The sequence below is a fragment of the Triturus cristatus genome, chromosome 3_1 (genome assembly GCF_964204655.1).
Source record: "Triturus cristatus chromosome 3_1, aTriCri1.1, whole genome shotgun sequence".
NCBI classification, from domain to species: domain Eukaryota; kingdom Metazoa; phylum Chordata; class Amphibia; order Caudata; family Salamandridae; genus Triturus; species Triturus cristatus.
The window spans coordinates 319,746,071-319,818,159 of record NC_140583.1 but is presented as its reverse complement, the minus strand read 5'-3'; positions in this window follow the sequence as shown (position 1 = coordinate 319,818,159).

Below are 72,089 nucleotides of genomic sequence, written 5' to 3'. Positions count from 1 at the left end.
TTGTCCGAGGGCATCTCATGGTTCCCGAGACCTTGGGTGCCTTTAACCTGTGGCATGCAGCAGTAGCGGTAGTGTTGTGGGTGCGGACCCTCGAGACCTTGGGCTGCTGATGCGGACCGGTCGGCACCCTCTGGCATCCCGGTGGATTCTACAGGGGGCCCCTTGCTGTGCTGAAAGGACAAAGACTGCTGCAGGCCAGAGACACCAACATCATGGTGAGCTGCATACTGACTGGGGGGTCTGAACTAGGCTGGAGAATATGCCTGGGGCCTGTTCAATAAGAGAGTTTCCAGAATCCCCAATATAGTGCACACAGCTGCAGCTAGCCGGACAGAAGGCTTAGCAGTCGACTTGAAACTCCAGCAGAGACTTGACCATACTACTCGCACATAATGTGGAAACCTGACAAGTTACAACAGAAGCTTTAATTTGAGCAAAAAAAGTCTACCAGATCTAGGGAGGTGGAATCGGAGGGGCCACCACAGGAACAGGGGGCAATGAATAATGAAATAGAAAGTGATTTAAGAGCAATACTCACCACAATGCAGCATAGCCTCACTAATATAGACAGTAAAATTGACTCCCTGACATACCGTATGGACCGCATGTCTGAAAGAATGGATAAACATACGGAGCGACTGAGTGAAGTTGAAAAGCGAGTCTCAGACGCTAAAGATCTATGCGTGGAGGCTCTAAACACTCAGAAACATATGAAAGCAATGATTGTGGCACTGCAAAATAAGGCGGAGGACTTGGAAGCGCGGTCTAGGTGCAACAATCTACGTATAGTTGGTAATTTGGAGCAACTCATTGAGCAATTGCTTATCACCCTGCTTGGCCTCAATACGTTCTCAGCTGCATTCATCGTAGAGCATGCGCACCACTCTTTGGTCCCTAGAACAGCCCCTGGAGCTCACCCTCACCCCATAACTGCCAGACTCTTCAACTATAGGGACAGGGACGCAGCACTAAGAAGGGCAAGGGAGCTCTGATAACTGAACTATGAGGGATCAGAACTATCCATTTACCTAGATTTTACTATGCATGTGCAGGAGCCATGAAAGCAGAAGACATCAGTTAAACATAACCTGAGAGAAATGAACATACCATATGCGATGCTGTATCCTGCATGTCTTAGAGTGACACTGGACACCAAATCCAAAATTTACTCTGACCCGAATAGCTCATACCAGGTGCTAAAGTTGAGCTTAAGAGACAGTCCCACGAAAAAAGGCCAGGACTCATCCTCGGAAAACTGCGTAAGTCGCAGTGACCTAGATCAGAATGACTAATACATTGCTCCCAGTTATGTTGTATATATTCCTCACATGTGCCAGGTAGATAATAGTTTGTCAGAATAGTAGAAAGAAATGGATGTGATATGGTTCTAGCTATGTGATCAGCTTCACAATTGTCCACCAGCAGGATGTATGGTACAGTACATAGAATCTGTACTGCTTATACCATTCTACTCTTTTGCAGGGTTGTATTAATGGTACTAATCAGCCAATTGAAAGTAAGAGCTGCAGACCAGCTCAGGGGCACTCACCACCCCTGTTTGTATTACACACAATGTTGGGTATATGCATGGGGGAATTGCAGGGGTGGGGGTCCAGATGCCATGTAAAGTTGAGGTTTGCATGGCGTGGGAGGAAGAGGGAGGTACCACCAGTTTGTAATCATTTTACGCAAGTAGCCAAGCAAAAAAGAACATAGGAAGAGCACCCTACAGAGTAAACATGCATGCTAATAAAGACAGACACAGAGGATAGATAACTCTCTGAGCTCCATACAGAAAACCAAAGAGGCCATGATAAACGTTATGACATGGAATATAAGAGGGCTGAATGACCAACGTAAAATTCGCAAAACGATCCTATATTTGCAGAAACACAACATAGATGTCGCTATTTTACAGGAAACCCACCTGGCTCCTGGGTCGGGTCTGCTGACGTGGAATAAATGAGGGGCACCTATGTTGTGCCCAGGTTCACTTCTCACGGGTATTGATATGGGCTCACAGGGGATCCGGCAAATATGTGGTTGTACGCTGTCGCAAAGATAGTCTTGATGTAGTATTGGTTGGTATCTATGCCCCAAACTATGATGACCCCCAATTCTATAGATCACATAATGATAAAATAGCTGAATATGTGACTATTCCTCAGCTATGGGGGGATTTTAACTGTATTTCATCACCGGAACTCGACAGATCCAAGAGGCCAACCAGAAGACCATCTGCCGCAGCCAAGGCAGTCACCGCAATAGCAGAAGATAGTGGGTTGTTTGACGTCTGGCGTTATAGATCACCACTAGGTAGGGAATACACTCTCTACTCATCCGCATATGACATCCACACACGTCTTGATCATTGGCTAGCTTCGAAGAGCTTACTCCCCCACGTACAATAAAGTGTTCATCTGCGGCGTACACTTTCTGATCGCTCACCTATTAAGTTAACACTCGCATTTAAGGATTTGCAGCCTAGTGTTCGCACATGGCGGTTCCCACAGTATTCATTGCTAGACACAGTATTTCAAGAAGAGCTTGCTCAAGCGATAGATGAATATTTTCTATACAATATTGGAAGTGTTATAAGGATGGCCACCATCTTGGAGGTGTTCAAGACCTATATCCATGGGCTGACTATAGCTAAACATGTCGGGGTACTGCAATCTATAAGATATTGTATGAATAAACTTGAGAAGGAGCTGAAAATATTGTAGCGCGATACTCTCCGTGCATCAGAGACCGAACAGTTAGCACAAATTAGAGAAAAGGCGGAAGAATATAATTAATTGGCACAATCTGAGATGGTACACCTAGAAATATGACACGGCTAGAGTGTACAGGGGGGGGGAGAGGCCCAGTGCTACACTGGCGGCTCTGACTCGTCCTCCAAGAGGTGAAAGCGAGGTATTGACATTTTTGGACAAGGACCAGGGCCGGACTGGCCGTAGCGGGCACCGGGCATTTCTCGGTGGGCTGCTAGGGTGGGGGTCGGTTTGTGGGTGCTTGAGGGGCCGTTTTTGTTACAGGGCCGTTTTTGCATCATAGCTGAAAAATCGGCCCTGTAACAAACTCGGCCGAACCCAGCCCCAGCCCCAGCAAATAGCTCGGCCGCACCCCCAACCCCCCGGGGGGCAGGGCGAGCACTTTGCCAGGGCCGGTTTTGGTTCCTGTCTGGCCCTGACAAGGACGGCAAACAGGTCAGGGATGCCCCACAGATTACTGAATGTTTCTGATCTTACTACGCAGAACTATACACATCACGGGGCATCAGTGCTGTTGTGTCTGCAGAAGACTATTTAGAATATATTGCGATGCAATGGATGTTTGACTCTCACAGGGAGCGATTAATGGGCCTCCCTCTACTTTGGAGAACCAAGGACCACGGCTCTCCATCCACTGTCAAGCCATCAATGTCCTGAATACGTTAATTCCTTAATGAACGAAATGCGTTGGCTGGAGCTCATGTGGTCTGATGACTTTTAACATAAAGGATTGCCTTAAATAAAGACATTGGTCCGTCTTACTTATTGGAAAAGACACTTTGGGAGTGCACCTCTCCACGCTTGTTGAACTGCATCTTTTGCTGGAATCTATGATATGGGACTATATGGCTTAAGGTTTTCATGATGTGAAAGATGCTTTTAGTGACTGTTGTCAGGTTTGCATCATGATCACTACTAAGTTCCACATCTCTCTTGAGATTGTTGAAGGGCATCAGGTTCTTGTGTTTATAGACATTGGCAAAATGTGAACGATAGAAGGATTCCAAAACTGATGAAGTTCAGTTCACATTCATACCTAGGTTCAACACATTGGCAATGAGGTGAACTCTTGCTGCTGGACAGATGTCGTGTTCAGCAGATCACAGTTTCAATAACAGCAATGTCACTGTGGGCTAACAACTCCTGTTGGAGAAGATGGCTGTTTTTCATGGTGTACCCAGTCAGTTTTAGATTCTTGTTGCCATAAAGATCATTCTTCGATTAATAGTCATAACGTTAGAATAGAGTAGAAAACACATCCCCTATAACCTATAGGTCAATGCCATAAGAGAAAATAAGATATATCACTGCAGACTCACTGTACTCACATTAGAGTTAGCTCATGGCGTTGGAATCAAGACAATGTGGATTGGTGGTAATTCATGTTATGCATCCAATATTTAAAATTTGAAACCTCACCTTAATTGCTATGATAGTGAAAGAACCGCAAGTCATCCGGACATAGAGAGTGAGGCGGGAGATGGCATTGGAAGAGTTTCAATAGCATGGCGTAGTAAGGCCAATAGAGTGAAATGATGGACAGGCCCCTCTGTCACCCTGACATTTACCTGGTAGGCTGGAGGCTAAGAGGCTTCTTTCAGAACAGGATAAGCTGCCATGACCTGTAGCATCCTGCCAGCCCTGGTACTCACCGATAACTGCGCGACACACCGAGAGTAATTATTTTACAAGTCTTTATTCCACTACATGTAAGTCAAATATCAACATTCTAAGCCTGCCTTCAACACATCTCTTCAGTGCTTACGTCACAGCCCTACAGTTTACAGTTGGAACCAATAGAGGTCCAGTGTTCTTTTATTTACAAGATACTACATCTCGTGCAAAATAGACAAATAAGTAAACAAATAAAATAATACACAAATAAATACATGACAAAATAAACAGATAATCATAAAAATACATACAATCCTAATTCTTCAATTAAGTGTATTGGCACCTGAATCACACATCCTGATCAGGTCACTGGAAACCAAGAACTGATAGTCAAAGTGTCAGTGATCTGCACAGATAAGGTGGAAGTATCAGAAGACACAAAGTCATCAACAGTTTATTGGGACCCAGTCTCTACATTGACATCGTTGTTTGCTGGGTGATGGGCCACATGTGGAAAATGAGAGGAATCTCTAATAAGGGACTTCCCAAGATACTGGGAAGTCACCGTGTGTCCTTTGGTGTTAGTGATGGTAAAAGGTTTAACCTCAAAAGGAGCATCAGACTTCCTTTTTATGTGTTGTCTGATAAGCCCTTGATCTCCTCTTGCAAAGGTGACATTTTACATGACCTTGTCTTTCAGCATATATTTTCATCTACTGTTCGCGACCAAATTCGTGGACAGCATGAATGTCTTCCTTATTCTTTGATCTCAGGTTGGTCCACTGGAACAGCTTGGTCTTCATGGCTCTTCCAAACATGAGAGTTACAGGGCTTTCCCCTGTTGTTGATTGAGGGTCGAATAGTAAGCTCAAAGAGTAGTTTTCAAGACAAATTTGAGGTCGAACTTCTCCAATGTAAAAAGCTGAAAAGCTTTCTTTACGTTACTCATGAATTGTTCTATCAAACCACTGGCCTAGAGCCAAAGAAGAGTGCATTTTTTATGGTTTATGTTGAGGTGATTTAGAAAGTAATGTTCACTATTAAAAGGTGGGCCTTTGTCAGATTTTAAGATTGCAGGAACATGCCATGTCACAAAGATTCCATTTAATTTTTGAATAATCTTTTCATGTGTGATGGATGAAAGAGTTCTACCAATGGAAAACAAGAGTATTCATCAACAATAACTAGAAGATGATGCCCACTCTCAAGAGGACCAAACAAATTAATAACAATTTTCTCCCAGGCATTATGTGGCAAGTCTGACATGTTCAAAAGGTCCTGAATACCTTGAGATGAAAAACCGTTTCATATGTGACAATTCAATTCTTTTTCAACCCTTTCATCGAGATACGGAAACCAGACTTGATCACGGAGAGCTCTGTTAGTGACAACTATTCCCTAATGTCGGTGGCGGAGTTTGCCTGATCTCAAAATGTCCGTAGCTTGAGAAAGCTTCTGTGGCCCTATCTATAATCCTTCAGGATTTTTCTAACCCCTGCATACTCTATTGGCAGTCCACATCGGGCATCGAGAGAACCAACGATCCGGTTCAGTGTGCCGCCGGCTCAAAGAGAATTGATTCAGGATTGCCCGAGTAGCAGCTACATCCCGATCTGACGGAGGTCTGGCCTGCTGTGTGTGTGAATCCAGCGTCCTAGCGGAGTGGCTGTGACCACTGAGGACACTCCCAGGTGCCTGCTGGGGTTGCGCCTGCAGCCACAAGAGACGGTGTACGTCGGAGGAAGGCCGGCGCTTTCTGCGGCGTTGGAGCACGGGGCCTGCTCTGCCCGCACTGCTGATGGCCGGCCGCTTCTAACGCTGCTGGGTTGTCCGAGGGCCTCTCATGGTTCCTGAGTCCTTGGGTGCATTTAACCTGCGGCATGGAGCAGTAGCGGTAGTGTTGTGGGTGCGGACCCACGAGACCTTGGGCTGCTGCTGCGGACCGGTCGGCACCCTCTGGCATCCCGGTGGATTCTACAGGGGGCCCCTTGCTGTGCTGAAAGGACAAAGACTGCTGCAGGCCAGAGACACCAACATCATGGTGAGCTGCATACTGACTGGGGGGGTCTGAACTAGGCTGGATTATATGCCTGGGACCTGTTCAATAAGAGAGTTTCCAGAATCCCCAATATAGTGCACACAGCTGCAGCTAGCCGGACAGAAGGCTTAGCAGTCGACTTGAAACTCCAGCAGAGACTTGACCATACTACTCGCACATAATGTGGAAACCTGACAAGTTACAACAGAAGCTTTAATTTGAGCAACAAAAGTCTACCAGATCTAGGGAGGTGGAATCGGAGGGGCCACCACAGGAACAGGGGGCAATGAATAATGAAATAGGAAGTGATTTAAGAGCAATACTCACCACAATGCAGCATAGCCTCACTAATATAGACAGTAAAATTGACTCCCTGACATACCGTATGGACCGCATGTCTGAAAGAATGGATAAACATACGGAGCGACTGAGTGAAGTTGAAAAGCGAGTCTCAGACACTAAAGATCTATGCGTGGAGGCTCTAAACACTCAGAAACATATGAAAGCAACGATGGTGGCACTGCAAAATAAGGCGGAGGACTTGGAAGCGCGGCCTAGGTGCAACAATCTACGTATAGTTGGTAATTTGGAGCAACTCATTGAGCAATTGCTTATCACCCTGCTTGGCCTCGATACGTTCTCAGCTGCATTCATCGTAGAGCATGCGCACCACTCTTTGGCCCCTAGAACAGCCCCTGGAGCTCACCCTCACCCCATAACTGCCAGACTCTTCAACTATAGGGACAGGGACGCAGCACTAAGAAGGGCAAGGGAGCTCTGATAACTGAACTATGAGGGATCAGAACTATCCATTTACCTAGATTTTACTATGCATGTGCAGGAGCCATGAAAGCAGAAGACATCAGTTAAACATAACCTGAGAGAAATGAACATACCATATGCGATGCTGTATCCTGAATGTCTTAGAGTGACACTGGACACCAAATCCAAAATTTACTCTGACCCGAATAGCTCATACCAGGTGCTAAGGTTGAGCTTAAGAGACAGTGCCACGAAAAAAGGTCAGGACTCATCCTCGGAAAACTGCGTAAGTCGCAGTGACCTAGATCAGAATGACTAATACATTGCTCCCATTTATGTTGTATCTATTCCTCACGTGTGCCAGGTAGATAATAGTTTGTCAGAATAGTAGAAAGAAATGGATGTGATTTGGTTCTAGCTATGTGATCAGCTTCACAATTGTCCACCAGCAGGATGTATGGTACAGTACATAGAATCTGGAAATTCAGAACTACTGCTTATACCATTCTACTCTTTTGCAGGGTTGTATTAATGGTACTAATCAGCCAATTGAAAGTAAGAGCTGCAGACCAGCTCAGGGGCACTCACCACCCCTGTTTGTATTACACACAATGTTGGGTATATGCATGGGGGAATTGCAGGGGTGGGGGTCCAGATGCCATGTAAAGTTGAGGTTTGCATGGCGTGGGAGGAAGAGGGAGGGACCACCAGTTTGTAATCATTTGACGCAAGTAGCCAAGCAAAAAAGAACATAGGAAGAGTGTTAGACCTGGCACCTTGGCGTGAGTTTCCCTTCCACTTTTTGATGGTGTGCCTCGACTGTTTTGCTGGTGTTGTCCGCTCAGGGCACTGCGCCACGGCTAATCCGTGCCGCAGTGCAAGTGCTCCCTAGGTAAAGTGTACCTGTAATTGATGTCCATGATTGGTTCATTGGATTCACTGTCAGTCCCCAGTAAAGTGCACCAGGGGTGCCAGGGCTTGTGGATGCCAATGCTGCTGGTGGGCTTGCAGCGCTGGTTGCGCCACCCACAGAAGCGGCCTTGTAAAATGTGTCTAGGGTCTGCCACCGCAGACCCTGTGCGCGGTCCGGGACCGTCGCGCTGACTGCGCAAGTGCCCCCCACTTGCCAGTCCCTAAACCTTCCCTTACCTACATATTAGCCACCCCTCTGGTAGGCCCAAGGGCAGGGTGCATTGTAGGCATAAGGTAGGACATGCCCTGGTGTGTGTGGCATGTCTTAGTAGTGAATTACAGCCCTTGTCGTTTTTCACTATTGAAGGCTACCTGCTCTCCATAGGCCAGAATGGGCTGCTGGGATCACGCCAACGCTGTGACCCCAGTGGACTCAGAGAGCATGGTAGAAGTGTCAAGTTTAGTATGCCTGAACTCAGGATGATAAAATACTTCTTGTAGTCAAGTTTATTTTAGTATCCTGGGTTTGTAAATGCTACTTTTAGAAAGTTAGTATTTACTGACCTGACCATCTCAGTCCGCCTCTGCTGTGTGTGTGTGTGTTCTGCCCAGCAACAGTAAGGAGCAGGGTGGGGGGATCCCCAGAGACAGGTTGGCTGCCAGGTGGTGGGTAGAGAGATTACACCTGGATGGGTGGGAGGAGTACACCTTGACTCTTGAATAGACCTGTGCTCTGCCACCACAAAGCCGGCGCCACCCCCTGTGGGGCGGCTGATGTCTCTGCCCTGCTGCTGAAAGGAAAGAGCAGAGTCACCATAACAAAGTGCTCCAGAACTGGACTGAGCCAGGCCTAGGCCCCCTGGCGCTAAAGAACAAAAGAATCATGGTATAAAAGTCGGAGCCTGGCTCCTAAGAAATCAGAATCCTGTTTACCACAAAGAACCTCTGCCCGACTAGAAGGAGAAGAAGACGCCGGAGGAGCTGGCCTGCTGCTTGCCTTGCTGAGAAAGGAGAGGAAGAGACTTACTGAAAAGACTTTGCTACTTTGTGCTTGAACATTCTCCAAGGGCTTGATCTGAGCTTGCCCCCTGAACTGAACCCCAGGAACAGTGGGTTCTCTGTGCTTCTTGCTCGTCCTCCAATTCGAGCCGTGTGTGCATCCCGCTGGAAAAGAGACTGCGCCCCTCATCACCCCTCCTAGGGCCGTGACACTCAGAAGCTCGCCTGCCTCCAACCCGTGAGAGCCCCGCTCCGTCCGGAGCCGCTCTCTGTTCCCGGGCCAGGCCGCCTGCATCCCTGTCACCGCCTGCCATTGGAGTGCGCTGAACGCGCTATCACCCCTCCTGCCGGAAGCCGTCCGACGACTGTGATCTACGCCGGGTCACCCAGCTGCACTAACCGTGCCCTGCGACCCCGCTTCGCTATCCCCGGACTTCTCAGGCCGCGCCGCCCCCGCTGTGGAGACCCTCCTGCACCGCCGTGCTAAAGGGTCGCTGGCCGCGCCTGCCTACGTGCCCACACCTGCTGATTGAGGACCCAAGAACACTTCCCAAGCTGAGAGTCGCACCGACCTGTGCCGACTCTCCTAATCACGAAAGAAGTCCAGTATCGGGCTCGGGGCCCGCAACGCCTTATTTCCCCGTTCGCCGGAACCGATCTCTGTGAGTACTGGACCTACAAGTAAAGAGACTACGAACTATCCATTTGAAGCTACGAACAACGAACATTTGCCCGCTTTACAACCAGGTGGCATAGCGAAAACGTTATTGGTCTTGTGATAAGTCTGCTGAGATATATATACCTTATTTTTACATAAAGAATCGTATTTTTATATATATCCAAGTCTGGTGTCCGTTTCTGGGGGGATTGATGTATTTACTGTGTGTATGATTGTAAGTGCTTAACCAACAACGCCTGAGGAATCGCCTTGGCTGCTCACGCCACGCACCTAGAGGGTGAGCAAGGGTCATTCGCGAGGGGTTATCCTGCGCCCTGACGTGGAGGAGAGGGTTCCTGCTTGACACAAGGGCAACCTTGCGCCAACCAGAGATCCCCGACTCTAACATTGTTGGCAGCGGTTGGGATTTCGGATTTGCACTTGTAATTTGCATACAGTGAATTATTAATCACCAGATAGTGAGAGCAGACCAAATAACGCAGCCACAGGTTTGTAATTGTTGAACTTTGTTGAGACATCTGCCATTACTGCAACCATGCCTGGCTCGCACTCCGCTGGAAGAGCACTCTCTGTGATTTCTGGAATAGATGAGGTGGATTGGGAGAGACTGGAAGGCTACACGATGGAGCAATTGAAAGGCTACAGTGTACAATTCAGAGTCCCCCATGCTGGATGCAAGAGGAAGCCCCAGTACACCAAGGCGTTGAGAGCCTGGAAGGAGTCACGAGACCTACGGAATGCGGGGGACATCGTTCCACCTGACAACCTTGAGGAGCCCAGCAGAGTCCGGTCGCCAGAGGAGCTGGCAGACAGGGCAGCCGACAGGGCGCATGCAATGGAGATGGCAAAGTTGGCCGGACAAATGGAAATGGAAAAGCAGAAGTTGGCCCTGGAGGCACAACAATGCCAAATGGATCATGATATAAGGTTGAAGGAGTTGGAGCTGAAGGCGAAAAGTTTGGACACCGCTCCTTCTGGTGGCAGCACTCCACCAGCGCAGGTAGAGTCCAAGGTGTACATCCCCAAAGATGTAGTAAAGGAGTATTTTAGAAAGGATGACATAGGGCAGTGGTTTAGAGCCTACGAGGTGGCGATGTCCTCACACCGGGTCCCTGAGAAAGACTGGGGAGCGGGGTTGTGGGGAAGGTTCCTTGCGGAAGGGCGGGACACACTGTTAGATTTGCCCTTAGAAGTCCAGACCTCATACCCCCATATGAAGGAAGCTTTAATGACCAGGTATGGGTTAACTCCTGAGCTATATAGACAGAGGTTCAGGGAGACCAAGAAGATCCCTGAGAGTACGTATGTGGAATATGTGACCTTTTTCTGCAGAGCGCTGTATGGTTGGGTGAAGGGTAGCAAAGTGAATGATTATCAAGGGCTGCTTGATTTAATTGCATGGGAGCACTTGTCCAGTCAATGTTTTCCTGAGCTACGCCAGCACCTGATAGATAGCAAGCTGTCCAACCCGAGGAAGCTTGCTGAGGAGGCGGACCGCTGGCTCAGCACCAGGGTCCACAAGGGTCAAGTGGGAGACTCCGCCAAAGGTGGGCAGGGTCCCCAGCAGAAGAGTGGGGGGGACAGGGGTAAACAGAAGGGGTTCCAAAAAGGCCCCCAAAGTAATTCCCAAGGGAACCAGCAGAAGGGTTCTCAGCCTCCCCCACCCCCGCCGCAGAACGGGGCCCCGACAGGTAGACCTGTTCCAAAGGGGCCCTTCAATTGTTATAAGTGTGGTGACCCGGGTCACATTGCCTCTGATCCTAAGTGTCGCCTGTTTGGTAAGACCGCACCCACTGGTGCTCCACCCCGGCAAGTAGCTAGTGTTAACTTTGGGGAGGAGGTAGCAGTCCAGGAGGGTGGGGGTCCCGGGCAGATGACCCTAGTCTCGCTAGGAGACAGTGAGATGGTCCCTGTAACCTACCTGCCCTCTAACACTAAGAAATATGGGCAAGTGGTGACCATCAATGGAAGGAAGGTGGAGGCTCTTAGAGATACAGGAGCCAGCGTGACCTCGGTGAGGCAACACCTGGTGTCTCAAGAGCAAATTGTACCCAATGCCTACTGTAGGGTTGTCAATGCTGACAACGTAGAGAGTCGTTGTCCAATGGCTCAAGTTCCCTTTGAGTGGGGGGAGGTCTCTGGTACTCTACAAGTCGCTGTGAGAACTGACATGCCTGTAGACTGTCTGCTAGGGAACGACCTGGAGAGTTCCCCTTGGGAAAAGGTGGAGAAGACCACGCATCTGAGGATGGTGGGTCTACCCGACTGGGCGTACGTGACCACCCGGTCCATGGCAGCCAGTAGGGGTGTTGAGAGGGTCCTGGAGCCTGAGGGAGAGGTCCAGGAACCGGCCTTAGGGAGAAGGCGCAGGAGGCGCGGGAAACCGGCCCCCGAAGTTCCCACGGCCCAGGAGGAAGTAGACCCTGAGGGGGATGCTCTGGAGCCTACCGGGGAACAGATTGCCGAACTGGGAGACCTGCCTGAGCTGACCCATTGGCAGCAAGAAGGAGGTCCCTCCAGGGAGGAATTCTGCAGGGAGCAGAAAGAATGCCCTTCTCTCGTGGGTATGCGGCAACAGGCTGCAGACCAGGCCAACGGTGTTCAGGCCAAAACACACTACGTGTACTGGGAGAGTGACCTCCTGTATTCCGAGCCTAAGGCTGCTGAACCTGGGTCAGCCCGTGTGCTGGTGGTACCCCAGAAGTTCAGAACCTTCCTACTGGGGCTGGCTCACGATGTGCCGTTAGCAGGACATTTGGGGATGGACAAGACCTATGACAGGCTTGTCACCCACTTTTACTGGCCCCAAATGCACAAGAATTCCGATTCCTACTGCAGAACCTGTCAGACTTGCCAGGCAAGTGGTAAGAGCGGAGGGAAGCACAAGGCTCCTCTGCAACCTTTCCCTGTGGTCGGTACGCCATTCCAACGAGTGGGTATTGATATTGTGGGGCCTCTGGATCCCAAGACAGCCCTGGGCAACAGGTTCATCCTGGTCTTGGTGGACCATGCCACCCGGTACCCTGAAGCCATCCCTCTGAGGACAGTGACGGCCCCCGTGGTGGGACGGGCACTGATGGGAATTTTCTCCCGAGTGGGATTCCCTCTAGAGGTGGTGAGCGACAGGGGGACCAATTTCATATCCACGTATATGAAATCCCTGTGGAAGGAGTGTGGGGTAACTTACAAGTTCACCACTCCTTACCATCCCCAAGGAAATGGGTTGGTTGAGAGATTCAACCGAACCCTCAAAGGCATGATCATGGGCCTGGACGGTCCAATGAGGCGTAAGTGGGACGTCCTCTTGCCATGCCTGCTCTTCGCTTACCGAGAGGTGCCACAGAAGTCTCTAGGATTCAGCCCCTTTGAGCTTCTGTATGGTCACCCGGTAAGAGGACCTCTGAGTTTGGTGAAGGAAGGCTGGGAGCAATCTCCCAGGAAACCTCCCCAGAATGTATATAGTTACATGCTGGCCTTCCGAAACCAGACTCGGCGTTTCAGGCAACTTGCTGAGGCAAATCTGGAAGCCAGCCAGGAGGAGATGAAGCGGTGGTACGACCGGAATGCCACTCTGGTAGAGCTTCAACCTGGACAAAAGGTGTGGGTCTTGGCCCCAGTGGAGCCTTGTGCACTTCAGGATAAGTGGACAGGTCCATTTGAGGTTGTGGAGCGCAAAAGTCCTATCACCTACTTGGTGGACATGCAGACTCCCAGGAACCCTTTGAGGGTCCTACATGTTAACCGCCTTAAGCCCCACTTAGAGAGGACCGAAGTGGGCATGCTGCTGGCCACTGATGATGGAATGGAAGAGGAGACCGAGCCTCTTCCTGACCTCTTAGTGGCCTCTGAGAAAGATGGGTCAGTGGATGGAGTTAACCTCTCACCCACCCTGACGCCCGAACAACAGGAAGATTGCCGCCACTTGCTGGGACAATTTTCCGACCGATTCTCCCTGGTTCCTGGTGTCACAGATTGGTGCGTCCATGATGTGGACACAGGAGACAGCTTACCTGTGAAGCACAAGGCTTACAGGGTAACTGACAGGGTCAGAGCTTGCATTAAGGAGGAGGTCTCCAAAATGCTTGCGCTAGGGGTGGTTGAGTCCTCCAGCAGTCCTTGGTCCAGCCCCGTGGTCTTGGTCCCAAAGGCTGCTGCGCCGGGAGCCACACCTGAACTCCGGTTCTGTGTGGACTACAGAGGACTCAATTCAGTCACGAAGACTGACGCGCACCCCATCCCCAGAGCTGATGAGCTCATTGATCGGCTGGGGGCTGCCCGGTTCCTCAGTACGTTTGATTTAACGTCTGGGTACTGGCAGATCGCCTTGACCGATGGGGCCAAAGAGAGGTCAGCATTCTCTACACCAGATGGGCACTTCCAGTTCCGAGTCATGCCATTTGGGATGAAGAATGCCCCTGCCACCTTTCAGAGGTTGGTCAACCAGGTACTGGTTGGGCTGGATGCGTTCAGTGCCGCCTACCTGGATGACATCGCAGTGTTCAGTGCCACCTGGCCTGAACACCTGCGCCACCTCTGGGAAGTGTTGATGGCGCTGCGCCGAGCAGGCCTCACGATCAAGGCAAGCAAGTGCCAGATCGGGCAGGGTTCCGTGGTGTACTTGGGACACCAAGTGGGGAGTGGCAAGGTGGCACCCTTGCAACCCAAAATCGAGACCATCCTGGCTTGGGAACCCCCCAAGACGCAGACCGCAGTGAGGGCCTTCCTGGGGCTCACTGGGTACTACAGGAGGTTTGTCAAGGGCTATGGAACGATCGTTGCCCCCTTGACAGAGCTGACTTCGAAGAAGCAGCCCAGGAACGTGATTTGGACTGACACCTGTCAGAAAGCTTTCGACACCCTGAAGACTGCCATGTGCACGGCGCCCGTGCTCTTGGCCCCTGACTTCTCCAAGGAATTCCTAGTCCAGACAGACGCTTCAGAGCATGGTGTGGGGGCTGTTCTCTCACAGATGACTGAGGAGGGCTGGGACCAACCCGTAGCCTTCATCAGTAGGAGGTTACTTCCACGGGAAAGTAGGTGGAGTGCCATTGAGCGAGAAGCATTTGCTGTGGTCTGGGCGCTGAAGAAGCTAAGACCCTACTTGTTTGGGTCTCACTTCCGGGTTCAGACGGACCACAGGCCCCTCAGATGGTTGATGCAAATGAGGGGTGAGAACCCGAAGCTGTTGAGGTGGTCCATCTCCCTACAGGGTATGGACTTTACGGTGGAACACCGTCCTGGTACAGATCACGCCAACGCTGACGGTCTGTCCAGGTATTTCCGCCTTAGTGACGAGGAACCCCCTGGGCAAGGGTAGTTCTCCCCACCTTTCAGCTGGAGGGGACACGTGTTAGACCTGGCACCTTGGCGTGAGTTTCCCTTCCACTTTTTGATGGTGTGCCTCGACTGTTTTGCTGGTGTTGTCCGCTCAGGGCACTGCGCCACGGCTAATCTGTGCCGCAGTGCAAGTGCTCCCTAGGTAAAGTGTACCTGTAATTGATGTCCATGATTGGTTCATTGGATTCACTGTCAGTCCCCAGTAAAGTGCACCAGGGGTGCCAGGGCTTGTGGATGCCAATGCTGCTGGTGGGCTTGCAGCGCTGGTTGCGCCACCCACAGAAGCGGCCTTGTAAAATGTGTCTAGGGTCTGCCACCGCAGACCCTGTGCGCGGTCCGGGACCGTCGCGCTGACTGCGCAAGTGCCCCCCACTTGCCAGTCCCTAAACCTTCCCTTACCTACATATTAGCCACCCCTCTGGTAGGCCCAAGGGCAGGGTGCATTGTAGGCATAAGGTAGGACATGCCCTGGTGTGTGTGGCATGTCTTAGTAGTGAATTACAGCCCTTGTCGTTTTTCACTATTGAAGGCTACCTGCTCTCCATAGGCCAGAATGGGCTGCTGGGATCACGCCAACGCTGTGACCCCAGTGGACTCAGAGAGCATGGTAGAAGTGTCAAGTTTAGTATGCCTGAACTCAGGATGATAAAATACTTCTTGTAGTCAAGTTTATTTTAGTATCCTGGGTTTGTAAATGCTACTTTTAGAAAGTTAGTATTTACTGACCTGACCATCTCAGTCCGCCTCTGCTGTGTGTGTGTGTGTTCTGCCCAGCAACAGTAAGGAGCAGGGTGGGGGGATCCCCAGAGACAGGTTGGCTGCCAGGTGGTGGGTAGAGAGATTACACCTGGATGGGTGGGAGGAGTACACCTTGACTCTTGAATAGACCTGTGCTCTGCCACCACAAAGCCGGCGCCACCCCCTGTGGGGCGGCTGATGTCTCTGCCCTGCTGCTGAAAGGAAAGAGCAGAGTCACCATAACAAAGTGCTCCAGAACTGGACTGAGCCAGGCCTAGGCCCCCTGGCGCTAAAGAACAAAAGAATCATGGTATAAAAGTCGGAGCCTGGCTCCTAAGAAATCAGAATCCTGTTTACCACAAAGAACCTCTGCCCGACTAGAAGGAGAAGAAGACGCCGGAGGAGCTGGCCTGCTGCTTGCCTTGCTGAGAAAGGAGAGGAAGAGACTTACTGAAAAGACTTTGCTACTTTGTGCTTGAACATTCTCCAAGGGCTTGATCTGAGCTTGCCCCCTGAACTGAACCCCAGGAACAGTGGGTTCTCTGTGCTTCTTGCTCGTCCTCCAATTCGAGCCGTGTGTGCATCCCGCTGGAAAAGAGACTGCGCCCCTCATCGCCCCTCCTAGGGCCGTGACACTCAGAAGCTCGCCTGCCTCCAACCCGTGAGAGCCCCGCTCCGTCCGGAGCCGCTCTCTGTTCCCGGGCCAGGCCGCCTGCATCCCTGTCACCGCCTGCCATTGGAGTGCGCTGAACGCGCTATCACCCCTCCTGCCGGAAGCCGTCCGACGACTGTGATCTACGCCGGGTCACCCAGCTGCACTAACCGTGCCCTGCGACCCCGCTTCGCTATCCCCGGACTTCTCAGGCCGCGCCGCCCCCGCTGTGGAGACCCTCCTGCACCGCCGTGCTAAAGGGTCGCTGGCCGCGCCTGCCTACGTGCCCACACCTGCTGATTGAGGACCCAAGAACACTTCCCAAGCTGAGAGTCGCACCGACCTGTGCCGACTCTCCTAATCACGAAAGAAGTCCAGTATCGGGCTCGGGGCCCGCAACGCCTTATTTCCCCGTTCGCCGGAACCGATCTCTGTGAGTACTGGACCTACAAGTAAAGAGACTACGAACTATCCATTTGAAGCTACGAACAACGAACATTTGCCCGCTTTACAACCTGGTGGCATAGCGAAAACGTTATTGGTCTTGTGATAAGTCTGCTGAGATATATATACCTTATTTTTACATAAAGAATCGTATTTTTATATATATCCAAGTCTGGTGTCCGTTTCTGGGGGGATTGATGTATTTACTGTGTGTATGATTGTAAGTGCTTAACCAACAACGCCTGAGGAATCGCCTTGGCTGCTCACGCCACGCACCTAGAGGGTGAGCAAGGGTCATTCGCGAGGGGTTATCCTGCGCCCTGACGTGGAGGAGAGGGTTCCTGCTTGACACAAGGGCAACCTTGCGCCAACCAGAGATCCCCGACTCTAACAAAGAGCACCCTACAGAGTAAACATGCATGCTAATAAAGACAGACACAGAGGATAGCTAACTCTCTGAGCTCCATACACAAAACCAAAGAGGCCATGATAAACGTTATGACATGGAACATAAGAGGGCTGAATGACCAACGTAAAATTCGCAAAACGATCCTATATTTGCAGAAACACAACATAGATGTCGCTATTTTACAGGAAACCCACCTGGCTCCTGGGTCGGGTCTGCTGACGTGGAATAAATGAGGGGCACCTATGTGGTGCCCAGGTTCACTTCTCACGGGTATTGATATGGGCTCACAGGGGATCCGGCAAATATGTGGTTGTACGCTGTCGCAAAGATAGTCTTGATGTACTATTGGTTGGTATCTATGCCCCAAACTATGATGACCCCCAATTCTATAGATCACTTAATGATAAAATAGCTGAATATGCGACTATTCCTCAGCTATGGGGGGATTTTAACTGTATTTCATCACCTGAACTCGACAGATCCAAGAGGCCAACCAGAAGACCATCTGCCGCAGCCAAGGCAGTCACCGCAATAGCAGAAGATAGTGGGTTGTTAGACGTCTGGCGTTATAGATCACCACTAGGTAGGGAATACACTCTCTACTCATCCGCATATGACATCCACACACGTCTTGATCATTGGCTAGCTTCGAAGAGCTTACTCCCCCACGTACAATAAAGTGTTCATCTGCGGCGTACACTTACTGATCACTTACCTATTAAGTTAACACTCGCATTTAAGGATTTTCAGCCTAGTGTTCTCACATGGCGGTTCCACAGTATTCATTGCTAGACACAGTATTTCAAGAAGAGCTTGCTCAAGCGATAGATGAACATTTTCTATACAATATTGGAAGTGTTATAAGGATGGCCACCATCTTGGAGGTGTTCAAGACCTATATCCATGGGCTGACTATAGCTAAACATGTCGGGGTACTGCAATCTATAAGATATTGTATGAATAAACTTGAGAAGGAGCTGGAAATATTGTAGCGCGATACTCTCCGGGCATCAGAGCCCGAACAGTTAGCACAAATTAGAGAAAAGACGGAAGAATATAATTAATTGGCACAATCTGAGATGGTACACCTAGAAATATGACACGGCTAGAGTGTACAGGGAGGGGGAGAGGCCCAGTGCTACACTGGCGGCTCTGACTCGTCCTCCAAGAGGTGAAAGCGAGGTATTGACATTTTTGGACAAGGACCAGGGCCGGACTGGCCGTAGTGGGCAGCGGGCATTTCTCGGTGGGCTGCTAGGGTGGGGGTCGTTTTGTGGGCGCTTGGGGGGCCGTTTTTGTTACAGGGCCATTTTTGCAGCATAGCTGAAAAATCGGCCCTGTAACAAACTCGGCCGAACCCAGCCCCAGCCCCAGCAAATAGCTCGGCCGCACCCCCAACCCCCCGGGGGGCAGGGCGAGCACTTTGCCAGGGCCGGTTTTGGTTCCCGTCTGGCCCTGACAAGGACGGCAAACAGGTCAGGCATGCCCCACAGATTACTGAATGTTTCTGATCTTACTACGCAGAACTATACACATCCTGGGGCATCAGTGCTGTTGTGTCTGCAGAAGACTATTTAGAATATATTGCGATGCAATGGCTGTTTGACTCTCACAGGGAGCGATTAATGGGCCCCCCTCTGCCCCACAGAAATTATTGAGGCCTTAAGAACAATGCAAAATAACAAGGCACCAGGATCCGACAGCCTGACAGTGGTCTTTTATAAGGAATACCAGGACCGGCTAGTACCGCATTTAGTCAACTTATTTGAGGAAATGACGAGAGAAGGGATTATGCCCCCGATGATGCAGGATGCCATATTGGTCACTTTATTAAAGCCTAATAAGTCACCCATACTGTGCTCATCATACAGGCTGTTATCATTGCTAAAGACAGACACAAAATTGTTCCCAACATTTTAACGAATAGGATTTCCCCACTGCTCCCTGGACTGGTGGGCCTAGAGCAATCAGGATTTGTTCCTGGCAGGTCCTTAACGCGTAATATACGCACATTATTCTCTGCGATCTCTCGAATAGACCCTGAAGTTCATGCAGTGGCTGTCTTCCTGGATGCCAAGAAGGCATTCGATTCGGTAGAGTGGAGTCTTCCAACGGCGGTGCTATGACGAGTGGGGGTGTGGGAAGTCTTTATAAAGTTAGTGGAAGTGCTGTATGTGAAACCTATGACCTGAATACGTGTTAATGGTATGATCTCTGCCCCAATTGCAATCACAAGGGGCTCAAGACAGGGCTGTCCCCTTTCCCCGTTGTTATATGCAGTGGTGGTAGAACCCTTTATATGTGCAATTCGGGAATATCACTGTCGCCAGGCCATACGATCCTCTCAGTGTAAATTGATGATTTCTGCATATGCAGATGACACGTTACTGTATGTCAGAGATCCTGAACATAATTTAACCCCAACACCATACGACGTAGAGCGATTTGGCAGCCACTCATCTCTGCAAATTAACTGGTCTAAATCACTCATATTTCCCTTGGCGGCCTTCATGACCAAGGTACCACTAGATTATCCTCTAACCTGGACATCTGAGCCCGTTAGACATCTTGGTATCTAGGTCCACACAGACCCAGAGATACTACGGCAGGGCATTACAATGCCTCACAGATATGGTGGAGAGTTGGATTAAATTGCCACTGGCACTGTTGGGGTGCATAGATATCATGAAAATGATAGTACTATCGCTATTCCTGTTCTTTTTTCTCAATATACGGATTCTACTTCCGAACTCGCTGTTTCGCACCATTTGTACTCAGCTCATTAGGTTTGCATGGGCAAGTAGCCAGCCTAGGGTGCAGTGGGACATTCTGACAAGACCGTACCAGGCGGGCGGTCTTAATGCACCAGATCTAGAAACCTATTATAGAGCAGCACAACAAATACACGTGCATGGTGGATGAACGATCCTCCTTCACTACCACACTTTCATTGGGAAAGAGGAGTGGTCCACCCTATTACTCTTCCACAGACTTTACTCACAAAGCCACAGAGGAAATACCATACCTTTGAACCGGTGGGACTCACTGGCTACCAGCTACACAAAGTGGTGGAGCTGCAAGGAATTTCACTACTATATACTCCTACACTGCCAGTAGAATGGTGCAGCTGGTTCCCACTATGGAAGGACAGAGTAGCAATGCAGGCACTTCAGACAGCAAACATGAAGGTAATAGAGGACACGTTTACAAATGGTGAAGTCCGCACATTGGAACAGATCCAGAAGGTGGCTCCTGACCCTTCTCCCCTACTCAGATATCACTCATACAGAGTTAGACAGGCGCTGCACACCCAATTAGATGATAGCATGACAGAGTCAGGAGTTCGCCTCACTTACTTTTCCCCTGACTCCACAGAGAGGTATTGCAACATTATATACGCTCACACAAAAACATGGCAGGTCAAATCTAATGAAGGTATGGCAGGAAGAGCTAGGTATGGACATCTCAGAAGCACAGAGGTTATACTGTAATGCAATGACAAAGTCTGTTTCACAAAACAGCAGACATCGTTAAATTAATTTCAAATACATCCACAGAGTTTATTATACATCAGTACAAATGTGTAGATACGGTCTCAGGAAGGAAGACAACTGTATGAGGTTTGGGATGGCTGGTGCCAACTTTAATCATTTGGCATGAAAGTGCCCAGGTGTTGGGGGCAAAAGTAATCGATGCATTGCAAGATATAGCTGAGACCCCCTTAGATATCACACCATTTGTGGCTTTGCTGGGTTTTGACAAAGAAGTGCCTAAGACCTCCTGCAGGCTTGTTGCATTAGGTATGTTGCTTGCTAAACGCAGGGTAGCTATGCATTGGATGAAGGGGCCGCTACCCACAGTCACAGAATGGCTCACTGATCTATCCTATTGTAATACTCAATCTGAAAATTATAATGCCCTTAGACCATTAAGCCGCTAGCCGCGTGATATTTGGAAACCTTATAAGATATATCTCAGACAACAAGCTGCAAATGTAGATAATGTAGAGGAAAATGTTGGGGGTGTTGTATCGGCGACCATGGAAGCCCCATATTCACAGCAGGACAGTGCGGATAATTAAAATGAGACACACTGAAAGGATAGTATAATGTGATAGTTTATTCAAACTTTCACGGTATAAGTGATGAGTATGTAAGCCCTACTGTAATGAGAGTTAACACACAGATTATTTATGAAGAAAGCGACTTGTTGTTTGTGGTCACTATATGTACTCACACTGTTCCTCAATTGACACATACAGGTACTAATATAATGGCTACTGTAATGCAAAATATGTTAAAAATGACAAATAAAGTAAAAAAACAAACGATTCCCTAATGTCCCTTATGTGCAGCGGTGATTACTTGTTGTTGGAGCCTCTTGGGAATAATAATTTGTGTACCTCACAGAATGAGGCCTTCTTGGGTCACTGAAATTTCATTGCTTACATTTTTGAACTTCAAATACTCACTGACATTAGTGAGAGTGCTGGTTCCATGATTGATGAGCAATAATGTCTTTTAACTTTAACATGTCACTCTCTTGGCTCATTGCTGTGACAATTTGTTCTAAAGACATTGCAGTTGGTGTGCTCAATTTCACAATAAAATTGATGTAAGCCTCTTCTGTCTCACCTGGGTACCAGGGCATTTTAATGGTACTCTAGAAAAATAATCAGCAGGATTCTGATCTTTCCCTGGAAGATGAAGAATCGTATAGTTGTATTCTTGTAACCTCAAACCCCAACATACAATTCAAGGAGACATTTTGGCTTGGGGATTGCTGAATATTGTCAACAGTGCTAGATGATCAGTCGCTACTGTGAAGGATTTTAAGTACAAAAACACATTGAAATGTTCACACGCACAAACCACTGTCAAACTTTCTTTTTCTGGCTGTGAGTAAGCACATTTCATTTGTGACAGGCTTTTACTGGCGTATGTCACAATATGTCTCCGGGTATTTGGCTGACCATTGTGCTTTGCAAGGATTGCGCCTAACCTGACAGGCCTAGCGTCAACTATAACCTTTGTGTGAAGTTTGGGATTAAAGTAGGTCATTTCAGTGGCACTCTCAATAGCTTGCTTGATTTTTGGAAGCCCTTCTCACATTCTGCTGACCAATTTAAAGACACATTTTTGTCATTAGTTCTTGTAACGGTGCACTGACCGCTGAAAACTCTTGTATGTTTCTAGAACAGTAACTGACCATTCCAAGAAATGTCCGTTACATAGAAATGTGTTGTGGGAGGTTTGCAGCAGACAACTCTTGTACTTTAGCCCGATCAGGTTTCATAACCCCATTAGAAAAGACATAGGCGAAGAATTTTAAGCATTTCTTGTGGAATTCACATTTGTCAGCATTCAGAGTTAAGCCTGCATTGTTCAGAAAATTACATACTTGCATGGGAGCTTTGTCATGCTCTTTCTGTGTAGCTTCAAAAACCAATATGTCATCACTATAGTTTAATACATTTACTACAGGCTGTATGATACGTCGAAAAGCATCTTGGAAATATTCTGCAGCAGAGGATATACCAAAGCTCAATCGCTTGTAGCGAAATAAATCAATATGCCTGGAAATGGTTGTAATGTACCTGGATTTTTCTTCAAGTTCCAATTGGTGATGTCCTTTATTTAGTTGAGTCGACAGTAGATCTTCGCGTCATTCAATTGTGTTATCATATCAGCAATGTGAGGACTAGGATGTCTCTCTCACTCAATTGCCATGTTGGCTTGACGCATGTCAGCGCATACCCATACAGCTCCTTCACTGTCTCTTTTAGGCATTATTACAATGGGAGAAACCCATGATGCCGGACCGGTGGAGCGTTCAATGATGTCATGTTTAAGCAGCAAATTAAGTTCCTTTTCAACAGCTTCTTGCAAATTAAACACAACTTGTCTGTGTCTTTAAGCAAAGGACGAACATCCTCATTTTTAGGAAACTTTACTTCCATTGTTTTGAGTTTTCCTAACCCATGAAACAATGAAGGAAATAGAATTACAACTTATTGTTGAACATTCATATTGTAGTTCATTGACATTAGTCCCATATCAGTAGCAGTGTTGAAACTCAGCAAACAGGCACTTGAAACTGCTCCTTTAAGTAGATAAATAGGTGCTTGTACCATAGTTTTCTTATGTTAGAAGAACGCCTAAAACAGACAAAGGTCAGGAGGGAGAAATGGGGAGGAAAATCTTTCTCCCATCTAGCCCCCAAACTCTGGAACTCTTTGCCGCTAGAACACAGATTGATAGACAAAGAATTAGAGTTTCGCAGAGAGATCAAGGCTTGGCTGTTTAAGCAATACATTTAAGACATGATTTGGCCCGTATTCAGTACCTGACCATGCAGCACTGGGAAACCTCAGGGCAGCCATGCGCTTCATAAATCCTAATAATAATAATAATAATAATGTTTCATCGGTATAACAGGCAAACCTTGACTTTTTAAGGGCATACTTTAGTCTTTGACTTTGTAAGATGTGGTAACGGAAATAATTCTTGATACTTCTCCGCATCGATTTTGCACATTTTTCATTGTTACTTATATTGAGGAACAACGATCAACTTCATTTAGTGTCGATTTGCCTCAGATGGAGTGACTACTTGACCTTGTGGGAACACCTCAAACGTCGTTGAGGTAGTATTTAGTAGGGTATTTTGTCATCATGCTGTGACGCACTTACTTTTCTCTTTGCCTTGCAAGTCATTACAAAATTATTTGCTTTACCACAGCCAATGCATATCTGTCCAATGGTGGAAACATTTACCTTCATATGGAAATGGCAGGCCACATCTGTAACATGTTTTCTTTTTCTGCGAAAGCATCGCCTCATGACTGACATACTTTGGGCGCCTCCAGCCACCATATCAGCTGCTTGATAATCAGCATGCTGTTCAGCTTGGGCATTTTGTGGTTGTATCTGGGCAAGAGTCTGAGTTTTGAGTTCATTAGGATAAAATATCCAAATTAATGTAGATAGATCCGATGGTATTAGTCATATATTTGTGCTTTATTCATCAAGTAAGAAAAGAAGAGAGATGGCACAGCCAACACGTGTTTCGCCCTCTAACTGGCCGTCAGGCCTAGGGCTTCCTCAGGGCTGCACATAGGCAGTGTTAAACAACAATTATGTACAAGGGTACGGTAAGTAATGTGTATAAATCACACAAGGTTGTGGGTGATAGGAAAAAGCAGGGGTTTAGGTCAAACGAGAGGAGAAGGAGGGGAAAAGATAAAAAGGGAAACAGAGTTGAGGTGAAAAAGATTAAAGAGATATTATTGCAGGAAGATAGTGTGGTTAGTAAAGGGGAGTATATGGGTGGAGGGTTAGCGGAAGGTATAGTTGAGGTGAGAAGGCGTATGTTAGAACAGGTGTGAAATCGAATTAATTTACAGTCATACGGTACAATGGTTGGAACAACACGACAGATTGTGGGGGGGCATTTGTAAAAATAAAATAACATCAGCGAGGGAAAAAGGCAATATGGTATAAGTTGTCAGAATGCCCCATTTGTGAGGAGACCGCGCGTTTAGCAAGACAGGATGAATTGAAATTACCGGTGTGCAGGTACATATAACGAGTAACATGATCATAGACAGACATATTGGAGATATAAATTAAGCGGCAAGCAATTATTTAAGGAGAGAGAAAAGAAACAATATATATACACATGTCGTGTGTAGACAAAAACGTCAAGAGATCCAGCATAGTTAAGACAAGTTGATGCGGGTTCCAAAGTGGTTTCACGGTAAATGTGCAAACAATCAAACGTAAATTCACCCAGCCATATATACATGAGTAAGCATAGTTAGAAAAATTAAAATCCAACGTGACGATTAAGCAATCAGTCAAGGGCAGGAGTAGTGAATAAAAGCAAAAGTAAGAAGCGGGCATATATTTACAGTGTAATTGTAATTTCAGCGTCAGGGGCAGCAGGGTCAGGTATGAGATAAAGGAAAGGATATCAGCATTAGTTACTTATTCCTATAGCTTTGGTAGAATTTGCGGATATAAAAGCGAGGGCGTGGTGCCGAAATTTTAACGGTAGTGAAGCGGTGATTTCGGTGAACCGAAAAATGGGGCGTCAGCGAAACAATTAGAACCGTGATGTGGGATTTGATTGAATGCAGTAACGTGCAATGGCTAGGATGAAAATAATAGTACAACAGATTAAAAATTTAGTAGGTGCTGTCTAGAACAAGTCAAAAGTGCATCAGGATTGAGGCGTGGAGCTAGCCCGGGATGTGAGGAGTGCTCATCGCGGCGTGACACACTCTAGTGCGTGAAGTATGCCGTGAGCGCCAACCTTGGAGAGATGCGGATATAATCGGTGGGTGGATTTGTAAGGTAAAGTGAGGTAACCGTGCACTTAACTAAAAGGTTTATGCAATGTCGTAGAGAGTGCAAAATACGATCAGAGTCCCTTACCGGGTAGTCACGTAAAAAGGGTTTCTGTGAAAGGATTGGGTTTGTAAACCCTAGGTTCTAAAATAAGGAGAAAACACAAAGAAAGAACGGTTTGTGATATTATATCATATAGGCTACAGTCTGGCAGGGCACAGGGGTGGTAGTGATTTGTCTCTTACCTCCGGTCTCGGCTAATGCCAGATTTGGATGGATTGCTACGGCTTCGGTCGTTAGGGTGAAGCCGAAGGGTGCTAGCATTTTTAAGGGAGTCGCGTGTGAGAACTTCCGGGTTGCAACCCGGAAGAGAGAAGGTTCAAACGTGCAGCGCCATTTTGGGATGGTGTGATTGGCGAGGGAAAGTGAACGACAGGGGGGTGGGCGGGAGCGTAAGTATTGGCCGCCATGTTAGAATGGGGAGAAATGTCAGAAAAAACAATCGGAAGGTTAAGGTGTTTGGTTGAGATAAACTGTACAGTAAGTAATAGTGTGTCAACAGGTAATACACATAAAGAACAATGTCATCAGAGATGTGTTCAGCATTTCAGCGCTTATATACATTGCACCTAACAGTGAAAACACGAGAAGATACTCTTGTACAGCTCGGATATCCTCAGTTAGAGGATATTAGTGAGGTACAAATGGAAGGTGGGATGAAGGTAACCTTTGCCTGAGAGAGACATACTGTCAAGTATTTGCGGGCAAAATGCAGCTTAATCATCTCCTAACCATACATGCATTTCGGCATCTTTGTTAAGTCCCAAATTGGTAGTTTTGTAATTCATGATCAGCTCGCTTTCGCATCTCCGTAGTCTGAGTTCGCGGTTTCCCCCTCTCTTGGTTTGGTGTACAATCTCCAAGCCAAAGAAACGGAAGTCCTTTTTGTGAGGGTGTTTTTCTTCGAAATGTTCTGTAAGGGGATGACCAGAGGTATGTTTATGGATGTTGCGATAGTGTTCCTGAATCCGGATTCGTAATGGTCGGATGGTACTACCAATATACGGAAGGTTGCAAGGGCAGATTATTACATAGATGCAGAATTTACTGTTACAGTCAATCCATTCTTTTATGATGAATTCCCGTCCTTGCGTTATTGGAACTCTTGTCATTTTATTGCAGCTCAGTTTGCAGATGCTACAATTTTTGCAGGTGTGGAATCCTGGAGGCCTGTCTAGGAATGTAGTCACTGAGTTCCGTTTGTCTTCAAATTCTGATTTGCATAGAATATCCTTCAGGTTTGGTGCACGTCTGAATGTGATTTCTGGGTATGTTTTCAGGTCTTGAGTAAGGTTGGGTGTATGTTGAAGTAAATGCCAGTGTTTTTTGAGGCTTTGTCTGATTTGATGATGACCAGTGTTATAGTCAGTTACGAAGCGTATTGCTGAATCACTCTTTTTTTGCCTGTTACGTTGGAACATCTGCTTTCTTTCTATTTTGGCCACAGTTGTCATTGTGTTTTTTAACGTTGATTGTTCATATCCTCGTTGTATGAGTCTTGATACAATTTCTTCTCCTTTTGTTTTGAAGACCTCGTCTTCCCTGCAATTTCTGCGTGTCCTTAAAAGTTCTCCTTTTGGAATGTTCTTTATATTATGTCGTGGGTGAAAGCTGTCAGCGCGTAGGATAGAGTTTGCCGCTGTTTCCTTCCGATATAGTTTACTTTGTAAGGTGTTGTCTTTAACATAGAGTGTTACGTCTAGGAAGTTGATCTCCTTTTTAGAGAAGGTATGGGTTGTTTTGATTCCCCATGGATTTTTGTCAAGTTGTTTCAAGAATCTTTTGAGCATTGTCTCGTCTCCTTGCCAGATGCACAGGATGTCATCAATATAACGCTGCCACATTACGATATGGGTGGTGAATTCTGCAAGTTCTGTGTCCCACAGCCAGAATTTTTCAACGTGGCTCATGAAGATACATGCGTACGGCGGCGCAAATTTTGCTCCCATGGCCGTACCGCGTATCTGTCGGTATATTTTGCCATTGAAGCTGAAGACATTGTTTTTTAGGCAGAAATTGAGCATTTCTAGGGTCATTTTGTTGCTTTCTAGTAGGTTGACCGATTGTGTCCATAGTGAAAGTTGCGCTGCGGTAAGTCCATCCTGGTGTTGGATGGATGTATACAGACTGACAATGTCAATGCAAACCAATATGAAGTCTGGTTCCCACGTGATATCTTGAAGTTTGTCAAGAATGTCTTTTGTGTCTTGAATAAAGGATGGTATCTCCTTCATGAGTCCTTGTAGTTTTCTGTCCACATATTCGCCTATCCTTCTGCCCAACGGCCCCATGGAACCTTACGAAAACACGAATAGACCTATTTAAATTCATCCGCAGACTGAAACTAAAAGTGTTCTTTGCAGACCAATATAGGAGACATGAGCCCTCAATAACAACGACAACTTCTGAATTATCGATCCAAGAACTAGAACACGTGGACCTACTGACCCACCTTAGTGAGGCAAACGATGATCCAGACACACTCACCACTACAGCATTTGAACTGGGTATTGATACAAATGTCTCAATAGACAGTAGATTAACCAAAAAATCTACCTTCTTACCACAACTACCCGCAGGTAACAGCATTGATGCCTTCCATCTAGCAGTCACACATGACCTAGAACACGAATGCTCTAAATACCAGAGAAAATCTAAATATCTACCACAAAACATCACACAAGAAGAGAGGAAGGCCATAAAAAACCTTAAAGAAAGAAAAGACCTGATCGTTAAGGAGGCGGACAAAGGTGGAAACCCAGTTACACTACATATTGATGACTATATCCAAGAGGCAAACCGACAACTTGCTGACAAGGCCTGCTATGAACTCCTCATGAAAGATCCCACTAAAGACACACTCAAGTCAATCAGCACCATGCTTGACAAATGGTATTCCTCAGGACTCATATCACAATCAGAGAAACTATTCCTGTATATTCCATATCATACCATGCCCACTCTATACCTCCTCCCCAAGATACACAAGGGCATCTACCCTCCACCAGGTAGACCTATCATAGCAGGTATAAACTCACCGTGTTCCAGGATAGGCGAATATGTGGACAGAAAACTACAAGGACTCATGAAGGAGATACCATCCTTTATTCAAGACACAAAAGACATTCTTGACAAACTTCAAGATATCACGTGGGAACCAGACTTCATATTGGTTTGCATTGACATTGTCAGTCTGTATACATCCATCCAACACCAGGATGGACTTACCGCAGCGCAACTTTCACTATGGACACAATCGGCCAACCTACTAGAAAGCAACAAAATGACCCTAGAAATGCTCAATTTCTGCCTAAAAAACAATGTCTTCAGCTTCATTGGCAAAATATACCGACAGGTACGCGGTACAGCCATGGGAGCAAAATTTGCGCCGCCCTACGCATGTATCTTCATGAGCCACGTTGAAAAATTCTGGCTGTGGGACACAGAACTTGCAGAATTCACCACCCATATCGTAATGTGGCACCGTTATATTGATGACATCCTGTGCATCTGGCAAGGAGACGAGACAATGCTCAAAAGATTCTTGAAACAACTTGACAAAAATCCATGGGGAATCAAAACAACCCATACCTTCTCTAAAAAGGAGATCAACTTCCTAGACGTAACACTCTATGTTAAAGACAACACCTTACAAAGTAAACTATATCGGAAGGAAACAGCGGCAAACTCCATCCTACGCGCTGACAGCTTTCACCCACGACATAATATAAAGAACATTCCAAAAGGAGAACTTTTAAGGACACGCAGAAATTGCAGTGAAGATGAGGTCTTCAAAACAAAAGGAGAAGAAATTGTATCAAGACTCATACAACGAGGATATGAACAATCAACGTTAAAAAACACAATGACAACAGTGGCCAAAATAGAAAGAAAGCAGATGTTCCAACGTAACAGGCAAAAAAAGAGTGATTCAGCAATACGCTTCGTAACTGACTATTACACTGGTCATCATCAAATCAGACAAAGCCTCAAAAAACACTGGCATTTACTTCAACATACACCCAACCTTACTCAAGACCTGAAAACATACCCAGAAATCACATTCAGACGTGCACCAAACCTGAAGGATATTCTATGCAAATCAGAATTTGAAGACAAACGGAACTCAGTGACTACATTCCTAGACTGGCCTCCAGGATTCCACACCTGCAAAAATTGTAGCATCTGCAAACTAAGCTGCAATAAAATGACAAGAGTTCCAATAACGCAAGGACGGGAATTCATCATAAAAGAATGGATTGACTGTAACAGTAAATTCTGCATCTATGTAATAATCTGCCCTTGCAACCTTCCGTATATTGGTAGTACCATCCGACCATTACGAATCCGGATTCAGGAACACTATCGCAACATCCATAAACATACCTCTGGTCATTCCCTTACAGAACATTTCGAAGAAAAACACCCTCACAAAAAGGACTTCCGTTTCTTTGGCTTGGAGATTGTACACCAAACCAAGAGAGGGGGAAACCGCGAACTCAGACTACGGAGACGCGAAAGCGAGCTGATCATGAATTACAAAACTACCAATTTGGGACTTAACAAAGATGCCGAAATGCATGTATGGTTAGGAGATGATTAAGCTGCATTTTGCCCGCAAATACTTGACAGTATGTCTCTCTGAGGCAAAGGTTACCTTCATCCCACCTTCCATTTGTACCTCACTAATATCCTCTAACTGAGGATATCCGAGCTGTACAAGAGTATCTTCTCGTGTTTTCACTGTTAGGTGCAATGTATATAAGCGCTGAAATGCTGAACACATCTCTGATGACATTGTTCTTCATGTGTATTACCTGTTGACACACTATTACTTACTGTACAGTTTATCTCAACCAAACACCTTAACCTTCCGATTGTTTTTTCTGACATTTCTCCCCATTCTAACATGGCGGCCAATACTTACGCTCCCGCCCACCCCCCTGTCGTTCACTTTCCCTCGCCAATCACACCATCCCAAAATGGCGCTGCACGTTTGAACCTTCTCTCTTCCGGGTTGCAACCCGGAAGTTCTCACACGCGACTCCCTTAAAAATGCTAGCACCCTTCGGCTTCACCCTAACGACCGAAGCCGTAGCAATCCATCCAAATCTGGCATTAGCCGAGACCGGAGGTAAGAGACAAATCACTACCACCCCTGTGCCCTGCCAGACTGTAGCCTATATGATATAATATCACAAACCGTTCTTTCTTTGTGTTTTCTCCTTATTTTAGAACCTAGGGTTTACAAACCCAATCCTTTCACGGAAACCCTTTTTACGTGACTACCCGGTAAGGGACTCTGATCGTATTTTGCACTCTCTACGACATTGCATAAACCTTTTAGTTAAGTGCACGGTTACCTCACTTTACCTTACAAATCCACCCAGCGATTATGTCCGCATCTCTCCAAGGTTGGCGCTCACGGCATACTTCACGCACTAGAGTGTGTCACGCCGCGATGAGCACTCCTCACATCCCGGGCTAGCTCCACGCCTCAATCCTGATGCACTTTTGCCTTGTTCTAGACAGCACCTACTAAATTTTTAATCTGTTGTACTATTATTTTCATCCTAGCCATTGCACGTTACTGCATTCAATCAACTCCCACATCACGGTTCTAATTGTTTCGCTGACGCCCCATTTTTCGGTTCACCGAAATCACCGCTTCACTACCGTTAAAATTTCGGCACCACGCCCTCGCTTTTATATCCGCAAATTCTACCAAAGCTATAGGAATAAGTAACTAATGCTGATATCCTTTCCTTTATCTCATACCTGACCCTGCTGCCCCTGACGCTGAAATTACAATTACACTATAAATATATGCCCGCTTCTTACTTTTGCTTTTATTCACTACTCCTGCCCATGACTGATTGCTTAATCGTCACGTTGGATTTAAATTTTTCTAACTGTGCTTACTCATGTATATATGGCTGGGTGAATTTACGTTTGATTGTTTGCACATTTACCGTGAAACCACTTTGGAACCCGCATCAACTTGTCTTAACTATGCTGGATCTCTTGACGTTTTTGTCTACACACGACATGTGTATATATATTGTTTCTTTTCTCTCTCCTTAAATAATTGCTTGCCGCTTAATTTATATCTCCAATATGTCTGTCTATGATCATGTTACTCATTATATGTACCTGCACACCGGTAATTTCAATTCATCCTGTCTTGCTAAACACGCGGTCTCCTCACAAATGGGGCATTCTGACAACTTATACCATATTGCCTTTTTCCCTCGCTGATGTTATTTTGTTTTTACAAATGCCCTTCCACAATCTGTCGTGTTGTTCCAACCATTGTACCGTATGACTGTAAATTAATTCGATTTCACACCTGTTCTAACATACGCCTTCTCACCTCAACTATACCTTCCGCTAACCCTCCACCCATATACTCCCCTTTACTAATCACACTATCTTCCTGCAATAATATCTCTTTAATCTTTTTCACCTCAACTCTGTTTCCCTTTTTATCTTTTCCCCTCCTTCTCCTCTCGTTTGACCTAAACCCCCGCTTTTTCCTATCACCCACAACCTTGTGTGATTTATACACATTACTTACCGTACCCTTGTACATAATTGTTGTTTAACAATGCCTATGTGCAGCCCTGAGGAAGCCCTAGGCCTGACGGCCAGTTAGAGGGCGAAACACGTGTTGGCTGTGCCATCTCTCTTCTTTTCTTACTTGATGAATAAAGCACAAATATATGACTAATACCATCGGATCTATCTACATTAATTTGGATATTTTATCCTAATGAACTAAAAACTCAGACTCTTGCCCAGATACAACCACAAAATCCTAACTCATACTAGGGGGATAGGGGTCTTTCCCCCTGTTTCTGGGCTAGAACCAGTACAAAAAGGATACATGCTTATTATATGACTAGTAAGGGATGAGGATCTTTTTTCCCCTTACCTACATGTTCAGCTTGTGCAGCCTACTGGATTTGTTCTAAGATCAAAGTTTCTGTCAGCGTTCATTGTCGAAACAAATCTGCCAGACATCCAGTGATTACTCTGAGCTTCCTCACCATTATATTAATTGAATTTACAGTATTTCATCAGAACATTCATTCTCTCAACAAACTCATAGATGGCTTCACCTGCTCTCTGTTGTTCTTGACTGAATATGTATCTTTCATAATCCACGTTTGGCACTGGATTAAATTTGACATTCAAGGCTGTTTTGATTTGATCATACGTCACTTCATCTTCTTGTGATAATTTTTTTTGGCTTTTTCACTCCTTCACCAGCAATGTTTCCCAAATATTTTATGATCTTTTTATGATCTTTCTCATCCATTGAATCTGTGAAATCTTTAAAAGTCTCTATCAATGCGGTCCATCTATTGCCAATATTGTGCCAGCAGTATGAAATGCAGATAGCGGTTTTAAGAATGCAGCAGCAATGTACACAGTTGTGGACATTAGTGGTCACGCAGGCATTTGTTCAGGCAGAGCTTCTCTAGCGCCTTGTTACATGCTGGCTTTGGAATCCGCCTTAATGCCTTTTGGAGCTTGATCTCACCCTGGCTCTACTGTCTGAGCTCTTTTTTTTGGGCTGTCTAAGGAGATGTTCTGGGGCCCTATGCAGCAGCTTTGGTTGTGGGGAGGCTTCCTCAGCGGACCCGCTCCACAAGTACACTGCCCGACCCTACTTCTGGGGCATCTCCACAGCACATTGCAAAACGATGATTCATTAATGTTTCAGTAAGTAGACAAATATTTGTACACTACAAGTCCATGAAAGCAGATAACATTGGCTGGCTTTGTGTTCAATAATTTTTTCACAAACTTCGTAGCACATGAATTTCGATTTGAGTTGTACTGAAATATCGCTGTGCAAAGCTGTCATAACCTGGTTGGATCCACCCTTAGTGTTCTTACTCCATATAGCGTATTGCATTAATTTGCATAATGGCACAGGACCTTTAAATTACACCCGTTTCAATCTGTTCCTGGCCACCAACGCGTAGACTTTCAATGTTGCTTTCTTTATCTTTAAACGTATTATACAGGCTGACGTGGCATTGAGACTCTGCCAGTGTTGATTCTGCATTTCGACTGTGGCATACGTTACACGCACAAGCAATTTGCTAGACCACGGCAAACTCTCTGGAAGAGCACTTTTAGTGTACAGGCTTCATATCCCCTATCTTGTCACCATTTGTAGCATCCGGCCAGCCCATGTACTCGTCAACTTCCATGTCACCTACGGATAGTAATTTTACACATCTCTTTTCTGCTGCTTGTAAGTCATAACTCAACATTCCAAGCCTGCGTTCAACTCATTTCTCTAACGCTTATGTCACAGGCTTATGGTGTACAGTGGGAACCAAAAGAGTTCAAGTGTTCTTTTATTTACAAGACACTACATGACCTACCGCTCAGGCTTTCCTGCAGCATGTGGCTGATTTTTGTTTCCAGTCAAGCCTAATGAGGTGTGCCAGAACACTGAAAGCCTGCGTTTTGTCCTTTTGTCCTTGTCACCTTATCACGTTCTGCACACTTTTAAGTTTGACACAGAAACCGTTTATTGAGTATTTAAAAAAATTGAGGAGGATATTTCAGCAGACATTACTATTAGAACTGTTACATCATCAATATTTTAGGTCCTTGCTGGGTTTCGCTTTAATGCAACTGGGAGAGTTCATAGTGTCCCTACTGCCATATTTACAATTGTGAACAGGTACTGGCACTGGTGACAGCTGTCCCGGCCCTGCTTCACTGGCAAGTATTAAAGGACAAAGAGGATCAGAAGAACTCACTGCATACCTGGCACCCTGTTCGTTGTAGTGGAGAGAAGGGAATGTGAGATAAAAGAGAATGAAGACAAAGGGCACATGTGAAAGGAAATGGAGACTTGAGGTAATAGGGAAAAATACATGTCTCAAAAAGAAAGATAAATGAAAGAGATATGAGAATTACTGGAATGAGAAAAGGCAGAAAAACAAAAAAACCACATGAAAAAGTGTTGCAAGGAAAAAGGTAACAGTATAGAGACCAGAACTTAAGACTGGTTTCCTGCAGGATTTCTCCTTTGAGAAGAGACCTGCAACTTGACTGGTACAGACAGGATCCGGGAAACGTTGGACAGTCTGACAATAGTAAGTAGGATTGGCGTGTGCTTCTGTTGCAAGTTCAAAAACTGGTATGGGTCACACAATTAGAAATGTGCAGGCTATTAGCATATGCACTTTTCCGTTTTCTGTTAAAATGTTTCACATCTGGATGTTCACAGGTGTTTGACAGGGGTGGACAGAGAAATTACAGACAGCTGTGGTGAACACCTACTCAAGTGTCTCTCAGTAGGTAGATATTTACAAGCATTTGTAAATGCTTATCCACACTGACTTGCAGTCCAGTGTTACAACTGATAGGCCAAGCTGTTGTCGCTGCAGAAACAGTGGGATGGAGCCTGAATTACGGTAGTTTTCTCACATAGGGCCCTATTATGATGTCAGTCGAAAAGCTTCTCACCTGCGATCGGAGGCTTTCTGACCGACTTCATAGGTTTCTCTTTCGACCGCCGTATTACAATGATGGCGGTCAAAAGTGAAACCGGCTGGTCATTCCGGCTATCGTCTGGAGGGCTCAAGGAGCCTGTTGGCTAGTCGGAACAAGAACTTGATCCCTTAAAGTTGGCGTTTCCGACGTCTGGATTAATGATGTTGGTTTCCCAGAGGCTTTCCATGTTAGAATTTCCGACATGGAAAGCCTCTTGGAAAAAGCGACTTTGGGGGCCCCTTGCAGTGCCCCATTTTTACTGCGGTCTCCAGTAGCGGGTTAAGGGGGGACCCTATGGTGCCCCCCTCTTAAACTCCCATTTCTCTATGGGAGCTTGTGCTGCGGACGGTTTGCGGGTGCAGCACAAGCAGCCATAGAGAAATGGGAGTATGCGACCGCACCATGTGCGGTCGCATTGTAATACTGGTGGCTGGACTGCCAACCAGAGGTCGGTCGGTTCCGAGACTGCAATGGTGTCAGGCTGATGTGAGTCTGCCCAACATCGCAATGAGGCCCTTAGTGTGGAGAAAGGAAGGATATGTTTGAGAAAAATAGTCTTAAGCGGGAGAAGAAAGAATTTTGAAAGATATATATTTATTTTATTTTAATTTTATTTAAAGCTATTTGATTAGCGTGAACAAGATCACAGGGGGTATCAGAGCGCTTTACAGATTGGCAGTTACAAAGCTACAAGAAATGTAAACAATAGCACATGGAACAAGAAAAGGGCGAAACATATCATAGCAGTCATAACAGTTCAATAATTGTTTCTTAAATAACCATTTAGATTTTTGCCCAAAAGAAGTGACCCATTTTGAGCACTCTAAAGGCGGGATTTTTTTAGAGAATATAGTATCGTCTTATTATCTCTACATGCCGGTTCAAGATTTGTTGGACCCGGTTCACACTTTTACTGGCCAAGGCCACTGTAGTACAATTGATTATATTTTTGTACCACGTAACATGTTGAACCTATTGGGCACGTTTCATGTTACGCAAAATGCCCTAAGTGACCATAATCCACTAACTTTGGAAATCAAAGTTAAGGCTTTGAGGAAAGATGTCCCGCAGCCTTTGATTTCTAACTTAAATCTTGAGCCTACAAGTCAGGGTAGACGACTTAGATGGGATGTTATTACCCCGGCTGACTTCCTCGTCAACCTATATGAAAGTAAAACAGAGGATTTTAGCTTGTGTCTTTCTTTAGGGGCTGAACCGAAAGTGATTCTGGACGCTTTCGACAGAATCACCAAACACGTAGAGGGGAGTCTTACCTCCCATGGGAAACCAAAACCTAGGAAGTTTAAAAACTGGTTTGACCATGCCTGTTCTAGTGCTCACTCTGCTCTCTTACTGGCACTTAAAGAATCTGGGAGCACCCCCAGCAAGATAACTGAGGCAAGAAAACGTTATAAAAAAGCAATAAAGGATAGGAAAAGCGAGCTAAAGACTAAGGCATGGGACGATTTGACAGATGCAAGCATACAGAAAAATAGCAGCCAGTTTTGGAAGGTGATAAATAGTCCCCTCTTTAATGAGACGGAGAATACCATCAAAGAATGTCTTATCCCGCCAGACAAATGGGTGGCACATTTTAGTGGTCTCTATTCGGAGATACAAGAAGCTAATCCAACAAATTATGCGGATTACACTCTAGCTTCAAGAATCCTTTTTAAGGAGGAGGAAGTCCGGGAGGCCATTGAGGCCACGGCGTCTGGTAAAGCCCCTGGTCCGGACGGTGTCCCAGCGGACCTTTATAGGGCAGACCCAAGGCTTTGGGCGAAACTTTTAACTTGTGTTTTTAACGCAGCTTCTGAGGTCGGTGCCCCTAGATCGTGGGCAAAAGCCGTTATTGTCCCTCTTTTTAAAAAAGGTTCAAGAGAAGACCCGGCTTGCTACCGGCCTATTTCTCTCCTTGACTCTGCCATGAAAGTTATGGGGAAAGTTGTCCTTGCTCGTTTAACTGTGTGGTTGGAGGAGCAATCCATAATCTCCGATCTACAATACGGGTTCAGACAGGGAAGGGGCACAGTGGGCCAATGCCTCAATTTACATCTTATTATAGGAAAATACACAGTCGCTAAGCAGGGGGACCTCCATTTAGCTTTTATGGACTTGTCCACCGCTTTCGACCTTGTAAATCGGCAAAAACTATGGGCCTTATTAGCCGTTTTGGGGCTTGACCCAGTTTTGATCTCTTTCCTGGCTGTAATCCATGAGGACACTACCGCAGTCGTTCGTTATAGGGATGACGGAAGTCAGACTGATGCCTGGCAGGTAAAGCGGGGAGTAAGACAGGGGTGTATTCTTGCACCCCTACTCTTCTCGCTTTACATCAATAATTTGGGACCGGTCTTGAACATGATTAGTAAAGACACCCCGAAAGCCGGTTCCAAAATGATTCCCGCTTTACTATACGCGGACGATACAGTCCTGTTGGCTAGAACCGCGAGAGGATTACAAGCTCTCTTAAATGGATTTTATGATTTTATGGTCTCTTTAGACTTATTAATTAATTTTAAAAAATCACATTCTATGTCGATCGGCTCGGGGAAAGCAAAAAGGGTGAAATTTTTTTGCAATGGGCAGGAATTAACGAAAGTCCAGACGTTCCCATATCTAGGGGTAGCATTTGACGACAGATCATCTTGGGTCACACAACGTGCTCAAAAAAAGAATAACCTAGCTAGAGCTACAGGCGCTTTGTTGGGCTTTGCAAAGCGCTTAGGCTGTAAACCACTCCCCGCTTTATTAAAAATATACAGTGCGAAGTGTTTGCCCATGGCACTTTACGGAAGCGAGGTCTGGGGTTACAAGGCTTCTCCTAATATCCAAGTAGTAGAAAATAATTTCTTTCGGAAACTGCTGTCCCTTCCCCCCTCTGTTCCCACTTTTAATATTCATGAGGACTTAGGGATGGGGTATGTTAGCGACCAAATAGCAGTGGCCCCGCTACTAGGCTGGTTGAGGGTTTGGGCACAACAGCCACCAAACCTAAACCAACAAATTATTCAGGACTGCCTGTCCTTGGAAAAAGCCTTGTCTATCCCTTGGTTAAGTTACATTAAAAATAATTTGATCTCAATAGGGTGTTCGGAATTGTTCTCTAGTCCTTGTGTGATTAGTAAAGAGCAAATTAAAGCCATTAAGACCCATTTTTTGTCGAGAGTAATGTTGTCAAGGGAAAGTGATGAGCTGGGGAAACCGACAGTGAGGAGGTTTGTGATGTTGAGTTCAGGGAACGAGATTCAGCCCTACCTAACCTACATTAACAAGCCTTTCCATATGTTTTTGCTAATTAGATTTAAGCATGGCTTGCTTCCCTGGCTCTTGGCATACCCAAAAGGATTTTTTAAAGAGGGAACTCTGGGGCCCTGTCCCTGTGATAATATTTCTGAACAAAATTTGGTGCACATGTTATTTTTCTGTAAATTTTTCTCTTTGCAGCGGAAAAAATATATCTTGCCGATTTTAAAGAATTGTCAATTTAAGCAAGTTAGGCCTGCCTTGGCTTATTTCCAAATGTTGGAATCTCCATTGATTTGTTTTGGGGTTGCCTGCTTTATAGTGGGCGCCCTGAGAGTCAGAAATAGGGCCCAGTTGACATAGTTACTTGATAACGATCATTGTGCCCACTACGTTGTCGCAGATGAAATGTTTCTTAGGACATAATGAAATTTTACTATGTTTTTAGCCATATGAATGAATTAACTCTAAGTGTCATTTTATTGTACATTGCGCCAAATCGTATTGTATTTATTATTTGTGTTAATAATTTTTCTGTAATGCATTTTCCTCTTTTTTGTTTGCTGTTTTGTGCTTTGATGGTTTTAAATTTTAACCGAATAAAGCAAACTTTGACTTTGACTTTGACTTTGAGTTCAATAATAAAGACAAGAGTAAGCTAGAGAGACCTTGGGGGAACTGGGGATCTAGCCCAGCAATGTCTTCATCAGAATATGTTTAACTTCAGAACAGTTCAATAAAGACAAGATTAAGATATTGAGACCTATGGGGAACTCGGGATCTAGCCCAGAAATGTCTTCATTAGAATCTCTTTAACTTCCCTTTTGAATGACGCCGTGGAATTATTCAGTCTTATTTCAGGTGGCAGGGAGTTCTAAATTGTTGTGCAATACCCGAGAATGCTCGATTGTAGGTTTTCTTCTTACCGAATTTCTGTGTCTCGAGTAGTAAAGTACTGGAGCCCCTAGAGGATCTAGAGCCCCCAGAGCGCTCAAGTGTTTGCACAAGATATAATGAGGTGTCATGCATGCAATTTTTAGATGAATCCTTGCCTCATAAGGGAACCAATTTAGTGATTTCAACTCAGGCATGATGTGATGAGAACGTTTTGAGCCTGTAATGAGCCTTGCAGCTGAATTGCGAGTGGCTTTCAGTGGAACCGTCTTTGATCTAGGAAGACGATATAGGGTTGCGTTACCGTAATCCAGTTTAGAGATCACTAGTGCTTGCACAAGTATCTTGAGGTCGTTGTGGGGAAGCAATAGTTTTATTTTATTTAGGATGCTCAATTGGAAGTTCACTTCTTTGGTGAGAGCACTAATGTGCTTCTGTGTGTTCATATGCTTATCCTGCATTATTCCTAGAGAGCTCGTGGAATCAATGATGTTTGGAGTGTAGTTGAGGGCTGTAGGTTGATGCAACTATTTTGCAATGTCTGGATACTGTTTGTCTGGGGCGATGAGGAGGAATTCTGTTTTGAGAGCATTTAATTTCAGATGATTGAATGTCAACCAACTTTGCATTTCCTGAAGTACTGAGTTGAAACTTTTAGCTACAGTTGAGTGTCATCAGCATATATGTGATAGTGGATGTTGGACGATTTCAGGATTTCCGTTAGAGGCTCAGATTGAAGAGAGTGGGTGAAACTGTGGACACCTGTGATACCCCCAGAGTGAGTGGAGAGGGGATAGACACAGACTGTTTAACCTTGAGTCTTTGGGTTCCATTGTGTAGGAAGGTGTGCAGATAAAATATTGAGTTTGAAATTTCGAACTACAAAAATATCGAGTCCTAAATATCGTCAGTGAAAGATATCGACAGCAAGAATATCGTGGTCAAGAATATCGATTTGAAGGTAAGAAATATCATTTTTTTAAATATAGAAGTCAATAATATCGTTTGCAAAAATATATTTGCTTAAAATATCGATTTTTTGATTAGTGTTAAATATTTTAGTAAATATTTTGAATGTATGTGATGTATTCTTTTGTATCAGTATTGTTTATGTTTTTTAATATATGTGTTACAGTTTCTGTAGTTATCAATTTTATTTTAATTACGTTTTGCTTTTTCTAGTTCCGCAGCAGGTTGTGGGTTTATTGAAGGAATAGGGTTAGTAGTGATTTAATTATAATATATGATTTTTTTTATATTTATTAATATTTATTTAATTGAGATTTTATAGTGTTAATTGTGGGAAGTAATTTCTTTTTAACTGATTATTAATTTGTTGTTAATTAATATTAATTAATTAATTAATTGAAAATTAAATACGTAAATTATGTAAAAAAATTTAAGTGCAGGTTGTGGGATTTATAAGGATAAAGGGTGGGAAGTAATTTCTTTATAATTAATTCATAACTAGTTGTTAATTATTATTAGTTAATTATTAAAAAATAAATATTGAAATTGTGTAATTATTTTAGATGCAGGTTGTGGGGATTATAGGGGTAAAGGATGGGAAGAAATTTATTTTAAATATGGAAATTATTCAATTAATGTTAGGTACGGGTTTTGGGGTTTATAGGGGTAAAGGGTGGGAAGTAATTTATTTTTATTTAATTAATAACTAGTTGTTAATTAGTATTATTTTATTCATTGAAAATTAAATATGGGAATTGTGTAATTAATTTCTGGTGTGGGATGTGGGGTTTATAGGGGTAAAGGATGGGAAGTTAATTAATTTGTATGTGTTTTAATTTGTTTTTTCAATTAATAATATTTAGTTGATAATTAATTATGTTAATTATGGAAGTCAGTTGTGAATTGTGTGGTCTTATACGGTAGGATGTAAAAAAAATAAGTGTGTGAAATAATGTTTTTCTTTGTAAATAATTTCTATCTAAAAATATTTCTTTGAAAAATATTTTTATTTTGTATTTGATGTATTATTTGTAGGTATTTCTGTTATGTATTTAACATTATTATATATTTTTTTTAATTTATTTTGTTTTTAAAATCTTTTGTTGTTGATATTTTGTTTCCCTACTATTGCACCCATTGGAGTGGGTATAGTAATTTTTACCCCTCGGCTATCCAACACTTTCCCCACTGTTACACTCACTGGAGTAGGAATAGTAATTTTTGCCCCTCCGCTATCCAACACTTTCTCTACTGTTGCACTCATTGGAGTGGGAATAGTAATTTTTAACTCTCGGCTATACAACACTTTCCCTACTGTTACACTCACTGGAGTGGAAATAGTCATTTTTACCCCTCCGCTATCCAACATTTTTCCTACTGTTGCACTCATTGGAGTGGGAATAGTAATTTTTACCCCTCTGCTATCCAATACTTTTCCTACTGTTACACTCACTGGAGTGGGAATAGTAACATTCACCCCTCCGCTATCCAACACTTTCCCTACTGTTGCACTCATTGGAGTGGGAATAGTACATTTTACCCCTCTGCTATCCAACACTTTCCCTACTGTTACACTCACTGGAGTGGAAATTGTAATTTTTACCCTTCCGCTATCCAGCACTTTTCCTCCTGTTGCTTTGACTGGAGTGGGAAATGTAAGTTTAAATATTTTGAAATAGTTTAATGTTTTAATTAATAATAGAATGTTTTTTAACATGAATGTTATGTAATTGGTATATGTATTTTACCTACTGGCAGTCGCCAGTAGGTAGTTATAGTTAGAACCTATTTTCCATAGGAAATCCTCAACATTTTATTTGGAATAACGTTGGCGCCGATTGATGAATGTTCGTGAAATTTTTGGCCAGCTCCAGTCCGCTCCTATCTTGAAAATTTCACGGTGATTAGTCAAGCGGGAGCCGAGAAAAAAGGGGGGTCCCAAAACGCATTTTCCCCATGCATTTTCTCATAGGACCTGTTGACGCAGCTACAGCCCGAACTGCTGAACGGAATTACACCAAATTTGGCAAAGTGTTTAGGCGGGACAGGCATATGACACACATACAGCGATACCAAGTGTTATTGCTTGCCGGGTTCTGCCGCAACTCTAGAGACCCTCTTCTTTACATCAAAATTCGTATATACTGGTGTTCTTGAACAAAAATCCTAGATTCTTGATCTTTGATTGATTAAAGACTCCGTATTCGGGTTATATTGATTATTTCCGATACCTATTTGAAGCCCTAACGAAGAAAATAAGGCACAAGGGAACGAAAAACGTGTTGGCTGGTGCCTATCTTTTTATCAAGACTACGAATAAAAGAAGAAAATTATTTCCAAATATTGGTGTTGGTTTCATAGGACTTGTGATGGAGTGCACCTTCCTTTGTTTCTCCATGGACCTTCTGTAAGACAAGTATCTCCAAACAGCGGATACTGGGAGTTGTTGCACTCGAAAGCATATATTGTCACTTAATGGAATTTTAAGTGCTTGATCTTAGTCTGCTGTTTTGTTCTTTTGTTGCTAAATTTGGCAAAGAGGTAGTCCTCAGTTCAGACTCGTGCCTTTTGCTTAAATGGGGTAAATCCGTTCAGTAGTTGCTGAGAAAATTAGAGTTAAAAAGATAGATATATGTGGGCGGTGCCTAACCACACATCTCATCGTGAGATCTGATTGGCTGTCAGTACTTCATCCAAGAAGTGTTGGCAGCCATCTTGGGACCAATATACATGATAGCACCTCATTAAAAAGCATTGCAGTTAATAAAAGGTTTTAAGACTTTAGTTACATTATAAATCATTTGTTGTTGGTACCATACTCATATTAGGAATTGTGGTGTGTTCTAAGGTGATTTTACCATGTGAAAAAGCCTTCTGCTGTGATATCATGAATCATGTTTGAGAGAAAACTATTTTCTCATGCTTTTCCCACAGAGGTTTGGAAGGTGATCTATAAGCTAAACTGAGAGCATATTTTCTGTAAATTCACATTATCTTTCTCACTCATGTGAGAATGAAGTCTGACATTCTCAGTAAAACATGTACATCCAACAAGGGCAGAGACTGTCAGTTGATTCCTTTGTGTTCTACTGCAGCTTCCCAGAGTGTTCTAAAGAACAACTATAGCGCTAACAGTCCTACTTATGACAAACGTATTGCACACCTGAAGCCATCTTGATTGGAATAAAGTGGTAACTCTTAAAACATTTAATTAAAAAAGGAACAAAATGAGGGGGTTCATTTTGCCATAGAAAGTATGATTAGTGCCGCAGAAAGAAAAATTAGGGCACATTTTGAGTGACTTCTCAAATCCTCTTCTATTTCATTAAAACATTCTGACATTCAGACTGAAACATGCACTTTCAATACCAGCAGCAGACTTTCGTGGTGAGCAGTAGCTTTACTACAGTGATCTAATAAGCAACTAGAGTGCTAACATTCTGAATTTATGGCAAATGTGTGACACATCTGAATGCCTTCTTGATGGAATCAAAGTAAAAAACTGAAAGTATTTCCTACTGAGGAGACTGTAGTAAATGAGGAAATTAGGAAACTTCATAACAAATAAGTCTCCCAAAATGGCCACCAGAGACAAAAGAGCCCAAATGTAGCACAAATATCACCCAGATGTAGCCCAAGTATAGCCCAATGACAGAATGTCCCAGAGTGTTCTAACAAACAACTAGAGCGCTAACAGTCTTATTTATGACAAAAGTATGGCACACCTGAAGCCATCTTGATTGGAATAAAGTGGTAACACTTAAAACATTTAATTTACAAAGCAACAAAATGAGGGGGTTCATTTTGCCATAGAAATTATGATTAGTGCTGAAGAAAGAAAAATTAGGGCACATTTTGAGTGACTTCTCAAATCCTCTTCTATTTCATTAAAACATTCTGATATGTAGACTGAAACATGCACTTTTAATACCAGCAGCAGACGTCCGAGGTGAGCAGTAGCTTTACTACAGTGATCTAATGAGCAACTAGAGTGCTAACATTCAGAATTTATGGCATATGTGTGACATATCTGAATACCTTCTTGATGGACTAAAGGTAAAAAACTGAAAGCATTTCCTACTGAGGAGACTGCAGTAAATGAGGAAATTAGGAAACTTCATAACAAATAAATCTCCAAAGATGGCCACCAGAGACAAAAGAGCCCAAATGCAGCACAAATATCACCCAGATGTAGCCCACATGTAGCCCAATGACAGAAGTGTGCAAAACACTTATTTTTTGTGTATTTGCAGTTTTATATAGTAAGACTTGTCAGGTATTGGAGTGCTTTACATGAGCATTGGTTACAAAACATAAGATCAAATTCATTTTGGTTGTAGACATGGGGAGATTAAGTGATTTGACCAGAATCTCAGAATGTTGAGCTGAAGCAGAAACTCCAACCTGGTTCCCCAGTTGCAAAGTCTGCAGCTCTGGAAGTAACACCACATCCTCTCCCCTAGGTGCAACATTTAATCAAGTGGTCAACTGGAAAAAAACCCATAAAGATTACAAATAATTTAAAAATTCTTGGTCGCTATTTGAAAACTCAGAAAATATGTCCTCATTTTAGTTTTTTAGAGCACTAACCATAATTTTGATGCAAATAAGACCCTCTCATATATGTAATTTCTAAAGGAAATGCTCTAGGTATTACAGTTTTGATTACATCCACACTTTTGTAATAAATATAGAATGTTAGCAATCTAGTTGTTCATTGGGATACTGTTGAGAGGCAGAGGCAAGGGGCACGGACTCTGAAAATGGAAGGCAGGTAGGAGAGTGCAGAGGCAACAATTTGACCACACTGGGCAGGCAGGAAGGGCAGTGGCAGCACAACAGACTATGGAGGGCAGTGGAAAGGGGGGCAGGGGCAACAAACCAACAATACAGGACTGGCAAGAGAGGCTGTGGCAATATAATAGACCGTTGTGGGCAGAAGGAAGAGGCAGTGGTAGTACAACCATACATGCCAACAGACCTGTTTCAACCAGGAAACGTCCAATGTGTTTAAGCTCAAATGGGCTTTATTCGATCTGTCTCTAGTCTACAATCTCCTCTTTTTCAATGTAACTTAAAGGGGAAAATCAATACCGCAGTTTTTTTTCAAAATCTCCCTCTTACCAAGTTCAAAATGTTCGCAAGTATGGTACATTGGATCATGATAGGCAGGAGGAATTGGGGTAGGGACATGGACTCGGATAACAGAGGACAGGAGGGACATGGAGAGGTGCACCAAACTGACCCTACAGGGCAGGCATCAGGGTTTGCAGTAGCACAATGCACCACACAGGGCATGCGGGACGGGAGAGTAGCACAACAATCCAGAGAGAGCAATAGGGAGGGGACAGGACCATGCACATGGACAACAGAGAACAGAGGGGAAAGAGGCAATGGTAGCCAGCTGACCATAATGGACAGACAGGAGAGAAAGTTGCAGCATAACAGACCATAAAGGGCAGGAGGGACAGGTCAGGGGCATTACAATGGAACAGACAAGCCAGGAAGGAGGGAATAGGGGTCTGCACGTGGAAACAGAGGGCTGGGGGCAAGGGGGCAGGGCAGGAGCAGCAAGATGACCATGGAGGTCAGGCAGGATGGGCACTAAAAACAAGACACACCATGGAGATCAACAGTGAGGCTATAATGGCATACACACAGACCATGGAGGGAAGGTGGGAGGGGGTCAGGGGCAGCTAGCTGACCACACAGGGAAGGTGGGAGGGGCCATGGCAGCACAGAAGACCATGCATGGCAAGCGGGAGGGTTAGTAGCAGCACAATGGCTATGATGGGCAAGAAGGAGGGTGCAGGGGCATGCACAAAGGACCATGGAGGATAGAAGGGAGGGTCAGGACCTGGGCACAGACAAGAGAGTTCAGGGGAAGGGGACTCACAACAGACCTCAGGAGGAGCAGTTGCAGCACAACAGACCAGGGAGGGCAGAAGGGTGTGGCAGTAAAATGGACCATGGAGGACAGGAGGAAGGGGATAGGGGCATGGCATGTGGACAGGCAGGGTGGAGGTGGCAGGGACAGGTTACTGTCATCTGACAATGCTAGGCAGGTGGGAGGGGAGTGGCAGCTCAACAGAACACTCAGAGTAGATAGGAGTGGCAGGTCCATGGAACATGGTGGGCAAAAAGGATGGAGCAGGGGCATGCACAAAGACATCGGAGGGCAGGGGGAAGGAGAATAGGGGCATCAAGCTAAGCACAGAGGCTAAGCAGGAGGTCAATGATGGGCCATAGAATTGGGCAATGGAGGGCAGGAGGAGTGGACTGGTACATCATGCTAAATGGAGGGCAGTGGCAGCACATCAGACCATGCATGGCAGGATGGAGGAGGCTAGTCCGTGGATTCAGACAACAGAGGATAGGGAAGAGGTGGATGGGGCAGCAAGCTAACTGTTCAGAGAAGGTGGGTGTTAGGACCTTTATTGTTTTAAAAATGTGTGTCTGTGCGAACTACTTAAAATATGAACAAGTATGCAGCATAATCTCACTTTTATTCAGGAAGAAGAGGACGTTTGTGACTGTGACTCCGGGCTCACTTGCAGAAACACCCCCTGACCCTCCACCCCCCATCGCAAAATGTAATGCCCGAGAAAAGGGTAGGTGGACGCTGTTTTATATAGAACATAGTCCTGAGAGCAAGATTGAAAATGCAAACTAGATATAGTATATGGTATAAACTATGCACCAAAAAGTGTGATATAAGATAAATCGGGACGTGAAATATAATATGCAATACATTGTGCGCAGTGACAGATTCATTGGAGAGCACAAGATAGCACAGGCACTAGCGCGTGCTATGCGATATGCGCCTTGGAGTGTAATATGTACAAGGCAGTGTTGTGTAACCTAACTAGTCTCTAAAGTTGTAATATAAAATATGTGCTGGGGAGTGTAATGTTGCATATGCACTGTGGCAAAGATATGTATCCCAGATTGTAATATGTATGGCATAGCGCTGTGCGTTATAACATAGGCATCGAGGAAGGCACGTTAGATGGGGCAAAATAACCCGTGCAAAGGCAAGTGTGGCATGACATATTCACGGGGTGGTGTTACAGTGCACATGGGCTAGAGAGTGTCATAGCATACTCACTAGCTGGTGCAATACAACACAGAGGTGTGTGGCACTCAGCGGGCACTGGTGGGTGTAACACAGCATTGGGCTCAGCCAGGAGCACGCTGGGACTCTCAAGTGAGGTTCGTCTCCTTTCCAGAGAGTAAAATAAAAAGTATTACACATTCGGCGGTGGATGTGTGTTTTATTAACCGTGAGGGGGTTTCTTGCATAGTTTGGTCGAATTTTTGTCGAATCCCCTTTGAATGGCTTAGTGTGCGTGTGTATTAAATGTGCCTGTCAATAGCTACCCATGTTTGTATAAATAAACGACAAGGGTGTCTACTTGGAGAGTACCCACCGGCGGGGGCGCCGGGATTAGGCACGGTAGGGCGTCAGACACGTCAGAGCTTCACTAGCGGTGTAAATACAGTCCACGTGGATTCATTGTATGCATAGTCGCCTTTTAATGAATATCACGCAAATCGTCATGGTTATAGGTACATACGGTTTGTCCAGCATGTCCTAGGTGTTTCTATAAATATATATTTTTTTTTAAATAATAAAAAACAAAGGCCGGACCCGGGGGATGGGGTCCCCGGGGCCATAAGTGGCCTGAGGAGGGGGGCAATGCAGCCCTCCTCCTACAGAATTAAAAAAAATAAAGCCCATGACCCGGGGGTTAGGGTCCCCGAGGCCGATTAAGGCCTTTTGGGAGGGCCAAATTTATTTTTTTCAACAAAAAAAATTAGGGTGCAGGCACTGGGGGATGGGGTCTCCAGGGCCAATAAATTAGAAAAAGAAGGGGGGCCACACAGCCCTCCATCTTAAAAAAATAAAATAAATAAAAGACCGGCATCGCGCCGGAGGCCACGCCCCCTCCTTGCAGCACTCCGCAAGCGCGCCCCCTGGCCAGTTGTAAGTTAGGGAATTAATTCCCCTTCAATACTGAGGGTCCCTGAGGGCCAACTAGCCCAACAGGTATCTCCAGTATGCGCCAGGGAGCTGCGTTGCAGACAGGTGTTCTGAGGCCATGCCCCTTTTTCCACCTCTATGCAAAGCAGCTCTGTGGCGCTTATTGGAGGTACCTAGTGGGCTAGTTTGACCCTAGGGACCCTTAGGATTCAAGGGGACCTAATCTTTCAACTTAGAACGGCCACAGGGCACGTTTACACAGTGGTGAAGAGAGGGGACGGGGCCTGAGGTGACGTCTGCAAACACGCCCTGTGGCGCGTTTTAAGTTGGGGAAATAATTCCCTTTCAATCATGAGGGACCCTGGGGGTCATCTAGCCCACCAGGTGCTTCCAGTAAGCGCCACTGCTCTGCGTTGTAGAGAGGTGGTGCAGACCGTGCCCCTTTTTACTCCTCTCTGCAATGGCGCTTACTGGACGTACCTAGTGGGCTATTTTGTCCCTAGGGACCCTTAGGATTCAAGGGGACTCAATCTCCCAATTAATAAAAACAGCCACAGGGCGTGTTTACTCAGTGGGGAAGGGAGGGGACGGGCCTGAGGTGACGTGTGCAAACACGCCCTATGGTGCGTTTTAAGTTGGGGAAATAATTCCCCTTCAATCCTGAGGGCCCCTGCGGGCTAACTAGCCCACCAGGTGCTTCCAGCAAGCGCCACTGAGCTGCGTTGCAGAGAGGTGGTCCAGGCCGTGCCACTTTTTACACCTCTCTGCAACGCAGCTCTGTGGCGCTTACTGGAGGTACCTAGTGGGCTAGTTGGACCCTAGGGACCCTCAGGATTCAAATGAACTTAATCTCCCAACTAAAAACGGCCACAGGGCATGTTTACACAGTGGTGAACGGAGGGGACGGGGCCTGAGTTAACGTGTGCAAACACGCCCTGTGGCGCGTTTAAAGTCGGGGAAATAATTCCCCTTCAATCCTGAGGGACCCTGGAGGCCAACTAGCCCACCAGGTGCTTCCAGTAAGTGCCACTGCACTGCGTTGCAGAGAGGTGGTCTAGGCCGTGCCCCTTTTTACATGTCTCTGCAACGCAGCTCTGTGGTGCTTACTGGAGGTACCTAGGGGTCTAGTTGGACCCTAGGACCCTCAGGATTCAAGGGGACTTAATCTCCCAACTGAAAACGGCCACAGGGCGTGTTTACACAGTGGTGAAGGAAGGGGACCGGGCCTGAGGTGACGTGTGCAAACACGCCCTGTGGCGCGTTTTAAGAGGTAGTTTTAATCCCATGCCCTATTATATACTAGGGGCTTACAGAGGAGGTTATGCTAATCACAGGGGGACCCCAACGCATAGTGTTCCCTAGTGTATGTAGGTGTTTTCACTGTATTCTGAGTGTCTTTTAACATAGCACTGGCTCTAGGACTGGTTAGTCAGACTCAGTTACCACCAGTATCTGTCTGAAAAAGTTGAGGGTACAGGATGATTTTACAACAAGGCTTCTTTCTGCTCTTCTGTTTGTTCTTTCTGCACGTTATCCTTCTTCCTGCACTTTTCTTCGTCTTTGAGGACTTCTGTTGCTTCTTTCTGCATTTCTTTTTTTTCTTTCTGTGCGTTTTTTCTTCTTTCTTCACATGTCCTATCTCTGTAGGCATAGTTAGAAATTAGCATTTAAAAAACCTTTGAAATTCACTGAAAAAACCATAGGTTTCAGGGGAATAATAGTTAGCTGGACTTTTCACTCATTCAAAACCATTGAAATTCCCCTGTTATAGTTAGTTCAGCTAACTATAACTCGCGCGCCCGCAATGCACTGCTGATGACGTCACATATTACATCACTCATGACATGGTCAGTGACATCACTCATGACATCACTTAAAACCTGTTCATTCCTTTCTGAATCCTGCCCCAGTGGGCCATGATATCTATTAACAGTCATGTGAAGTGCTAGTGCAAAAAGTGCAAACTTTGATAATCTGAATTAAATCACAGCCATGATTTATAAAGTGCATATGTGAAATAATGTCTGTGAAAGCTAAAAACAATGTCGGCAGCGGCCAATTTACAGTAAATACGTGGTCCCTGTTGGATAAATAGATTAATCAAGTAGAACAGAACATTAAAGGCATATAAAAAAATCCTCACTGGTATTGAGACCATTCTGCATTTTGCTGTCCAATTCCAGAATGTACCTGGTTTCCAAACTTCTCAACAGAGCTTCCCGGTTGCCACCCCTTCTCAACGGGAGAATAGACCCCACAACAAAATATTTCAAATCGTTTAAGTCATTGCCGTGGAAATCCTTGAAATGTCTGGCAACCGGGTAAGTCACATCATTGTTGGTAATCGCCCGTATGTGCTGGAGAATTTGTTTGTGGACCTGCAACTTAGCACTTCCCACGTACTGCAGGCCACACGAACACTCCAGCACATACACCACAAACTCTGTTTTACAAGTCAGTACCTTGGTGATAGGCACTGTATCTGGCTTAAAGGGTGTCGCGTAAGAGACCTTATTAATGCCATACTTACAAGCCTTGCACGAGGTACATTTAAAAAATCCAGTTCTGGCAATTAGCCAGGTTTTAACACGCCTAATTCCTGGACTACTACTCCCTAATGTGTTGTGCATAGAGCGAGCTTTCCTAAAAGTTATGTTGGGGTAATTTGTCAGGTTGCTGATGGGATCATTTTGAATCAATTGCCAATTTTTATTGATGATCTTGCGCAGGGTTTTATGTTGTTTATTATAGGTTAGAATGAGGCATGTCGGCTGTGGGGGATGCTCACTTCTTGATGTCCCTAACTCAGTTTTATTCAGTAGGGCAACCGTTTTATCGATATTGCGAGTTCTATTTTTGCCACTGTTAAGTGTCACTTCTCACCTATCTTAACCTATCCCTGCTTTCACTTTGGGTTTAGGAACAATCCGAGTCAGTGCTGCAGATCCTGTGTATCCGCAGCATCTCCCCATAAGGGATGCTGTGGATAAGATGCTGGGGGTGGTGGCTGGATGCATGCAGCACGGAATTTCCTGCAGTAGGCTTTCTGTGTAGTCTAGTTTCCAATTTGTTACATGATATAAATACTTCCACATCTAAAAAATAAATACATTCCTTGCTCATTTGTGCCATGAATTCTAGATTAAGATTATTGACGTTGATCTGTTCTATAAAATGTCTGGCTCCACTTTCATCACCTTTCCAAATTGTAACACCATAGGTCGCCATGAGGACATGCTCCTCCCAGTATCCCATATGCAAGCAGGCATAACTGGGTGAAAAGCATGTCCCCATGGCAACTCCTCTTGTCTGCTGGAACACTTGGCTTGGAAACAGAAAGAAATTGTTCTCAAGACATGTCATAATCATAGTACTTAACATTCTGTTATGCATGTATAAATACATGAGCCTGGTGTTCAAATAATGTTCAACAGCTTTGACTCCATCAAGATGGTTTATACTGGTGTATAGTGCTGATACATCAAGGGAAATGAGTATATAATCTTCTTCCCACTTAATCCCTTGAATTTTTCTTAAAACGTCACCAGTATCCTGGATGTATGAAGGTTATTTTTTCAGGTGCTCCCGCATGAAGAAACCAACATAGCGGGAAGCATTTTCCATCAGGCTACCACAAGCTGAAATGATTGGTCTGCCTGGTGGTCTGGGCAGGCCTTTATGTATCTTCGGTATAAAATAAATCACGGGGATCACAGGGTGTTCAATTTTTAAAAACTTGAATTCATCAATGCTCAATAAACCTGCAGATTTCCATGCCAGTAATTTGCTGTGAAATTCACTCCTTGAACTTTTTACAGCCTGCATGGTGCTCCTTTTGTAGCAATCCCTATTGTTTAGATGTTTGAGAGCTTCTTCCATGTAGAAATCCCATGGCCACAACATCACATTGCCCCCTTTATCTGATTACCGAATTATAATGTCGTCGTTCGTTTGCAATTTTTTCATTAACTGATAATAGAGATTGTCCTGTTTGCTGTATTTTTTAGGAGCTCTTGCTATTGCAGTATGTAACCTTTTTATTTCATATGTTACTTTGCCATTGAATACACCCAAGTTATCGCTCAGCATGATTGGACAAAAAGTTGATTTAATTTTAAATTGGGTCTTTATTGTGCCTTCCAGGTGTAGATTAATATTGCTGGCCCCCATCTCGCTTTGGCTGTGTTCCATGCGAAGTTGCTCAAGATCCCTCAGGATTTGAAGGGATGCCGGTCTCCGTTTGTTGTATGTAATTTGTATTACGCTTGTCCACGCTTTGAGTGAGGTGGTATTTACGCAGTATTAGTTTGCGAATAAATTTAAAAACATCTACTCGCATTTCAGCGTAATTAAAATCCAATTTTGGGCTGAATGATAAGCCTAAGGCCAATATTTAGTTCTCATCCTCATTCAGTATTGTATTGGTCAGATTAATCAAAACTTGCGAGTCAGTGCCCATTGTTACTGAGTTTACTTGTGCCTCCATCCCCTGTTAGCTGGTTTCTTGTTGTTTCTTTTGTCGTTTGCGGCTTTGTCGACGTCTTGCCCTTTGCTTGTGGTTCCTGTTTTGTTTGCTTTTACATTTTGCGCACAGTGGCACAATGTATGCCTCCGATCCTGTCTGAGGTAATCCACTTCTTGCGCCAGGGATGGCTTCTGAAACCCCAAACCACGCTCTGGTCTGGACTGCTCTCTTTCCGACTCACTCCCCATACAGGAGCTAAGATCCGACGCTGAGGTGGAGGCTGGTGTTCTTTCACTCGTGTGTGGTTGGAATGAATACTCAAGAGAAAAGTTTCTAAGTGTCCATTTTTGAACTGTACAAATATTCCTCTAAAATCAGCCGAACTACGAATTACGATTTACTCACCTGTTATCAGGAGAGAATCGAGGGCTGCATCTTTTAACCCAGCAGTGACCCTGAAAAGTAATTCTGAGCGTACTTACCAGTAACTTGTATTTCCTTTCCATGGGAATCCATTGTGTGGTTTTCACCAGAAAATTTTCCAAGTGTCCATTTTTGAAATGTACAAATATTCCTCTAAAATCAGCCGAACTACGAATTCCGATTTACTCACCTGTTATCAGGAGAGAACCCAGGGCTGCATCTTTTAGCCCAGCACTGACCCTGAAAAGTAATTCTAAGCGTACTTATCAGTAACTTGTATTTCCTTCCATAGGAATCCATTGTGTTGTTTTCACCAGAAAATTTTCTAAGTGTCCATTTTTGAACTGTACAAATATTCCTCTAAAATCAGCCGAACTACGAATTCCGATTTACTCACCTGTTATCAGGAGAGAACCCAGGGCTGCATCTTTTAGCCCAGCACTGACCTTGAAAAGTAATTCTAAGCGTACTTACCAGTAAATTTCTAAGGTTTTTTAAATGCCAATTACTAACTATAACGCCCCTGAAACCAGTGAAAAAACCAAAGGTTTCAGGGGCGTTATAGTTAGGAATTGGCATTTAAAAAACCTTAGAAATTCACTGAAAAAAACCATAGGTTTCAGGGGCGTTATAATTAGCTGGACATTTCCCTCGTACAAAACCCTAGAAATTCCCCTGTTATAGTTAGTTCAGCTAACTATAACTCGCGCCCCCGCAATGCACTGCTGATGACGTCACATATTACATCACTCATGACATGGTCAGTGACATCACTGATGACATCACTGATGACCTCTTAAATGACATCACTGATGACATCACTGATGACGTCATCCAGTAACTGTGTGCTTTTCTGAAAAGTTTAAATATGTTTTATATATTTATAGTGAAAGGCCTGTGGAAGAATGAGTGGGTGTACAAGTGTGTGAATGGATGATTTTCTAGGTGCGTAACTGACTCTATAAGTGAGTCATTAATTGTATCTTACTGCAGACTAGTGAATAAACTGTGTGAAGGTCTGTATGTGTCTATCTGTTGGTGTATAAGTGGTTGCATGGTTTTGTGAATAGCTATATGAGTGTCTATATGGGTTATTGATTGGTTGTCTGAGTATGGCCTGAGTGTTTGTGTGGGTAGGGTGTGTGTGACTCTGTGCATAGATGTGTGACTGGGTGATTCTATGGGTGCATGGTTTTAAGAGTGCATCTGTGATGAACTGTATGGTTGAGTGAGCATATGTATGGGTGTGTTAGGAATTGAATGTATATCTCAGTTGTACATGTGTCAGTAATTACATATGTGAAAGGCAGTATATATACGTGTAAGAGTATATAAGTGGGTATATGTGAGAGTGTGTGATTGTGAGAGTGGCTGTATGGATGAGTGTGTGCTTGTATCAATGATTGTATAAGAGCGTAAGAATATGGTACTATTTTTATGAGTAAGTGAACTTGAGTGTGTATAACTGCATAGGTGAGTAAATGGGAGTGTGATTAATTATTTGCATGACTGACTAGGTGTGAGAGTACCTCTATGGATGATTGGTGATGTGTGAGTGTCTATGTAGGTGTATAAATGCATATGATAGTCTTGTACGGAATGACTGTAAGTATGAGTGACTGTACAGGTGAGTGAGTGGAGGTGTATGTAGACCTAAGAGTTAATGAGTGGGTATGTAGTTATTGGTATTGGAGTATCTATGGTTTTCAGAATGGACGTCTGAAATTTTGAGTTGGTGTATCAACGGTTAAATTAGGGTGTGAGAAGATGCAGTAATTTATCACATGGATGATGTCATCAGTGATGTCATCAGTGATGTCATTTGAGATGTCATCAGTGACGTCATCAGCAATGTCACTGACCATGTCATGAGTGATGTAATATGTGACGTCATCAGCAGTGCATTGCGGGGGCGCGAGTTATAGTTAGCTGAACTAACTATAACAGGGGAATTTCTAGGGTTTTGTATGAGGGAAATGTCCAGCTAACTATAACACCCCTGAAACCTATGTTTTTTTCAGTGAATATATATATATATATATATATATATATATATATATATTACCTACTGGCGGTCGCCAGTAGGTAGTTATAGTTAGGACCACGTTTCCATAGGAAATCCGCAACATTCTATTTTGAATAACTTTGGCGCCGTTCGACGAATCCTCGCGAATTTTTCAAAATAGGTGGGGCGCTACGCTCCGCTCCTACCCTGAAAGTCTCGGGGGGATTCGTCAAGCGGGGGCTGAGATAAAAGGGGGGTCCCAAAACGCGTTTTTCCCATGCATTTTTCCATAGGACCTTTAGACAGGGCTACAGCCCAAACGGCTGAACAGAATTTAATGAAATTTGGCAGAGAGGTAGTCCCCAGGTCAAGGAAGTGCCTTTTGTAGGTTTGGTGTAAATCTGTTCAGTAGATTCTGAGAAAATAGCCTTTAAATCAATATATATATCTGAGCCAGCTTACGGTGCGCTTACGGTGCGCTTACCGTACGCGTACGGTGACGAGCGCGAGCGCGATTCTGATTGGCCGTTAGATCTTAGTAAACATTCGAATCGGTCTAAACCAGGAAGCGGCGGCCGCCATTTTCTCTCTCGCACTCTGACAGGGGGTTGAAAAACAAAGTGAAAAAACATGTAAATGGGCTGTTTAGACAGCCTCCAAGCACCTAGCCATGTCGAGGGAGTCCCCAACGATCCCCTCAAGTGAAAAAAAGCAATTGTAATTTTTTCGAAAATTTCGCCTATTACGCTTACCGTACGCGTACGGTATCCAATATTAAAAAAAAAAAAAACTATCCACATTCTCCCCACCCCGTGTGCAACTGGTGCTTGAAGGGCACCAGTTGTGCATGGCTTATACATTCATTTCAAACATATATTTTACCTGTCACAACGATGCTCATCATATGTTTCCTCCATGTGCGCACGGTGCGCGAAGCGCATCGTGCGTTCAGGGCCCATCTAGCGTAACGTGGACACGCGGTGCGCGAAGCGCACCGCGTGCTCACTGTGCGCACACGGTGCGCGAAGCGCACCGTGCGCGCACGGAACGAACTGCGTTAAGTGGGCGCGCACGCCACAAATGGCGTAAAGTAACTTAGCATTTAAAAAACCGTACAAATTCACTGAAAAAACCATAGGTTTCACACACGTTATAGTTAGGAATTAGCATTTAAAAAACCTTGCAAATTCACTGAAAAAACCATAGGTTTCACACATGTTATAGTTAGCTGGACATTTTACTGATAAAAAACCAATGAAATTCCCCCGTTATAGTTACTGTAGGCAACTATAACTCACGCGACCGTAATCCTCTGCTGATGACATATGTGTCTTTATGAAAAAAAAATATTTGTAATATATGTATAGCTAAAATTTAATGGAAGAAGACATGGGCAAATAAGTGTCTAAATACAGTATTAGCATCAGCAGAGGATTGCGGTCGCGTGAGTTATAGTTGCCTACAGTAACTATAACGGGGGAATTTAATTGGTTTTTTATCAGTAAAATGTCCAGCTAACTATAACATGTGTGAAACCTATGGTTTTTTCAGTGAATATATATATATATATATATATATATATATATATATATATATATATATATATTCAAACCAACTCCAATTTCACTTCCGAAATCAGACTCCGACACTTGGGTGAGTTTTAACATCCAGGCTTCAGTTTATTTTCTCTGCTTGACGCGTTTCGGCACACTTGCCTTTTTCACACTGGGCATATATATATATGTATGTGTTACATTTTTATATATTTAAATTAATAGTTTATGAATTGTTTTGCAGTAAATATATATGTTAATTATTATATATGTGTGTTTACCTTTTTTAAGTTTATTTGTTATTATTGTTAAATTTATATTAAAACTATTTAATTAAAAAATATATATTATTCAATATATTTAATATTTATTATTTTATTCTGTATGTATATAGAAAACAATATGTTTTACATCTATATTTATGTCATCAATATTTCTTTTGGAAATTTTGTACTTATCTTTATAAATATAGGATGTTGATATTTTTGACATCTATATTTAACACTCAGTATTGTGATATGGGTATCTTTTGGGTGTCGATGTTTTATCAGTGAGAAAGATAAACACCAGTTTAGCGCAGTCCCTGACAGCCCCATCCTATGCTTCAGTAGATCGATAAGGGTATAATATTTGACTGTATTAAAATCGGACGAAAGGTCGAGGCGGATCAGATGGCACGACTAATTTTGGTCCATCATTCATAATACATCATCCACAATGTGGGTAAGAGCAGATTCTGTGCTATGACCCTGACGGAATCTGGATTGGAATTGCTCCAGCAGTTGGAATTTTTCAATGTGGCTACATAGCTGTGTGTGTACGTATTTCTCGAGGATCTTTGCCAGATTAGGGATGGTGGAGTTTGGATAAAAATTGTGGAGGTATTATAATGTACTTAATTTTGCAACCCTGACCTGAAACGCAAATAAACAAGCTTTGGCTAAGGCACACAGGTGTCACATATTTATTTTAGTAAATCTCACAGACCTATACCTGCTCCTTGTGTATATCATATGCCATGCTATTGTGGTAGCAACATTATGGTCCTTATTACAAGTAGCATCTTAATTCTGATAAGTTATGCCCAGACGTAAATATAGCTTCCGACTGTAATAATTTATGCCTCCTTTAGGAAATCAAACCCACCAATTTTTCATTGGGATTTGAATGCTTCACTTTCACGTTGCTAAAACAAAGATCGATTTATTGATCAACACACAACCTTTAAATGTTTTTATTCATGAAATTCACCTCAGTATTCAGATAGACATCCTATAATGAAAAGAACCGCATCTGTGTGTGCTAAAGGTTTCCAAAAGACATGCTTACCATTGACAAAGGCAAGGGGTAGGTCACTCTTGAAATTCATTCATCTACAGCACCGTAGCGGATCATTTCCTTTACTCTCCTGGAATTCAGGGCTCCGTGTTGACTAAGAACATCCAACTTGACTATAAACCACTTTCTGAGAGAGGTTGTTGACATTTGATGTGTGGAGCAATAAAAAAGGCAGGGGTGAGGTTGGCAAAGTGTTCTCTTATCATCACTTTAAAGCCTACATGGAATTAGAATGAAGATCATGGTTGGAACAAAGAGATATTTTTTCATCGTGAGCTGCAGAACATTTTATGTTCAATAAAATCATACAATGCCAGATAATAGGTGGAAAATGTCAATTTTTAAATCATGTCCTGTTATAGCTATGTGACCACTGAGAATGTTTTTTTTTTTTTTTATACTTTACTTTATGACTGATAGAGCGCAATGGTGCTTTTTAATTGGTAGGGGTGCACGAGTTTGCACCTATATATAATCCTTTGTCATGTTAACATTTGGTTATTAGAACGTAATTTAATAACGTGCAAAGTGAAGTAATAGAGACATTCTTGACAACATGAAGAAATTAACTTTGTAAATGTAATTGTGATCCCATGATGTAGCTATAATGTTGTGATCATAATGAAAGACGGTGTTCTTTCTCACTGGAGAAGGCCTGGTAATCGAGGTAATTGAGCCAGTGCTGGGGAGCATCGAAATCGCCTGGAAAGTTAACTACAAGGAGGTGTCTTGCTGGATTGGACAATTGTGTGATATGATGATGGGTGTGTCTTACGATTTTAGTGTTGGAGTTAGTGACAGTGTCTGAAAACCTCTGGTGGAGATCTGCAGTGAGGAAGTAGCATCTTAGAATGAGTTTCGTAGCTTTATGCTACTTGACTGAATTAACGTCAATGTGCTTCTTAGGTAGTGTTCATGCGCTGACACCTTCATTCCTTAACTTGCCTGGGGACAGGCTAAGTAGGGATGTCACGTTAGCAGTAGTGTAGGGACAGACTAATGCTTTTTATTTACAAACATTCAATAAAGAAGACCCTCAATATAGGTGCAGTTATATTCTGCACCCAGATTCTAGAACACGTCATTATTTGTTTGCTTCATACCCATCATCCGTAGGTTTGGTTTTGTATTAGTTCCAATGTATTTCTACACTCTCATCTTAAGGCGCCTGTATGTCCAGTTATTCTTGGCTTTGTAATAAATTAACTAAACTTTACTCAGGAGTCACTGATTCTTCGTAGTCATTGTATATTAAAATTGTGATATATGATCGGTCTCCCCTCTACACTTTTAAGCAGGCACCAACGGTCCATCGGCCAAGGGTTCCAGAGTAAGTTTAGAACGTGGAACCCGGCTCCTTCAGTTGGTAGCAGTGCAGAAGGGTTGCCTCTTGCAGTGAGGGGAGAATCTAGAAAATTCTAGAAAAGCTAGACCCATAGAGCCCTAAAGAAAGAGAGCCCAAATGAATCAGAGTGGAGAACGACAGACTTTGGTGGAGACCGACGGAGCATGAGGATGCTGAGAAAACAGCAGTGAAGGGTGGAGTGAGTATGAATAGAGATGCTGTGTGTTAGATTGCAGTGATGATTTGACTGTGTGATGTCTTGTGGAGTTGGAATGAGAGTCATGTGAATGTGGTATCGGGGTGGACGCGTGCAGTCCATGGGCCGTATTACACATTATCACTGTTTGCGCCCGGCGCACCTTACAAAAGGTGCACTGGGCGGAACAGTGATAGTGCGCCCCATTATGGTATATGCTCTGCCCCCAGGGGAGCCGCAAGCTTGTGCTGCCATGTTGGCAGCGCATTCTCGTGAAAACATAAAGCAGCCTCTCTGTGTTTTCACAGTGCAGGCGGCACCTGCCTGCCCTTTCAAACGGGTTTAGAGGTCCCCTCGCAGGCGGGTGCAGTCACTGACTGCAAAGGGATGTCTCCCCTGCAAAGGGCTGCTGTCAGGAGGCGCACTGACAGTGTGCCACCTTTTAAATGGCACACTGTCAGTGCACCTTCTGAGGGCTTCTTTGCCTCTGCACCCGCGTCTATAATGTGGCCCGGGTGCAGAGTCAAAGGAATTCCCTAATTTGCATAGGGACACCCCAGTGCAAATGAGGGAACACCCTCTGTTGATAACGCTGGCACTTCAAGTGTCTGCGTCCCCTTCTATAATAACAAAGTGCCCTGGGGGCACGCAGAGCGGGCACAAACGCCCGTTGCGCCCCCAGGGCACCATCTGTAATATGACCCCATGAGTTTTGGTTTTGTTTTGATGTCAGGCTCAAGAGTAGCCTAAGATCCCAGGATAGATGTGTAGAAGACACCGATTTGTTGTAACTGTCTGACCATTGGTTTGTTGGGAAGTCGTGAAGCTCTATCGACTACCCGCCTGAGACTGGGAACTTTGTGTTAGTGAATTTGTTAGAATCTTGTGGAAAGCCTTGTGCGCAGGGGAAGACTACAGTGATTCAGTTGGCCAGCGCAGGTTGAGGTCACGGTGTGTGAATGTTTTTGAGTGATTGAATTCTATCAATCTTGAAGAAAGGCAGAAAATTACTTGTTTATGTGACAGTCTGGTCATTGGGAAGGCAGACAGTTACTTGTTTCCATGATTGAGAGTGTGAATGCATAAAGTCAGCTTGTGAACGAGGGTGAACAGCTGTGAGGGGGAAGAGTGACCCCGGAGTGTGCCGCGCTGCAATAGGCCGGTTGGTGTAATGCCTCGATGGGATTGGTTGGTGGCCAACAGATAGCGAAAAGGAGGAAATTGTTTGGAAAAGAACTTGGTTTAATCATGCGATGCTCTAAAGTATTACGAGATCTTTGTAGGGGAGATAGAGGAGTGGTAACTTGAGTGGGTAGGGAAGCACAGTCTGAGGACACCCCTGAACATTTCAAGGCAATGAATGTAGGACTCCATATCATAGTTTAGCTTCAGAATTGGCACAAAATTACTGAAAAGGACGGAGATTTGGCTTTTCCACGTTATGGTTCATTTTGGTTGGAGGTGTTATATCAGTTGAGGGGAGTGATGTCTTCATTGCGACCACCAACTAGACCAACACAGTTTGAGGCATTAGATGCTTGGATGTGAGCTGCACAGGCAAAGAGCAGGGGAAAATGTCAGGATAGTATGAAGAAAGCGACGAAGGCGTATCATGATGCACATTGGGGTGCACAGTTAAAGAAGTTGAGCGTACACACCATCGAGTAAGAGAGGTTATACGCACTGTTAGTGAAGTAGAGAGAGGCTCAGAACACGAGTGGGAATGATGACAGTGACACCAATGAAAGCCTGCTAGATAGATTATTAGCAGAGCACCCTCCGTCATAATAAATAAATAAATAAAAGGGATCTTGTCATGCGCAAACATAGCCCAATGGGCGTCAAGGCGCCTAATTCCAAATCCAGCTCATAACAAAGCTCCTGCAGCTCAACCTGTGTAAGCTCTAGAGAAGCACCAGGTTTTTAGGGCCTTTTTAAACAGAGCTAAAGAAGGCAAAGTCTTCAGCTCTATCGGCAGGCTGTTCCAAAGTTGTGGAGCAACAACTGAGAAAGCCCTGGCTCCCCATCTGGCGAGCTTAAAACGAGGGACAACAAGTTGAAGCAGCCCTGAAGAACGCAGACTTCTTGAAGGGCAGTAACGAGTAAGCAAGGAGCTGATGGCGCCTTTAGATTCATCCTCCATTGCTCTGTATGTCAGACACAGAATTTTAAAGTTAATTCTGTGCTGAATAGGCAGCCAATGAAGGTCTCTCCTCGCAGCAGTAGCAGAAGAAGACCTGGAGAGATCCAGGACAAAACGTGCAGCAGCATTCTGCACGACTTGCAGTCGATGTATAAGGCCCTTGTTGGCTTCCATGTAAAGAGAGTTGCAATACAGCCAGAATTCAGAAGAGGGAAGGCAGGAACTGGCAAATGCAGTGAGCATGGAGAGGATGGGGGTACCGCAGACAGACCCTAGTACGAGAGTAGTGGGAATGATTTAAACGGGGTTGGAAGGATTAGTGATACCGGCATTGGGAAATACAGAGATGAGCAGAGCTAATGCTGCTCTGGGGTTACCATAAGCCCTTACGGTGCTGGTCACCATTGGACCTACAGTGTCAGCGTATTACCCAAGCCCAGGGCAAGGTAGTAGTCAGTCACACTTGGGATTGGGAGAAAGAGTCAACCCAGGAGGAAACGTGACAGTGAATGGAAATGGCCTATATATGATGCCTGTGGAAGCTAATACTCTATTACCAGCATCCTCGGACCCTTCGAGGTGGTGCGTGTTGGGCCTAGTGCAGTACGATCAGTGTCATTGGCAGAGTCACGTTCATACCTGAGGATGTGGGAAGCTCCAGTCAGAGAAACCGTAAGAGGGATGTCAGTGTCGATCAAGGAGTTTCCGGAGATTAACCTGCTGTACAGACAACGGTAGCAGGAAATCGCCAGAGGAATCAGAGTAGTGAAAGGAAAGAACAGAGCAGCAGTATGTTTAGTCAAGGAACAATCAAGGCTGCAGCACAGGCTAAAGTGCTAGATGTAGTGAGGTTGAAAGCAGAAACAGACGGGATAATAAGGGGGAGCTTGCCTTTGGAAAGGATAGTACTTTATGAGCAAGATGAGCTGCTGTTCGTGGCGAAGAATGTCACTCAAAAAGCAAGGAGCGCATATGAGAAATTGACAGAATTGGTACCGAAATACGATGTGGACTTATCCAAAACAAAAATGTTGCAGGGAAACTATAGGATAAATTACAGTGATCAGGAATTAGAAGAGAAAAGGATCATAGGCTTGAAACACACATATTCGAGAATTGGTTGTAGGAATACGTGCATGGAGCATGCTTGATAAGTGGGAAAATAGCTGGTCAAAGAAAAAGAACACCCAAGAAAGGGTTAGGAAACATGTCACCTCCGGGCGGGGGGTTAGCAGAAGTAGAGGCTTACCCTTTGTGGGAGGTACCGAGCAGAGGGTATGTGCATGTACCTTGGAGCAGGGGTGAATTGGCAGGATATACAAACAATTTTCCTCGGCTGAGGGAAAAACCTGCAGAGTGGTTTAAACAAGTTGATCGTTTTGTGAATCGATTTGAACACTCTATTTGACATTGTGGTACCTAGTGATTTGTGGTCTGCTAATAAAATTTCTGTTGATTGGCCACCTGCCAAACCAGATCGAGATCCCATAACACATGGTCCTTCACCTTTGGTCATGAAAAAATTTGAACAAGTAATCGCATGGCTACAGTCTAATATCTTGCCAGAAGATATTGATTGGATTAAGATAGATCGAAACACTCAAGAGCCCAAAGAGACAGTACATGCTTATTATGAAAGGCTTCTGCATGCCTTCAAGCAGTATAGTGGTTTGGACACTTTAGACTCTAAGGATATGGGGCAATCGATCCAAGTTGTAGGAGTTGAGAATAAAAGAATGACGAATCCCTTAACAGATAAGATACCTGTGAGAATAGGAACATTCCAGGATCGACCTCCAATTTGTGGGGTGCGATTCGAGTCCAGCCTGTTTATTAGATTGTGACCTTTTGTGCAAACTGAATTGTACCATCTACTGTACACCTAAAGGAGTAGAATTGCAGACTAATGATGATGACATTGCATTTAAACTGGCAAATCAGAATCTCTGCATAGAGATGTTCCCCGTGTTGAGGGTGGAAGACCTGCCATATGACTTGAGGGACTCTGTCTCTCCATTGTTGTGGGACTTTACGGGAGAAGCGATAGGATTGATTAGAGGAGTTGAGCCAGTTAAATACAGATAAAGCCGAACGCCTAAGTGTCAGGAATTTCACCTGTGATTGAGTCAATGTCCAAACAAGGCATATTGAAGGAAATCGTGGGGAGCCCATGAAATTCTCCCATAATATGGCTGCAGAAACCGATTGGAAATACAGGATCATGCAGGACCTGCGAATGGTCAATACGATTGTAGTTCCATGTTGTCCTGTGGTACCGAATCCATCTCTGATCCTATTCCAAATTCCTTGTGAAGCTGAATGGTTCACTGTGATTGATCTACATCAGGCATTCTTCTCGATACCCTTACATGAGGAGAGCAATTTGTATTTGCTTTCCATCAGGAAAATCATGTGTTAACGTGGTGTCATATCCCACAAGGGTATACAGAGAGTGCAACGATCTTTGATCAGATTCGGAAGAAAATCCTTAAAAGTTGAGTACTGCCGCAGAATTCAGTACTCATGCAGTATATTGATAACCTCCTGATTGCCTCAGAGACTGAGGAGGCTTGTAGGGTTGATACTGTTGCTTTGTTAAACTACCTGGCAGAAAACGGACACAGGGTGTCCCCAAGCAAACTTCATTACTGTTTGCCTGCCAGTATTTGGGTCTTCATATCGAGAAAGGCAAGAGGAAAGTGTCACCAGCCCAAATTGAGGTGATCATAAAAATGAATGTGCCTACTACACAGACGGAAGTCAGAATGTTCTTGGGAATAGTTGGCTACTGTCGCCAGTGGATTCCTAACGTTTCACTGAAGGCGAAACCCTTGCAGAAGTTGACACCCAAAGATGTAAGTGAGCCGGTACCATGGAATAACGACTGTTTGGTTGCCTTCTTGGAGCTGAGAGAAAAGCCTTTATTGCGCCCTTGCTCTGGGAATGCCTGATTAAAATAAAGCATTTTCATCATTCGGTTGTGAGCAGGAGGCTTGTGCACTATCTATACTCACCAAGACACATGGGGGTGTCTGTAGACCAGTCGCCTATTTCTCAGCTACAGTATATACTGTATGTCTCAGATCCGTTGCTGTAACTGGTGTCAGCATTCAGAGAAGTGAAAGCATTGTGATGGGTCATCCTCTTACCGTTTATGTTTCACATTCAGTCGAGCTCCTGATGACGAGAATTAAAACACAGCATTTGATGAATAACCGGTTCACACGCTATGAGCAGGTTATTCTTGCCTCTGAGAACGTCACCCTGAAAAGATGTTCTGTGTTGAATCCTGCTACTTTGATGCCCATTCCAAATGTTGAAGGGGAAGATTGTGAGGACCATGACTGTCTTGATATGACAGAATTGTGCACCTAACTGAGACCCAACATTGTTGATGAACCTCTACCTGAATCACACAAACTTCTTTTTGTTGATGGCTCATGTCTGAGGGACAATGCGGGGTACTTGAGAGCAGCATTTGCTGTCTGTACCATTTCTGGAGTGGTGGTAGCTGCTTCTTTACAGGGAGTACACTCTGCACAATTAGCTGAAATAATTTGCGTTGACACGTGCCTGCCTCGTTTCTGATCAAATCCGAGTCACCATTTACTCCCACAGCCAGTATGGGTTTGGTATGGTTCATCACTTCGGACAGCTATGGTCACAGAGGGGGTTCTTAACGTCATCAGTATCTCCCATCCAAAATGGGGAATATGTGAGAGAACTTTTGGAAGCATTGCAGCAACCAAAGGAAATAGCTGTGGTCAAGTGTGCTGCTCATGGGAAGAGGGAGGACTTTGTTACATTAGGCAACAGGAATGAGGATGAAGTTGCAAGTTTTTGTGCTGAACAAGGTTGTATCTTTAACCCCTTCGCTGCTGCGGACATTCCGCTGCAGCGCTGGGGGGGCGGGGGGGCAGCGCGGCGGGCCTGTGCTCATGACGGAGCCGCTCCGTCATGAGCCACAGTTGAGCTGTGCTCATGACGGAACGGTTCCGTCATGACTCCGCCCATTTGCGTTGTCCCCCCGCACAGGCGGGGAAACAGCGCCGCGTAGGCGGAGCGGCCGCCAACGGGAGTGTCATGACGGAACCGTTCCGTCATGAGCACACGCCAACCGTGGCTCATGACGGAACGGTTCCGTCATGAGCAGGGAAGGGGTTAATGGAGATTACACAGGAGAGAGCACAGAACGAACCAAGCTCAGCATGATGTTAGCCATAGCAGACACTTGGGATGAGGTCAAGCGTCTGCAGAGAGAAGTGTCAGATCAAGAAGAAGGTGGTTGGATTGAAGCAGGTTGTGAGAAAAAAGATGATGGCATTTGGGTTTCAACTGATGATCAAACAGTGTTGCTGGATTGCTTAATGAGCCCTATGACGTTCACATTGGAAGGGATGCTATGGTGCGAGTGTTCAGACAGATCTGGTTTAATCCAAGATTTTGTGTGTTTGCCTCAGCAGTGTGTCCCAGATGTGTTACATGTCAACAGATAAATGCTAGAAAGAAAACTGTGGTTGCACATTGGAAGGTCGGAGGGTCCTTTCAACCGAATCCAGCTTTACTCCATTGAGATGCCTAGGTTCAATGGATTGAGGTACATTCTAGCTGTGGTGTGTGTCTTTTCACAGTGGGTTGAGGCATATCCGACTGGGAGGTGTGGGAGGTGTGAAAGTATCATAGTAGCGAAGTTGCTGCTTAGCGAGCTTATCCCGTGCTTCAGATTTCGAACTTCATTGGATTCAGATAGAGGAACGCATTTCCACAGTGAAATCATGAAGCTATTGTGTACTGCCTTGTAAGTTGACCAGAGATTGCACTTTAGTTACAGGCTGGAGACATCTGGCCTCATGGAGCAGATCAATGCGACTCTTAAAGTGAGGATGGCGAAAGTGTGCTCTTCAACGTCTTTGAAATGGCCTGATGCATTGCCTTTGTTGCCATTCCAGATACAAGAACTGGACTCTTGCCTCATGAGATATTGATGGGGAGGGCGATGAGCTTACCAGCAGTGATATCTACAGCGTTGATAAACATCACCGATGATTTGATCCTTGATTATTGCAAAGGACTGGCTCATGTGGTCCATTCTGTGTCTCACCAGGTTGAAGCTGCGACTGCGCTGACCTTGAAGGACCTCTGTCACGACTTGTGTCCAGGTGACGGGATATTTGTCCGAAAGCATGTGAGAAAGAATTACCTTGATGCCCATTGACGAGGTCTGTATCAGGTGATTTTTGTGATGAATACAGCTATGAAGTTGGAAGGCTTGCAGAACTGGATACATGCCTCCCATACCCGCAGAGTTTCAGGACCCTCGGAAGAAAGAGCTCCTCTCCTAGAATAAAATCCTGCTGTGGTTGAGAAGCAACTGGAGAGGGCAAGCCAAGCTGTGGGGGTTCCTGACGAGGATAGTTACCCAGCAGGTCGAGCTGAGGGGGTCACACTACACAAGGCCCAGGTAGTGACTCTGAGGGAGACGGGAACATTGTAAGTGGTAGAGAGTCAGACTCAGCTGAAGAGACTGGTGTAGAAAGAGGTCGGGTGCACAGTAGGAGAGCAGACATCATAAGAGAGTCGTGGCCAGTGAGACAGAAGAGACAGAACTTGATGCATGCACCTGAAAGAGACCTTGCCCCTGTATCTGAAACGTCTGAATCAGAATTGAGTAACATAGACCAAGCACAAGGGGACTTGAGAAGGTCGAGGAGAGTAAGAATACCTTGCTAGATGTAAGTTGCCCGGAGTGTATTTATCTGACTACAGATGCCGGGAACAGTGAGGTCCGGGAGGCTGAGGTCTGCACAAGTGATACTAAACTGAAAATTTTAAACAGATTATTAGTCCCTGGAATAGAAGCCAATTGAGTGTTGGCAGTGACACTGCCAAATCCTCCGATTTTGAGTGGCTTGCAAAGTTTGATTCTACAAGATCTTCCATTTCCAACGTTTGGGTATCAGCCACCAGCTCAGTAGATCACAGCAATTCGTCTTGAAATTCTATATTGTGTCATTAATTAAATTGGCTTTGATCTTGTGAGGGATTGTTGATTGAACTGTGAACTGTAAATAAAACACTTTAATTCTAAAGAAGATAACCTAGGCCCAAGTGGAAGAAGAGTCAATTTAGGGATTTTCCTATAGAAGAAGAAAGCGGGCTAATGAAGTCTTTGGACTGTGTAAATAATTGTACAGTGAATTGTGCAGTTGTGTTCCAGGACTCCAATGAACTGTGCGTGAACTTTGTTGATGCGCGGTAAGAGGCAGAAAAGATACTTTGCATTGACCCTCTTGCTGTGACGACTTAAACTCAATTGAAGATGGAGTCTGAAAATCCGAACTGTAGAGTAAAGTGTGTAATAGGTACACTTACAGTAGGAGTAATTGTAGGTATAGCAGTAGTTTTTGTAATGACTGTAAAGAATTTACATGAAGCAGAAGCTGATAGGGGGGGAGTACAAGGGACGTCCACACCTGCCACTTCAAGCACAAAAGAGGGTACATTAGGAGCTGACAAGGCTATGATAGATCAAACTAGTTGCTTGTTGCATGTAGATTTGTCAAAAAGTGATTATACGTTAAATGCGTATGCAAAGCTGCCTTATGAGTATGTGAATAAGATGGATGTGAGATATTGTTATGTATGTATGCAGTTGCCTGCATCGGTTGAGGAGGGCATTTGTTACCACCACCTGCTTCTGACGTATGGTATCACCTGTAGATTATTACTTAGTATGTTTTATGGCGAGGGTCATTATGAATATTATTTCTCTAACTATGATATGGTGCTTTCAGAAGTTGCGGCTTTCAAGCACCATAATAAGTATGATTATTATAAACAAGAAGAGAGGCTACCAGCTGATGCGCATCTGCACAACCTTACGTACATTTTGATTGACATAGAGAAGATGTTTATAGATCTAGTAGAAGCTAAACATAGAAAACTAATGGTCAAGCTTAACAATAGGGAGCGGAAATTTGAGTGGATCAAGGAGGAGTTAGCTTATAAGGTGAAAGGAAGTTATGGTCCAAAAGCTTTAGATTTTGAACAGTGAGGAAAACCCTGCATCAGACAGGTACAAACCTATTACAATAAGATTTCCGTGGGACCGAGTGTGTGTGATCACATCTTCAACATTTAAAGCCACTGCAAATAAGTTTTTGTAAGAAGCATTACAAGTGGTGCCCAATGTGTATTGTTTGTGTGGGAAAAATGCGTATGTCCGATTGCCACTGAATTGGTATTGCACATGTTATGTGGCTGTTGTGTTTCCAAAGGTATACATCTTTGAAGAATTGGGAACTTTGACTGAGGAGTCACATCACAGAGAGAACCGTGGTCCTGGTGCAGGAGAGATTGTTGGAGATGTATTTGGAGCACTGATACCAGGCTTAGTAGTGGTCCTGAATGACGTAACGATTAGAAGATTATCAACTATTGCGGATAAGTTGTCAGCAAATACAGCTCAGTCTTTGTTTCTTGTGGATGGAAAGATGGTGTTGATAAGAGCTATGGTGATGCAAAACTGTCTTGCTTTAGATGTGTTGTTAGCAAAGGAAGGAGGAGTCTGTAAAATACTGAGGGTTCAACAGTGTTGCATCTTTATCCCAGATCATAGCAATGATCTGAGGAAGTATATAAGTAACATTACTGACATCCACCATGAGATACATGATCTGGTAAGAGAGGAAGGCTGGGACAAGGTTGGTAAAGGGTTTGGAAAGGTTGGAAGTTGGTCTGTGAACCTTAGGAAAGGATTTCATAATGGTTGTGATCTTGTTGCTTGGAGCGATAAGAGCTTATAAATGGCATATGGCAAGACAGATTGAGAATTCTCTTAGGTAACGTGATAGGAGTATGGAGAGACTGCAAGACAGTCACAATGAGGATCTCGAGAACCTAGAAAAGTTCCGACAGGGAAGAGTGCCTACAACTTCTGTTTTGGTTGGTTCTTTCTACAGGCAGATATAATGGATTGTGATGACACTCATCATCAGAGGTGGGGACTGATAGAGAGCGATGGTGCTCTTTAATTTATAGGGGTGCATTATAATCACGAGTAGTTCGCAACTACATATAATTCTTTGTCGAGTTAACATTTGGTTATTAGAATGTAGTAATGTGCAAAGTGAAGTAATAGAGATATTCTTGACAACGTGACGAAATTAACTTTGTAAATGTAATTGTGATCCTATGATGGAGCTATAATGTTGTGATTTCATAAGTGACTAATGAGAAATACATTTCTATTATGTAACGCATTGATTAAATGTGCACAGCAATAATGTTCAGATATACGTGTGCTTAATAACGTTTCCTGTTGATGCTTATGTTAGCTAAAATTGTAGGCCTCATGTTTATTTTTCCCTAGCTCTCCAAAGCGAGTTGTTTGTAATGTTCATCTGTATGCAGAATCTTTTCTTTCTCACGTTTCTGTTGCCGGTGGAGAAATTCATCTTTGCTAGTTAAAATATTGTTTTTGGAGTTAGGCTTAGGGAGGAGAGGATACTTTTAAACAAGCGGTGCTGATAATGAAATACAGTGTTCTTTCTCACTGGAGAAGGCCTGGGAACGAAGGTCATCGAGCCAGCGCTGGGGAGCATCGAAATTGCCTGGAAAGTTGCCTATGAGGAGATGTCTAGCTGGCTGGGACAATCCCGTGATGTGATGATGGATGTGTCTTACGATTTTGGTGTTGGAGTTAAGGACAGTGTCTGAAAACTTCTGGGGGAGAGCTGCAGAGAAAAAGGAGCATCTTAGAATGAGCTCCATAGCTTTATGGTACTTGACCCAATTCTTCACACGTTGACACCTTCTTTCCTGAACTTGCCTGAGGAAATGCTAAGTAGGGATGTCACTTTAGTAATAGTGTAGGGACAGACTAATGCTTTTTATTTACAAACCTCTAATAAAAAAGACTCTTGATGTAGGCACAGTTATATTCTGGGTCCTGATCCTAGAACTGGTCATTATTTGTTTGCTTCATAGACTAAATTTCACCAATAGGTTAGGTTTTGTATTGGTTCCAATGACATTCTCATCTTCAGGTGCCTGTATGTCCAGTTGTTCTCAGCTTTGTAATAAATTAACTAAACTTTACTCAGGAGTCGGTGATTCTTCAGAGTCATAGTATATTAATATTGTGATATATGATTGGCTAATGGTTCTTCTCCCATCTACACTTTCAAGCAGGCACCAACGGTCCATCGTTCAAGGGTTGCAGAGTAAGTCTAAATCATGGAACCCAGCTTCTTCACTACTGATGGCACCTCCTTTTTTATTACTTATGTAAAAAAGCTCTTGCGAGACATTTTGTTATCTTACAGCTGGCCTAGATGCCGCTCATTGCTTACCATTGGTTGGCTTCATTGTCACTCTCATTTACTTGCTTCTTACTGGTCAGCTGCCATAGTCTTCCTTTCTCTGCATCTGTTGGTCCCTCCCCTGGAGCATGGCTGTATTACCTATGTCCTTCCACTGTGCATTTTTTTAGGCTCTTCATTTTTTTAAAGCATTCAACGAGAGTGTGTCTCTTCAGCGTCTCCCCCCTCCATGTTCTTCCCCCAATCTTTCCTGCCCATTGACCCTCCGTTATCCATCAGCTTGTAACCATCTCCTCTGTCCCACCCTCTGCTATTCATCTGCTTGCCAGAGCCACTACGGACCACTCTCTCTCTTGTCCATGTACTTGCCCTCAGCCCCTGGACACTTTTAATTTTGACACATAATCCATTTATTTTGTATGAGAAATAACAGAGGAGGATATTTCAGCAGATATTAATATGAGGACAGTTACATCATCAACATTTAGCTCCTTTCTGGGTTTTATTTTAGTACAACTGGGAGAGCTCATAGTGTCCCTGCTGCCATCCTCTGTTGTATGTCTACTTGCCCACTGCCCCTCTCTTCCACTACCTGTTATCCGTCTACCTCCCTCCCTTGGTTGTCCATGTGCTTTCCACCAGGTCCTCTCTCCCATCCTCTGTTGTCAGTTTCCTTGCCCCCAGCCCCTTCTGCATACCCTCTGTTGTTAATGTGCTCTCTTACTAGCATCCTTCCCTCCCTCTCTCCTTGTTGTCACCCTCCTTCCCTCCCTCTGTGTTGCCTGTTGTCCTCCCTCCCTCTGTGCTGTCTCCATCTCTCCCTGCTTCTCTCGTTGCTGTAGTGTGAAGAGTAGGTCGTCAGTGGTGCTTTGCGTTGTTTGATCGCCGTGGACAGTTGCTGTCGGCATGAAG